Here is a 72089-nt window from a genome sequence, read left to right as displayed (position 1 = left end):
TTTTTAATAGGAATGGATGTTGCATTTTATCAAAGGCTTTTTCAGCATCTATTGAGATAATCATGATTTCTGTTAGCTTTACTATTGATATATTTAATTATATTGGGTGTTTTCCTAATGTTGAACCATCCCTGCATGACTGGTATAAATCCAACCTGATTATGGTGTATTAATCCTGGTAATAACTTGCTGTAGTCTTATTGCTAAAATTTTATTTAAGATTTTTGCATCAATATTCATTAGGGAGATTGGTCTATAATTTTCTTTGTCTGTTTTGGTTCTTCCTAGTTTAGGTATTAGCACCATGTTGGTGTCATAAAAGGAGTTTGACAGAACTCCTTCCTCTCTTCTATTTTTTAAAATAGTTTATGTAGAATAGGAATTAATTGTTACTTAAATGCTTGGTAGAATTCACTTGGAAATCCATCTGGACCTGGAAACTTTTTCTTAGGGAGTTTATTGATGGTGTCTTAAATTTCTTTTTTCTGAAATGGGGTTATTTAAGTAATTTATTTCTTCTGTTAATCTGGGCAGTTTTTTTTGTATTTTTGTAAATATTCATACATTTCACTCAAGTTGTCTAATTTATTGGCATACAGTTCAGCAAAAAGAGCTCCAAATTATCTCTTTGATTTCCTCCTCATTGGCAGTTAGTTCACCTTTTCATTTTTGATTAATGTCTGTTTTCTCAACTGTAAAAACTGGAATTATATTATCATTTATCTCAGGATTATTGTGAAGATGAAATGAAATGATATTGGTAATGTGGGGGACAGCTAGGAGGTGCAATGGATAGAGCACTGGCTCTGAAGTCAGGAGGACCTAAGTTCAAATCTGGCCTCATTTAATAATTACTTAGCTGTGTGACCTTGGGCAAGTCACTTAACCCTATTGCCTTTCAAAAAAAAGTTTATTGGTAATGTGCTTAACAGTGTGCTTTGGCACATAGTGAATGCATAATAAATTCTTGTTTCTTTTATATTCCTCTCTCCTTTCCCTTTCTTCTTTATTTTCTCCTTCCTTTCTTCCTTTTTTTTATCCTCCTTCCCACCCAAAAGATTTGAATGTCTAGGATTATGGCTTGAATAATATATAATTTACTTCAAAATGTCAAAATATCTATGATTTCATCATTGTGGATATTCGAATATAAATAAAAATTAGTAGATTGATAGATGAACTTGCAAAATGCTGTGGGGAAAAATCATTTGGTGGACCTTCCGATGATGATCCTCTATGTTTAAATTGATTCTTTTTTTTTTTTTTTTAGGTTTTTGCAAGGCAAATGGGGTTAAGTGGCTTGCCCAAGGCCACACAGCTAGGTAATTATTGTCTGAGACCAGATTTGAACCCAGGTACTCCTGACTCCAAGACGGGTGCTTTATCCACTACGCCACCTAGCTGCCCCCTAAATTGATTCTTGCATAATAAATATGCTTCATTGCTGGAAACCTTTCCAATTCAGTAGGACCTGCCAGAGCAAAGTCCTGCAGTTACATTTAAAAATGAATTATACAAGAAGAGTATGAGAGATAGGGATGTGACTAGACAATATTTCATATAAAACTGGAGATTTTATAATACTACACACTCAATATGTCAATAATATGACATAGAAGAATAAAATTCAAATATGACCAATTTTTTTACTAGACTTGTGAACTCCATAAATTGTCTTTTGCCTTTATTTATATCCCCAGCTCTTAGCATAGAGGCTGACATATAATAATGACATATTAATAAAGACTTATTGACTGCAAACCTACTGATCAGACTGTTTCATTGGTCTCAATATTTCCCAATTAGGAATTTTCTCTACCAATTCAAAGAAGTACACTTTTTTTTTTTTGCATCTGGTCTTAAAGAATGCTCTGAGTCACTGAGGAGTTAAGTAATTTATCCAGAGTCACACTTTCAGTACATATCAAGACCTCTTGAACCTAGGTCTTTTTGATTCTGAGGTCAGATTTATTTTATAATTCTAATCTTATACAGTATTAATAAGAGTAGAGTGCATGGGAAAAAAGGGATTTGATACTTTAATTGGATCATTCCCTGATGAAATTATATCTGGAATGTTGTCATATAATTATAGATGCTACATTTTAGGAGGAACACTGACAAATTGGAATAAATTAACAGGAGGTCAATATTTTTTTAAAATTTTATTTAAGGCAATGGGGTTAAGTGACTTGCCCAAGGTCACACATCTAGGCAATTATTAAGTGTCTAAGATTTGAGCTCAGGTCCTCCTGACTCCAAGGTCAGTGCTCTATCTACTGTGCCACCTAGCTGCCCCAGAAGGACAATATTGATAGTGAATAGTTTGGAAACTGTTTTGGAGGGTAAGTCAAGTGAATTAGAGAGGAGAAGATAGCATGAGATATATTAAAATGTATGAGACTTTTTACTTATTTTTTCTATTTACATGTTTGCTCACAGTAGGCAGTATTAAGAGTAATGGGCAGAAATTACAGGGAAACATTTTAGTTCAATTTAAGGAAAAACTTTCTAATTTTTGAAGAAGTCCTGAAGTCAGGGAGATCTGAATTCAAATCTTGTTTCAGACCTTAACTTTATCTGTGTTATCCTAGGCAGGTTACTCAATCTTTATTGCCTAAAAATTTAGTTAATGCATTCTTTTTTCATTGAAGGTGTTTGAGTGGAGACTGGATAGAGAGGAGAAAGATGCTTTAGTTAGTAGTTGGAATAAAAAACATTTAAGTTCCCTTATAATTTTAGGATTCTATACTAAAATTATTTAACTCTTTGTCCAGATAGAGTACTATCAATGTACCAGAATGAAGCTCATTCTTCATATCTGTGAAGGCTTTATAAGCAACATTTTTCTTTATCTTAAAAATATTGAAGACCCATGTTGATGCTATAAAATGGAAAATAATAATGATAGCAAGATAGAACAATTTTTTTTTTTAGATTTTTGTAAGGCAAATAGGGTTAAGTGGCTTGCCCAAGGCCACACAGCTAGGTAATTATCTGAGGATGGATCTGAACTAAGATACCCCTGACTGCAGATGCTCTATCCATTGGGCCACCAAGCCACCCCAAGAATAAGTTTTTCTAATGCGAAATCAACAGTAAATACATTTCTTTCAAGTAATGTTCTGACATTTACAGTCATGTCCATCTTTGTAACTCTATTTGGGCTTTCTTGACAAATATCCTATAGTGGTTTGCCAATTCCTTCTCCACCCCATTTCATAGATGAGGACTGAGACACAGAGAATCTAAATTCCAGGGAATTCAGAATGATGAGTCTTCCTTGACTAAGTCCTGCATTCTATTCACTGCACCACCTACATGCTCTTTTTCAGGTACATATCTATCTTAACTCTAACAGATATTACATGATTTAGTTTGCATTTCAATAAACCTTTCTGAGGAAAAAAATTCTAGCATGGAGAACAATTGAGCTAGTTGGTAGCCAATTTTGTGCAAGACATTTAACTCAGGTGGGTTCTATTATCCTGTCACTTTTATACTCTTGTACCTCCTTGACTATATAAATTCTTAACAATCTGGTTCCAAATAGTTATCTTTCCAGTTACTTTTGTTGCTTGTTTAATCATTCTTGTTTTGCCTGATTTTGTGATTCAACTGAAGTTATCCTGGCAAAGACACTGGAGTGGTCTGCCATTTTTTTAATTTCTCTAGTGGATAAAGCATTGGGTTTAGAGTCAGAAGACCTGAGGTCAAATCTGACCTCTGATGCTTATTACCTGTGTAACTGTGGGCAAGTCACTTAACCTTGTTTTCCTCAGTTTTCTCATCTGTAAAATGAACTAAGAAAGAAATGGCAAACCACTCCTGTATTTTGCCAATAAAACCTCAAATGGGGTCACAAAGAGTTATACATGAACAACAATAGTATGCCCCTCAATCGATCTATATTCAAACCAGATTAGTTTACTTGTTCTTTGCTGTATTTGACATTGTTTTCCATTTTTGTATTTTTCTATCAGCTACTCCCCCTCCCAGAATGCAATCTTTCCTCACTTCTGTCTCTTAGAATTGCTAGTTTTTCCCAGACTTTGCTTAAATGTTTCTTTACATAGAAATCCTTTCCTGGTCTCTTGATTGTTAACACTTGCCTGTATTATTTTTCATATATTTTTGTACTTACTGATCTTTGTCTATATTATTTATATTCTATTACATATAGAATATAGGCCATTGGAGGCCAAAATATTTTATTTTTGTCTTTAGAACCCCAGTTTGTAGAACAATACTTGAAACAAAATAGGTATTTGTTGAATTGAGTTTAATCATATGTACACCTTTGATTGATTATAAGTATAACATCTCCAAAGTACTCAATCATAAGAAAGTGATATGATTTTTAAAAACCAGTTGTATGAGAGAAAATTTGCATATTTAGCTCATGACTTTCTTTTAGATTTTTTTTTTAGTTTTTATTTTTTGCAAGACAAATGGGGTTAAGTGGATTGCCCAAGGCCACACAGCTAGGTAATTATTAAGTGTCTGAGGCTAGATTTGAACTCAGGTACTCCTGACTCCAGGGCCAGTGCTCTATCCACTGCACCACCTAGCCACCCCTCTTTTAGATTTTTAATGGAATGGTAACTCCAAATTTTATCCTCATATTCTAAATTGGGCAACATTGGAAATACTAAAGTATTACTTTCTATTATGTTTTCTCTCTGTTTTCAACACAATGAATTAAATAGCTACATGCTGAAGTAAATTCCCCTAAATATGGAACAGCCATTCAAATATGTGCATGATCAAATGACAGCAGTGTAGAGAAGGAAGAACATCAAACACGACTGGCATGTTTAAGCATGCTTTCAGTTTTTATATCTTTGAGTAGTTCCTTCATTGTGAATAAGAATAGTATACATTATTTCTCTGATGCAAAGTTCTGTGACTTGTCTTTGGAATCACATAAATTTATTTGAGTGAGATAGCAGATAGAAAGTATTTTGTAAATCTTAAAGTGAAAATTATTAACACTGTTATTCTTGGAGAAGGATAATAATAACCCTTCACTATATAGATAATATATTAGCAATGCACCGTTCTGTGTGGCAGGTAGATGGATCATATTTTGCTCTCTTCCCAATCCTCTGGCTCCTTCCTTTTTATCATTATTATAATACCTTTTGTTTATCTCTTAAAGCAGATCATAACCAATACTCATAATAGATTCATCATCTCATGGCTTTGGGTGTTACTTCTAGTGAATCAGATCTCATTTCATTTATTCATGCCCTCTTTTTTCTATCTTAGATTTTACTGATGACATCCTTTACTTTTGTTCTTTGAAGTCCCTAATTTCTTTGATGTTGTTTCTTGCTTACACTTTACTCCTCTCTGGATCTCCATTTCCCAATTGATGGACATCTTTTCAATTTCCTGTTCTTTGCCCCTACAAAAACAGTTGCTATAAATATTTTTGAATATGTGATATTTTTCGCATTTTTCATCATTTCTTGGGATATGTTCCTAGAATTGTTTTTTTTGGGCCAAAGGGTATGTATGATCAGTTTTATTGCTCTTTGGGCATAGGTCCAGATTGCTCTCCAGAATGACTGAATTAGTTCATAACTCCACTAGCATTGCATTAATGTCTCAATTTTTCCTTATCTTCTACAACACTTATCATTTTCCTTTTTTATCATTTTAGCCAATCTGATAACTGTGAAGTGATACCTCAAGGTTGTTTTAATTTGCAATTCTCTAATCAATAATGATTTGGGGCATTTTTTACATGACAATATATAGCTTTAATTTCTTCATTGGAAAACTGCCTATTCATATCCTTTGATCATTTACTAATTGGAGAATATATTTTAGAAATGAATCCTTATCAGAAATATTAATTGTAAAGATTATTTCCCAGCTTTGTTTTCCTTCTAATCTTGGCTGCATTGATTTTATTAGTCCAATTTTTTTTTAATTTAATGTAGTCAAAATCATCCATTTTGCAATTTATAATGTTCTTTCTTTCTTTCTTGTTTGGTCATAAAGTTCTCCCCTTTCTGATCTTACAGAGAATTTCTTATTCTCTTAATTAGTCTCTGGTATCACCCTTTATGTCTAAATACTATACCCATTTTGACCTTATTTTGGTATAGGGCATGAGATATGATTTTATATCTAATTTTTGCCATATTATTTTCCAGTTTTCCCAGCAGTTTTTGTGAGTTCTTATCCCAGAAGTTAATGTTTTTGGGTTTGTCAAACAGTAGATTACTATATAATATTACTATACTATATAATCATTTACTACTTTTTCTTTTGAACCCACTCTAATCCATTGGTCCATTAGTCTATTTCTTAACCAGTACCAGGAAGTTTTGATGACTGTCACTGTGTAATATAGTTTTAAATTTGGTACAGCTAGGCCATCTTTCTTTTTATTTTCATCAATTCCCTTGGTATTCTTGACCTTTTGTTACACCAGATGAATTTCGTTACTGTTTTTTCTAACTATGTAAAATAGTTTTTTGGGAGTTTGATTGGTATGGCACTAAGTAATTTTGGTAGATTTGTCACTTTTATTATATTAGCTCAGCTTACCATGAGCAATTGAGGCTTTTCCAATTGTTTAGATCTGATTCTATTTGTGAGAAAAGTTTTTTGTAATTATATTCATATAGTTTCTGGATTTGTCTTGGGTGTGGATTCCCAAGTATTTTATGTTTTCTATAATTATTTTAAATGGAATTTCTCTATCTCTTGCCCTTGGGCTTTATTGTTTATATATAGAGAGATGCTGATGGTTTTATTTTATATCCTGATACTTTGCTGAAGTTGTTGTTTCGAGTAGTTTTTAAGTTGGTTTTCTAGGGTTTTCTAAGCATACCAACATATTGTGTGCAAAGAATAAAAGTTTTGCTTCCTCATTACCAATTTTAATTCCTTCGATTTTTTTTTCTTTTATTGCTAAAGGCAGCATTCCTGGTTGGTTGACTGGGTCTTGTCCTTTGTTATCAAAGAAGACCAAAATGACATCACTATGTTAGAGATGAGTTATAGTATGTCTGAATGTGGTTGATTAGACCAGTCAGAGCTTGGAATTCTCTTTGTACATTTATTAATTGGGGAATGCCTCTAATTCTAATAAATTTCAATCAACTTTCCCTTTATTTATTACTTCTTTCCCTCCCCTGCCCCCTCTCTGTCCCCCCCCCCATTTTTGCACTTATTTCTCTTTCCTCTATCCTAAACTTTGAGAAGATAGAGCAGGGAATAGTAAACTTTCTTTCTGGGATGTTAGAAAACCTGTCTCTATGTGTAATTTCCTCCTCTCAAGGAAAGGATGTGGCTAAGTGGCATAAGTATATGGCATAAGTACATGGAAAAGTTGCATATGTTTATCTGAATATCCCAAGAGGGAGTTGATGAACCTCAAGTTGAATTTTCTTTTCTGGGGAAAGTTCATTTCCTGAAAGTAGATTTTTCCATTTCCATGCATATTTTCAACAAGGTCATGAAAAGCTTTCCTTCAGAAGACACAAGACATAATGTATCCCCACTTGACTTAAGGAAGCAGTTTATGAATAATGTTCCAGAACATCAATTCCTATGCAAAGGGGGAGGGGTTTTTTAATTTTCTAGGTTGTGTGAGCCCAATATTTAACTATAGAGCCAGAAAAGAAAGAAAAGTCCTAGATAACACCTTGTAGTTATTTCCAAATTTAAGAGTTTTCAAATTATATATCGAATATTAGATCTTGAGAAACAGGGAAATTTCCTCACAAAACATGCTCCTTGAAGAAGGAAGAGAATTGTTTGTATAGTTCCTTTGAAGAATCCTTGGAGAATAAAGACAGTAAATTACTTGGACAGTGAAAGTTCCTCAGGAAGGGGATTGCTTATTCAGTAGCAAAGTATGTTTACTTTCATGAGAATCTAAACCACAAGGTGGTACTGCAAGTCTTTAGGGGTTACTTTGTAAGACTGTTGAAACGATACAAGAATGCCAAAGCACTGCCCTGATAGAACCTGCAAATTGCCCTAGCTTTTGAGGAGCTAAATTTACCTTTTAAGACTTTCTGAGGATCTTGAATAGAAGCATCAGGAATTTATGCTGCATTTGGTAGACAATGGAGAGTTGCAGAAGGTTTTTAGTAAAGGAGTGCCACAATTCGAGAAATGCATTAGGAAGATTACTCTGGCACCTATTATTAAAAGAAAGGGGGGAAAAGACAAAGGCTTGAATAAGGGCAGTAGGAGCTGAGATGATGGGGAGGAAATGTAAAAAGTATTTCAAAGTTAAAAGAGATAGGATTAATCAAGTGATTGGCTGTGAGGGATGAGATAAATGGAAAATTTAATAGGTCTACATCTCTAGTCTCTCTACTTTTCTGATTATTCTGATTATTATTATTCTTCTGACCATTGCCAAAGAAATCTTTCTAATGCACAGATCTAATCAAATCAACTAATAATAAAACAACAGCCTTAATGATATCAAGCATTCATATAGCTCTTTAGGGTTTTTCAAAATGCTTTACAAGTATGAACTCATTTTATATTCACAACAACCCTTGAAAGTGATGTTATTATTCCCATTTCACAGATAAGAAATATGAGGCAGAAGTTAAGTGATTTGTCTAGGGTCATACTGCTAGAAAATGTCTGAGGTCAGATTTGAACTCAGATTTTCCTGTCTTTAAGTCCTGTGCTTTTTCCACTGTACCTGTTTTAAAATCTTCAGTAGGTCTTCATAATGGAAAGTAGAAAACTGAAAATTCATTATTCTGACATCAAAGTCCTTCCATGGTTTGGTTTATTTTACTCCTACCTTTCTTGTAGTTAATGCTTTAGCCAAATTGGACTATTAGGTATTCCTTGATATTATACTGTCCTTTGCTACCCTTAATTATTTGAGGAAAAGGCTTTTTTCTTGTCACTGGAGTATATTCTATGTCCCTTGACTCAGAAAATCTTTCCCTTCCTTATAAATTCTAACTTAGGTACCATTTCTTCTTCTGTCTTCCCTATTTTACCCAGTTATAGGAAATCCCTCCTCCTTCAAATCATAATGTCTATTAAATCTCTTCTGGTGATTTTTGTCATTTTAGTTTGTATGTTATTCATGTGTTTATAAGATATCCTCCTACTAAACTGAAAGTTCACCTTCACTTCATAGCAAAGAAGCACTCCCATTTTTATCTTTGTACCTCTAATGCCTAGAAGAGTGCTTTACATATAATAGACACTGATAAATTTACTTTGTTTGATTTAAATTGAGCAGTTATTATTTCCAAGGCAAAGAAGGATGAAAAACAATTCCATAAGTAAATGGATGATGATGGGATGAAGAATCCAGTAAGACTCCTGTTTATCATGGATTTTATCATATGGCATACATGGAGAAAATTAAGATTCTTTTAGCAAGTCTTCATGGAAGAATTTCAAGGAATGTATCACACAATGTGAAGTTATCAGCTCTTGAATAAGCAAGGGAGTCATTACTAAGCTAATTACCTGCCTGACAATAAGATTGCATGGGACTGAGAAGGGAGGAAGAGATGAAAAGACCAAATGGAAATTGCTCTAGAAAATTAGAGAAAAAATGTTGTTATTGGAAAAAAGGAAAATGGGGAAAGAAAGGGAAAGCAAGAAAGACAGTGCACCATGATGATGTCAAGAGGATCCAGATTCAAATTTAGATATATATATATATCAGATATATATATCTGATATATATATATCTGATATATATCAGATATATATATATATATATATATATCTGATATATATGACTATGGATGAGTCATGTAATTTACTAGTGACTGTCAATTATCAGCTAGTTGCCAATCTCTATCAGTGATGGAAGTTTCTACAGTAGGAGAACCATACTCTGATGAAATCACACATGTGGATCAAAAGATAAGAGAGAGAGAGATACAGGTATAAAAAGATAGGGATAGAAAGTAGGATCTTAATAATAAAATTTAAAATTTTATAGATAACATTAGGAATTTTTCAAGCAAGTGAAGTAATTTGAACTTTAAGGTAACATCCTCAAACCTAGGATGCAGTTTTGCATATAAGTGCTTATTAAATATTGTGGAATTGAATTTAACTCAATTAATAATAAAAGTTAGCATTTATATAGCATCTACTATGGACTGGACACTGTGCTAAATAAGCTCTTTACAAATATCTCAGCAACCCTGAGAGTAGGTGCTATTATTATTTCCATTTTGACCAAGGAAGAAACTGAGGCAATCAGAATTTAAATAACTTGTTTTTGATAGCACAACTTAGTAAGACTATCTGAGGTCAGATTTGAATTTAGGACTATCCTGGTAAGGCCCTGTGCTTTATCCACTGCGCCACCTAGTAGGTTTTACTGATTTTACAATAAGAGATAGTGGCTAAAGTAATTTGGGAGTCATATTTTGTACTGATTTTATGTTGATAGAGATCAAGAAGCCCCAAGTTGAAAACTGAAAGAAACAAAGGAAAGAGTTATTAAGGAGCAGCTAGAAGTTTTCACACAAAAAAGAAAGGGAGCACATGTATATACACATTCCAGGATATCTTCAGTGAGATTAACTTTTCTACATCTTGAAGAATCTAGTAAGTCAGGTATGTGGAATTTTGTGGAGGAAAGCTCACATAAACTAATGCATATTGTTGGTTTTTTTGTGATATATTTATCCCATATACTAAACATATAAGGATTAAATTAGGGATTTGCTATTTTGTGTTTAAAATGTGTATTGTGTTAGCACTATTGAAAAGGGAGAAAAGTAAAAGGCTTCTCTAAGAGCTTGTAAGTGGGAAATATGCCCAAACTACATGCTCAGTAAATAGAGAAGAGAATGATAATGGAATAGAAATGAACAGAGAAAAGAGCATTACATAAGAAGAAATAGTGATCTTTAATGTCATTACTGACTTCTATAACTATTAAGTTTAATCCAAAGAAGTCAGATATCAATATATTGGAAGCAAGCACAGGTGATAGGAAGAAGGAAAAAAAATAGTATGATAGTTAATAGAGGGCAGTTACTATCCCGGGAAAGAGGAGAGAGAAACCAATAAGGTTTGGAAGTAGTGTCTGTTAACAGAATTGATTTCCTCTCACCAGGTGGAACCTTGTGGGAAGATCTAAGACAGCTTTTATTTGTAAAAGGAGGAAATGGTACTATATGATTTCTAAAATCCTTTCTAGTTCTCACAATCCATAAGCCTGTTAAAAAAAGATATGGTCTCTGTCCTTTTCTGAATTCGATAACAGGACAAACATGTGAGAAAAAGACAACTTGTAAAGAAGTATGAGAATTAACATAATGACCATTTTATTAAGTGACATCTAATTTTTTTAATTTAATATTTGTGGTGGGATGGCTCCCCTAAGAGGAGATGGGAGAGCTTTGAAAAAGCAAACAGCTTCAGGAGAAAGGATGAAGGAAAATGTGGAAGGGAAGAGGAAAAGAATGCAAGGGGCTAAAAAAGAAAGGATGGAAACAATGAAAAAGATGATGGGTTTAGGAGAATGATGAAAGCCTAAGGAAGTAGGATAAGAAAATAAATTAGGGGTGGTAATAAGAGGTAAGCAATGGTAGTAGCTAAAGGTAGGGTGAATGAAGTTTGGAAAAAAGAGAACAAAGCTATGAGAGGAAGATTTTGTTACATCATTTCTTTAAATGATAGTTATGAAGTTTGAAACAAATACTAAAGTTTCTTGAGCTTTATTATAGAACCCCAAAATGGTTCCTGCTCACTGAAAGCTCACAATCTAAACTTAGACTGAAGAATGCTGCTGTTGACAGAAGGGAGATTCCCAGTCTTACTGCTCCTCTGTAAATGTGTCCAGATTCCTCCCAAAGCACAATGATACTCACATATGTTCCCCACTCCTCCCACCCTCCAAGTCATGGGAAAAAAAGTTCAACAACACTGAATGCAAGTGGTCCAGCAATGTCCCTGTTTTCTGTAATGCTGGCCGGGTGTCTAGGGTGATTACTGAAAGCTATTGGGGTGGTTTATGAGAGCTGACACTTCCTGCTCAGCTTTTATCAGCCACTGAGCAGTTATCGTTAACAGTCTGCTCTGTACCACGGTGGATGTGACTGTTGTAAATACCACTACGGTGCAGGGTAATTATGCTTCATAAAAAACTAAGCAAGAGGCACCGAGCAGCTAACCTAAGGCGCTCGCTGCCCCGGCACTGCGGAAAAAGGTGTGGGAGAGAGGAAAGAAAGATGATCCCATCTCCGTCCACCTTTTCACCGCTCCCCTCCCCCCTCTGCCCCACGCCTCGCTCCCCTTCTGGCTCCCTCCCCAGCCCAAACCCCTTACATCTCGGCCACCTGGGGGGTAGGGGAAAGGTCATTCTAGGTCACGGGCACCGCCAACGCCGAGAAATCTGCAATTTCACTCCCAGTTCTTATCTTGCAGCAAAACCCGGGTGTCACTGGAACATCCAAGACATCTTCCTATCCCTGACTTTTGGGGGCATAATAAGGTGGAATCAAATTCCCTTCTTGAAAAGAATTCTCTCACTCTGTCCCTCTCTGTCTCTCTGTGTGTCTCCCCCCCCACCTCCCTCTATGCCTCCCACGCCCCTCCCCGAATGTTTTTGTTTTGTTTTGCCCAGCAGGCGCAGTAGCTTTTCCCTTTCTCGCTCGAACGCCCTGCAACCCGGAGTTTGGCAGTCTGTGGGGATTTCGCGAAAGTCTGGAGAACTTTCAGTTTCTTTGCTGGGGACTCGGAAGAAACTCTGCCGGTGTTCAAGGGTTGTGGAACAAAGAAGAGAGAAAGGGGATGGGAGGGGAGAGTGGGAGGAAGGGGGAAATGGGAGGAAGGGAAAGAGAAGTCGAGGTGGGGGAGAGAGAGAGAGAGAGAGACAGACAGACAGACAGACAGACAGACACAGAGACAGAGACATAGAGACAGAGAGAAAGGCAGAGAGACGGAACAGAGACAGAGACAGACAGAGACACACACACAGAAAGAGAGAGAGAGAGAGAGAGAGAGAGAGAGAGAGAGAGAGAGAGAGAGAGAGAGAGAATATTTATGGGGTAGTTATTCTTGGGAGTCAAGCAAAAGCAGGCTAGATAAAGTGGCCACATTAGTGCGTGTGTCTGGTCTTGGGAGCCTCCACTCTTGCACTGAGCTGTGTGCTTTCGGATGGGCGGCTGCGGTCTGCGGATTTCTTTGTTCCGCGCTCGGGTAATGCCCCGTGTACACCGCTGGTTGCGATCAGAACTTGTATAAAGTCCCCAGTACAGCAAGGTTTCAATGTGTAGTTTCCACTGTAGAGATTAGGTGAAAGTAGCTGTGTCCAATGCTGCTGGCGATTCTGCTTCCAAGGATGGTTTTAAAAAAGTCCAGTTCTCTGTTTATGGTTAGATATTTTGGGGGTTCACTAAAGCTCATTTCTCCTCTCCTTCATGCTCCCCCTTCCTCGGGCCCCCCGACTTCAGACCCTTTAGAGGCAGCGTCTCAAGGAGTCTTTCTAAGGGTCAGAATGAACACAATTAGTCTTAATGGCGTGGTTTGGGGGAGGTTAGAGACAATGCTGATCTTTTCCCCTAAAGTGCCCTCTAGGGTGAGAGTTGAACTCTTGGACCAGCAGCAATTCACTAGTGCCTCTCCTATAGGACTGATTGCGGGGATTGTTGGAGGCACCGGAGTCGCAGAAATGGCAATTAAAAATGTATGGGGTGTGTGTGTGTGTGTGTGTGTGTGTGTGTGTGTGTGTGTGTGTGTGTGTTTGTGTGTGTGTGTGTGTGTGAGAGAGAGAGAGAGAGAGAGAGACAGAGACAGAGACAGAGAGAGAGAGACAGAGACAGAGAGAATAGAGAATATGAATAGGGTCCGATCTTAGTCACTAAGTACAAATTACCCTGCTTACCTGTTTGCAATTCTTAAGAGTAAGCAATGGGAATAAGATTCGAAGAGGAATTGGGGATCGTGTCCATGTTTTTTAAAATTCAGTCACCACTCTGCCCCCAAACTGCTACTAATAGCATTTAAATCTTACTTTAAATGATAATACAATCCTAAGAATTATAAATTTCACCAAGTCATTCACTTTTTCAGAAGAGGCATGAACCTGCGGTTTATGTTATTAGAGAAGATTCCTGCAGCCTGCGAATCCTAGCAAGAAATCTTTCGCCAGAGCACTTGTGATTCCAACAGCATTGCACTGCCTCCTGCCTCTCCCTCGCTTTTTCGCAAGCTTTCTCATCCCAGATGAAGTTCCGAGCTCTTGAAATGTTTGCTCTGCCGCAGAGCCGCGGTAAGACTACTCCACTAGAGCCCAGAGCGAGAACAGTATTGCAGCAGGTACGGGTGAGCGCTAGGACCTCGGAGAATGCTCCCAGAAGCAGTCAGGACTACCTTAAACCCAGCCCAATGCCTCTTCCTGCGCCACTCTGCGTGCTGGATGGAGATATACAGTCAAGAGCCGCAGCTCAGTGTTGGGAGTTCAACATTTCACTGGGAGCCCTGCAGAAGCAACACCTGTTTCACGCCAGCCAAGAAGGCATCCAGGCACTCGTACGTTTTCCTCATTTGCTCGTTGCTCGTCAATAATTATAAGCCAATGGACATCTTCTGACCCGCTGGAGAATTCCGGATAATAGATTTGGACGTCAAAAGTTTTTTTTTTGTCCTTTTTTGTCCTTTTTTTTTGGGAGGGGGGGCGGGAGGGAAGGATTTATCTCAGCCTACAGCGTGAGATTTTTTTTTCCCCCTTGAAGGATTCATGCTGATGTCTGCAGAGTCTGTTAGAGAGTAAAAACAGCGCATGCCTTCCTGGAGTCAGGATCCATAAATTCTGACGTAGCCTGTGCATCTTAAAAATCCCTATAATAACGCCTAGGTATTTAAGTTGCTATGGTCATTCTGATCTCAAACCAAATGGAGAAACTACGGATTTTTTTCCTTATTACGGTCGGATGGGATGAAGACCTTACTGCCTGCTAAGAGCTGGGGATCTATAGAAATACATATATATGTTTATAAATATGTCAGTGTGTGAGTATTAAGTGGTGGTTTCTTAGACTATCAGTGGTTTGACCTTGAACCTGTGCCAGTGAAAACAGCATATTACTTTTATTTATGCATTTAATGGATTGAAGAAAAGAACATTTTCTCTCTGTAACTGCAGTAAGGGAGGGGAGTTGGATATACCTCGCCTAATATCTCCCGGGTTTGACACCATCATTATTGTTTATTCTTGTTCTCTAAAAGCAGAATCTTCTGATGGCTCCCTTAGGTGAAGTTGGGAACTATTTCGGTGTGCAGGATGCAGCAGTACCTTTTGGGAATGTGCCCGTTTTGCCGGTGGATAGCCCGGTTTTGTTAAGTGACCACCTGGGTCAGTCCGAAGCAGGGGGGCTGCCCAGGGGGCCTGCAGTCACGGACTTGGATCATTTAAAGGGGATTCTCAGGCGGAGGCAGCTATACTGCAGGACTGGATTTCATTTAGAAATCTTCCCCAATGGTACTATCCAGGGAACCAGGCAAGACCACAGCAGATTTGGTAGGTATACAATTAACCCTTTAGTGGTCGTTTGATGAAATGATCTGGTTGTAACTAACAAAAAGGTGGTGGCGGTGTTGGTGGAGGCTGGGAAGGGAGTAAAATGAAGCTTTTTTAAAAAATTAATTTTCTTTGCCAGCTGAGAAGAAAATGCCTCCGGAATTGCAGGTCTACAGCTGGTACAGCTGCAATTCAAACAATTTTTTTTCTTGGAGGGGAGAGGAGGCGGGATATGAAACAAGATCCTAATTCTTTTGGGATCAGATATAAGGGAAGGTCGTGCTTAGGAAGTTTCTGTTGAACCGACTAATTCCAAGAATTACTAGGTTTTAATCATTAACCACTAAAAACTTAAAAAATACATTCAGTTTCCTGAAGGGAGTGGTCATCATCCTGTACCAAAAATAAGAGACAGGTTTCTTTATTTTTAAAATTAATACTTATTTAAGTAAACTGCTTGAATTGCAAAACTACTGTATTGATTATTACTAATCTAAAGTTCTATTTAAATGGTTTGCTATAGGGGTAAGGGACTAAAGTCAAAGAGTGGTGGAGGAAGAGGCATGTGTGGGGGATATTACTTCTGGAGGGCATAGGGTTAGAAATGTTTGTGCTTGCAAGTATCAACTTAAGATCTATACTCTTTAATTGCCATAAATGCAGAAAAAAGTGTATTTCCTCAATGTCTGTGTGTGTGTGTGTGTGTGTGTGTGTGTGTGTGTGTGTGTGCAAAGCTGTGAGCTAATTTTAAAGAGCATTCCGAAGATTTCATTTCCAGAGGACGCTATTTGTGACTCAGCATTGAGGGTTGCAGACTGGAGGTCTCGTGGCTTCATCCACTTTTAAGTGCCTGCACACACACAGGCACACACGTGTCAAATAGGCCAGGAGCTACTGCTGGTGCAACTTTAAAAACCCAACAAGATGATTTAAAATAACTGAATCACAGTGTGTATATAGGGTGAGTGGGTGGAATACTCCAATTATTTTTTCCCCTCGTCTCTTAAAATATGTAGAAACTAAGCGCCAGTTTGGGCATCCAGGTTGTTAGAAGGAGTTAACTTCTGAGTGAACCCACCTGACAGTACTTAAACTAGGTCGTAAAAAGAAAGTCCTGCGGTGATCTGAAACTTCTCCCCCCCCCCCCCCCGTCCTCCCCCCCCCCCCCAGCCAGATGTTGAACAAGATCTTAACTATACATTATAGCTTCGTGGGCTGTAGATGATGCCAGTCTTGTGAGGGATGATAGCCAAGGGGCTCATTATGGAAGGTTCAGAGCCTGCAAGATGAGTATTCACAGGTATAAAAGCTCCACCAGAACGTTCTCCTTCTGCCACGCTTTTGCCAAAAGGGATTTTCTGAGCCCCGGAACACTGTCCCCTCCTCCCTCGCCTCCCGGTCGAGGGAAGCACTATCAATAATTTTGAATTGTAGCTCCTCGCGTTGCAAAATAGCTTTTTGGACTATTCAGTTGAAAATAGTTTTTTCTTTTAGTTGGGAAAAAAAAAGGAGTTATTGGATACTGCAGAGTGGAGAATAAACTTTAGGGAAAGAGATAGTGATGTATGTTTGTTAGGGGCTGCCACCTTGCCTCCAGATTAATACCCTGGCAGTGGGAAGGATGCGGTGTGTGTGTGTGTGTGTGTGTGTGTGTGTGTGTGTGTGTGTGTGTGTGTGTGTGCAGTGTGCGTGCGCGCGCGCCCTCCTGGCTCCCTCTAGGGACCCTAGCAACTCCCTTTTCCGTGGGCTCGGAAGTGCTTGGCACAGAGATCAAAAGCTGCAGTTAGCCAGGGAGGAGGTGAGACGCAGCGGGCGAGCCCGGGAACCCCTGGCCGCGGGGCTCCAGGCGTCCTTAGCAGGTGCCTGCTCTGTGCAGGGCTGCCGCCGCGCGGGGCCACGGCGCTCGCGCTCGCTAGCTCACCGGCACCGCTACGGCGCTGGCCCCAGCACCAGCATCGGCGGCAGGGACTTCCGCGGGGTCCTAAGCGCGCTCCTCTCCCTCTCCACTTTTCTGCCTGTCTTCTGAGGACCACCAGCTGCTGCGGTCTAGTACCCGAGTGACCGCATATTTGAAGCATCTATTTTTAAAAGCAGATTTCTAGTCGTATTGGGGAAAGCTTAAAGCTTTTTTTCTTTCTTTTTACTAAACTTTTAGTGTCAGTTTTGTTTTCTCTGTATCATCCACAGCAGATAGATGACTAATGCTCTATCTGTAGCCTCAATATACAAGAGTTTGGGGGGTCCTAATAGAATGGGGGTGGTGGTGGTCGTAATCAGGACCATGATCTCTCCTTCCTCCCTGGCTCCCCCAACGCCCTCCAAGTCTCTTTTCCTCTCTTTCTGAAGGGCTTGACACTTATTTATTGGGTCCTGCTCACTGACTCCTTTTTACCGCGGTGCAGGGAGCTGGGACTCGGGGGAGGACGAAAGAGGGGAGCTGGAGCATGGGGTGGAGGGGGACAAAGGGAAGCAGATAAAGTAGGTGGAGTTGGGGAGATGCTACAGTGAAACCACTTTCTGGGATTACAACTCTCTTTAGTTTCCCAGTGTGGAAAATCTCGGCGGCCTGGAGGTTAAGCTCTTTCTCTGTCCTTCCTCGACCGCCAAAGCTCTGCCTCAGTGTCCCCGCCCCCTTTTCATAAAATGACTCTCCTGGGGCCGGAGATGGCATTTAATGTACCCGTTTTCGCTGGGCAATGCAGGTTTTATTGTGTACACGTTAACCAGTCTCTCTTGATAATAATGCAGAAGGTAGAGAAGCCTTTCGGAAAACCCCGCACCCCACTCCAGTACAATTCAGTCTCAGCTCAGTGAAAGATCTTTTGCTCCAAACCTTGCCAGTCCTTCCACTACCCTTGAAGCATTAGGACCTTACTCCGCCTCTGTGTGTGTGTGTGTGTGTAAAATATATCACTATATAAGATATCTGCCAGGCACCATGGAGTCATTCTCAGTTCAGTAACTCAGTAATGGGGTGCGGGGTAGGAGTACAGGATAGACTGGGATGGGGAAGAGGCGTGTGGCTTGCGTCAGCAGAAGAGTACTGCAGGCACAGCATTTAAAAAAAAAAAGAGCCAGGAGAAACGATTCTCCTATGAGGTGACCTCTTCTTCCTAAGACTTGGCTGTCCGTGATCCCAGGGTGATGACTCCATCGAAGGGAAGAGAGAGTACCCATCATTCTGAAATCGTGGGGTTGAGAAGCGCTGGGGATGGGGAGGGAATCTGTGAAGGGAACGGGACCACGGCCTGCTGCTTTGGGGAGGCAGAGGATGGAGAGAGAAGTAGGCAGCCTTTCTGGGTCTTCCTTCCCCAACCCCTGTCGGGATGAGGGGGTAATGGTGGTGGTGATGGTATCCGGGGCAAGGAAGGATGCTGGTCCCTCCTAGGAGAGTTGTGCATTTCTTAGGTACCTCAAACTACAGTCACCTTCCTCCCTCGTCTCTGACCCCTTCTCATCCACTCTTTTCAAATGAATTGACTTGATGTCAGTGTGCAGTGGGGGAGGGTCAGTGAGGCGAGAGGGTTATTTAAATCTCAAATCTTTCATCGGGTTAGGTTTCTGGGAGGAATTGTACTCCTGGGTGACAGGAGCCCTGCCGCTGTCTCATGCTGCTGCTGCTGCATATCCCAATAATAGCAACTCTCTGCAGAGAGCCTTGGGCAGAGTCTTCTTCCCCTACATGTGACAGGCGCTTCCCTTCCTGGAGTGAGAACGAGGACCTGACTGAAGGGGGAGGGAGCCAAGAGGGGGAAGTGAGAGGGTAGAGATTCTGCTGCAGTTTCTCACACCTTCTCACAGTTTGTCGGCCTCTTTACTCTCCTTACTCTATCCCCCACATCTGAATCCTCAGAGACCTAACCCACCTCCCCCTCTCATCCACTTCGGAGGACTCGGTCTTTATCCTTAGTTTCTCTTGGACGCCCTAGAAAAGAGTTTGTGGGGGAGAATAAGGAGAAGATTCCTTACTTGATAAAAATAGAAGGTGCATTTTTCACTTCAACTGTATCTCCAGACCAGGGAGGAGGAAACCTCGAGAAAAAAAAAAAACTGCCTCCACACAGCTGCAGGGGATTGCTGCTCCTGCTGGCAAGTCTGATGGTGACACAGCAGCAGCAGTGCAGGGGACACTAATCTTGGCAGAAGCTACTGCTGTGACAGCAGTGGAGTTTCAATTGGGTGGGGCCTGGGGGATTGGGTTTTTTTCTTTTTCTTTTCTCCTTTTTGTGTGTGGCTCTTTGGGTATGTTGGAGGAGGGTAAGAGTCTAGGAATATAGATAAGAAACTTGACAGATTAAGAATATAGAAAAGGAACTTGACATTTTACTTTTGATTGATGCCCTGGGGGGAATGGAGACTTTTAGAATATTAAAAAAATACTAGAGTCTAACACAGCAGAAGAAAAAAATGATCAAGAAGTAATTTTTAGTAATCCTCAGAGTTTTAGTGCTCACTTGCTCTTTAGTTCTGTAGAATGGCTAGAGACCCAATTGAAGCTGAAACTAGTTAGGTTCGACCCTTTCAGGAGAGACGGTTGTTTTGTTGCTACTGGTATGTCAACTAATATAATGGAGGTAAAGAAGAGTTTAAAATTAAGAGGTGGAACACCAGTTAGATAAGCATCAGTGTCATAGTTGAAGGAGAACATATTAAATGAAAGTTGTCCGAGGGAAAAGAGTACTGGCTAGGAGAAGAGCTCCGGTATTCCTCCCAGTTTCCCCAAGTTCCATGTATCTGGCCATTCAATAACTTCACACCTAGATGCACCATGCTTGGGAGCTGTTCTTAGGATTGTTTCTGATTTTCCATTCTCTTGAATAAATCCAGAATTTTCTTTAGCTGTTCTGACTTCCGATATGTCAGTCATTTATTCTATGGATCTGATATATGTAATTCACTTGGAAATGAATGAGCTTTGTGGGCAAGACCATTATAATTTACTTCCTAGAATAGTTAAAACAATATCTTTTACAATAGTTTGAATTACTCTATTTGATGTTGGATCTTTTCATGAAGTCTTATTTACTTCTATGTTAATAAGTGTTACCAAGCACTGGATTTGAATGTGACAAGATTCTCCTTTTCCTTCCTCCAAGTGATGGTCTTGGTTCAGCCAGGAAGCTTTGGCATGGGTCAGAGTAGCTCTGGAAGGTTTGGGTTACTACTCACTTGGAAAAACTGTAAACTTTCCTATCCTAAAAGGCAGAATGTCTTAGGCTAGACTGTGTTGGATCAATAGACCTGGGTTCAAGTTTCACCTTCACAATTTATTATGAACTTGAACAAATCAACCTCTCTGAGCCTGTTTCCTCTACTGAAAAATGGGCATATTAATACTTATACTGTCCTCTGAAAGAATTGTTGCAACTAAAGCATTTTGTACATTGTAAGCTACTATATGTCTATATCTATATATATGTAATATATTTTTAATTAAATAAGAGCAATTTCTAGATTGTAAGTTCCATGACAACTATCTGCTTAACTAGCCCCAAGTCCTTGCAAAAAGTATGGCTCCAGAAAATGTCTAATTGATATGATTTACCTAATGAAGAAAATCAGAGAAGCCCAGTCATCTCTGGGACTTACTGACCTTGGAAGAGTGGGAGGGGAACTGTGAGGGAATGAATCAGGAACCATTGGGAGAGATGAAAAGAGAGAGACAAGGAATGGGAATTCAGAGTGCTTCCAAGTCAATCCTGAATTACTGAAGCAGCCTGAGCTGATTTTCTTGGACTCTTTTAGATCAGAGATGACTCATTTCTATATCAAAGGTCATATTGCATGATTCAATATACAAGTGAACCTTCTGCTTTTAGACCCATCCTAAGGTATACTTCTAAACCCTTTTGGTTATGCTTGAACAGATTTAGCTACTATGTATACTGGAAGGTAGAGGGCAGGGAAAATGGCTCATCATTTTGCTACATTCTATTTTTTGTTAGGACTAGGGACATCAAAGCTTTCTCTTCACAGGAGGAAAATAATGTTTTAGTAGGGAACATATAGTGCAACATTATAGCAAGCTTTAATATTTCTACTTTGGAAACAGTTGTAACATTTTTTAACCCTTCTTTTATGAACATTTATTTTTGCCTAATAAGTATCACTTTTTCAGACAAAAGTCACCCTCTTAGCTAGAACTGCAAGAAACTGTAAGATTCCTAATAGCTAAGTTGAAACATGTAGCATTTTTTCACTTCTATATGAATGGTGAGGATGAGGGGTATAATTTTGTGTCAAAATAAGTGCAATCAGAAAAACTGATCTGGAATAAACAGCCACACACAAAGGAGTTAACTTACTTGATTAATGTTAAATAGTCCATTAATTAAAAAAATATTATTGATAATATTGAAATCCTTCCTAGTGTGAGGATTGTCAAGTCTTTCTGTCACTCAATCAACAAGTTTTTTATTATGCACTTAACATAAGTTGGGTATTATGCTTAATTCTGAGGCTATAAAAAAGGCAAAAAAAATAGTGCCAGTTCTCAAGGTGCTTATATTCTAGTGGCGGAAGCGACATATATAAGTTATGTACAAAATATATTGAAAATAAACTTAGAGTGGAAGGTTCTAGCAGCTAAAGGGATTTGGAAAGCCCTCCTATAGAAGGCAGTATTTGAGCAAAGTTTTGAAGGAAGGAGGAATTCTAAGAGGTGCAGAAAGAGGTAATTTCCATTGACCGCTAATGGCTAAATAACACTATAAGCTGTGACATGGTGAATTGAAATAATATTTTCAGGACAAGGTCCCTCTATAGACACACTTAAGTCATTCATTTCACTACTCTCTTCATTTTCAGCTTGTTTTTGCTGAATTTGAGTACTTCCCTCCCCTTTTTTTAGGAGGGGGAGACAATGGGGTGTTAAGTGATTTGCTCAAGTTTACATAGCTCAGTAAATATCGAGTCTGATTTGAACTCAGTTCCTTCTGACTCCAGGGCCAGTGCACTATTCATTGCTACTCCTAGCAGCCTCCAAGTACTTTTCTCTAAGAAATATTATTTTATTTTTTTTCAATTACTTTATTTAAGGAATTCCAAGTATAGGGAGCAGGAAAGTGGAGTAAGCATAAAATGTTAACAGTCTTCTAGTTTCAGATGAAACGTGGGTGGGATAAAGAATAATGGGTATTTAGAGCATAAAAGAGCTAATTTCTCACTATTTTAAAGTATGCTTAGATATGATTAGTACAAGAAAATTCACATGACAGGGAAAAAATATTATTGTTTAATTCACCCCCTCCCCAAATTTCAGAAAATAGTGCTTTTCTGAAAAAGGAAAAAAATCCCCTCTCAACATTTCTCCCATTTTCTAAGATTATTTTTTTCATTGGAAATTTATGCTTGCAACTGCTGGGATGTAGAGGTGGAGTCGGGAGTCACAGGTAAATTCACTCAATTTAACTGTTGTACTCTGAGACTGTTTGCATTGCTGGGAGTGATATATCTTTTCTGCTCCTCCCTTATTCCCCCCATTGGCCATGGATATACTAGAAAATAGAAATGCCTGAAATATATAGGGATTGTTTTGCTTAGGTAGAAATGTTTTGCTAAGGTAGAAATCATCATTTGTTGAATGATAAAGTGCAGGTTGTAGAAACAAGAAGGAAAAAATTAAAATGAATCTCTAACGCCTCACCCCCCCCCCCCCAATAATCCACACTTGGCTATTTAAGGTGTTTTGGAATTTTATGTAGACCAATGACTAGACTTTTAGTTTTCAAGTCAGTGTTCAACTAACCTAAACATTCTAAATTTGAGGGCTTTCCATGTTCTACAAGTTTTAGTTGTGTTATTTTCCCACAATGAAGTATTTTCTGGTTCTAGGAAAGTAGTTATTTTATTTAATGTTAGGATCAATAACTATAGAAGGAAAAATGTAGTCACACAATGATTTGACCTTTTATTGAAGGACCTGAGGGCATTTAAAACCCATTCATATCAATTGCAGATAGCTTCAAGATGCCATAAATATACCAGCTGGGGGAAAATATAGAGAATAGTTACTCTTTTCCATTCTTTTTTTTAAGTTTAACTTCAAATTACTCCAGAAATTCTTTTTGCAAATTTTGGAAAAAGAGTATACTTCTCAAGGCACTGCAGTTTTAGTGACTGCTCTACCTCTCTTTGCATATATTTAATCCAACTGTCAGTCACCTGGTATGCTTTATAGACTTTTAAATCTCCACCCTCTACTCCCTTAACTTTATCATAGTGAGTCTGATTTTCTGAAGTGGTGTCCTTTTTTCTCTCTAGGTATGAGGTAGAGTTTCATGGTAACTCTTCTTTTGCCTGTCCTGGTAACATTGCCAGTGGGGATATGGGGGAAAATCCAGTAAAAGTTTTTACTTCTGTTAGTTTCTTCATAAAGGTATTCTTATATATGAATTTAGATGTGACCTTTTATAATTACACAGTTATGAACTGTGATTACTAGTAGAAAGGATAATCCTGGTTGAGAGAGGCAAATATAATAAAACTTTCCCTACAATATTGAATAAACTGTATTACTACTTAATTTCTAAAATTTGAAAGAAATTCTAACAAGATACTGGAAACTATGTATAATGTTGGCAGTAAAATGTCCAAATCTATTGAGGCTCAGTATCAGAAAAAACCTTCTTAGTTTTGTAGGATGGAAAAGGCTACTTTGGAAGTTGTGGAAATCCTTTCATTAAAGTTCTCCAAGGAGAGGTCATATGACCACTTTTTAGATATAGGATCTTGGAGATTCCTTTTTCAGGCAAGGGTTGCATCTGATGACCATATTCTCTTAAACATCACTTAGGAAATTCTGAGATCTGGCGGTTCACTTTTCAGTTTATTTCAACAAACATTAGTCACCTATTGTGTGCAATACTGTGTTCAAGACTGGGAATACAGGAATTGTAACGCAGAAGGGGTTTACCATCTAATGGAAGGCTATGTAGGGCAGGCAGATGGCGCAGTGAATTCAGTACCAACCCTGAAGTCAGGAGAACCTGTGTTCAAATGTGCCCTCACACTTAGTAGTGTGTGATCTTGGGCAAGACGTTTAACTCTGACTGCTTCACATCCAGAGCTAATTACAGACATCCTGATTCATTTCTGGCCACTGGATCCAGATAGCTTCAGAGGAGAAAGTGAGGTTGGTGACTTAGCATAGCACCTTCTCACTCAAATCCAATTCATATGCATGTTATCATCACCTCCCTGATGTCATGGACTTCAGAAAATGAAGGACAAATATGAGACATGCACATAAATAGCTATGCTATAAAGTAGAATAAGATATACAGTGCATAACAGGGTGAAGTTCATTTGGTAGAGACATATTTTGTCTCATATCCCTATTCTAATCTTAAATATGTGGGTGTTCATTACTCAACATACATGCTATTCTCAAACTGCCCTTTTACTTTCTTCCTTGTCAAGAAGTACTTATTTCAAGATCTCCAGTGATTAGACTAGACTATGAAGACATTTTATTTTTAGTTTGATATTATTAAATAACTCAGTTATAAAAAACCTGATCCAATTACTGAATTAATCCATCACAGAAATCTAGTAAAAAGTAGGATTTTTATTTTCAGAAAAAAACTTTTCAAAAATTTATGTTAATGGAATTTGTATAAGTAACATATGCTTGGGATATTTTACAGTGAATAGCAATGCTTTCCCTTTATATGTATTACTGATACATATTTGTTTGTAAGCAAACAAAACCAAAAAAAAAAAAACCCAAGCAGAAACCTCCACAAAACCAAACTGGTGGGGTATAGAGTGAAGAGAATATAATTTTCAACTCCTCATTCTATTAGATTCCCAGGGTCCTCTGTTTTATTTTAACTCTATTAGTTGAATTAAAAGCAGCAAAAGAACAGTGTATCTGCTAAAAGCTGAGAAATATATATATATATATATATATATATATATATATATATATATGTAAAACATAACAATATGACACATCTTGAAGAATTTTGGTGACAGAATCATTAAAAACAACTATTTATATGAAATTAAGTTCCAGTTTCTTTACCTTAAAATTGAGATAAACCCTTCCTTTCCTGCATCACAATATAGTTGGGAAGTTTAAATTAGAAAGTGAAAAACACTTCATAAGCTTAAAGTGATATAATAATGGAAGTATATTCCTTTCCTCCCCATTTCTCAAATGGTCAATATAATGTTCTTCAGACATATAGTCTGGTGAGAGGCAGAACTGGTGATAGTTTTTTGTTTTTATTTTGCCCCAATTTACATCATTGTTAAATTGAATGAATTATCTCTTAGACTGAATGAAGTGTTGGCTAGTGTCCTAAAGGATAAGAGAATGTCAGACTGTAATCAAAATACTTTTAATTTCATAACTGTTCTTTCTGATTGACCTAGTGAATTGTTGGCCCTCAAAGGAAACAAAAGGATTCTTTTATGTTAATTTCCCATGAAAACTGTACATAGCCAGTCCTGCTGGATAGTTTTAGATATTAACCTATTGTTGAACATTAGTTGTGGCATATACTTTCTGTTGTGGTATTTTTTAATTATTTGAAAAAGCTTTGGCAGAATGAGACCACTAAATATATTTATCATTTGATGCATTTCCATTACTCTGAAATTCAAAAATCCAGGTTGTATACCTTATATGTATATAGATAATTCAATAAAATAAAAATAATTGCTTGGTTAAAGATGGAAGTGTATATTATATACAATGGCATCCCATATGTAGTGTTATTACTTCATTTGACCTTCCAATATCTTTGTGAAGTAGGGAGGAATCAATAAACTGGCTTTATTTGAGGTACTCCTCCCATCCATAATTTATTACATTACAAACATAATTTTAAAGATAATTTCTCATGTTTTTTTCTCACACTGTTTCTCAAATTCCATTAAAGTTTATGGTACTTATGAACTACCTATTTTGGCACACACATACCCTCTAAATACTAGTCTTTCAATATTTGTAATACTATGTTTACCGTAAAGGAATTACAAATGCTTCCTCATAAGAAACAGGTTTTATCTGTACATTGCTTTGATACAAAATTTTCCCTTGGGATTTTATCCTAGGCTTTATTAGATTTATGTGGTCCATGTCTGCTATTGATTACCACACAGTCTATTTTGTGAGAGATGCAAAATTAATTGTTTAAAAATCCATCTAAGTGCTTTTTTATTAGTCACATGGGACTGCCTTTAGTGCAGTGTTAAACTTAGTTCTTTTACTGTTAAATGTAAGTAAAATTTGAAATAATTGAAGGTTTTCTTTTTATATGTTGTTCAGTATTAAACTATGCTAAAATGCATTGATTCTGAATGGTGCATTGTAGATTTATTATATCAATGAGGAAATGACTGAGTACAATTATATTACTGCTATATTTGCCTTGTCCAATTGATATTGTAAGTTAGTCACCTTACAACCAATTAGAAAGGCCATTCAGGTTTGTTGCAGTAGAATTCCAGTTCTCTGTTTAGACTGGGTAGTGGTAGGGAAGCAAGTTTCAGTAAAGGAAGGTAATAATAAAGTTCAATGCTGATTTGTGAAGATGCTAGACCGTACCCAGTAGATAGTAAATTCCTTGAGAAACTGTTTTATGGATTTAAAAAAGTTCCCAGTGCTCAGTGCAGTGTAGGCTCCTAATAAATGCTTATTCAATATGAATAAAGAATTACTTTTTTGATGTAGAATCTGATTTGCCCACATAGCTCTTCAAATTTCAGATAAAATGTAGGAGAAAATGAATGATTTCCAAAAACAGTAATATTTGGAATAGAATAGGACTATTTTAATTTCCAGGGTTAATTTTAGAAAAGCAAATTAGGAAACTAGGTGATTTTTTCCCCTGAGATTAATAATAATCTAGATAATCTGTTATGTTTATGAGGGGATATAAGATAACATTTTGAGGGAAAATCTGCCTTTGATTAACATATTTATTGTATACTTCATTCTCTGATAGTGTTCAGTTTTCTAAATGTAGAATAATATTTTGCTCAATTAGAAAAATGCCTATTGTGGATTTATTTGGCAAACATTTCACAGGACAATTAACATTTCTAGGAGTGAGCATTCATTTACATACCTAGTATTTTATTCAGGGAATTTGTTGTTTATGACACAAATCAGGATGCTGACATATTGTTTTATATTATTAAACTAGATTTCAGTGAGAAGTTTGGGGAAATGGTCAAAATTTTTCTTTTGGTTGTCATATTACCAAACAAGTTAAAAACAATTCTTTTATATAATTATTTTAAAATGAAATATGCTTTAACTTTTGTAAGATTTTTTTTCTAAATAGTGAGCTAGATTTGATCCCTTTTCTAACTCATTTAGGATCTATAAATTTATAAGGAAATTATATGTACACTGACTTGTTCTTTCTTTCCTATTTATTTTTTTTTAATAAAGGCATTCTGGAATTTATCAGCATAGCAGTAGGTCTGGTCAGCATTCGAGGAGTGGACAGTGGACTATACCTTGGAATGAATGAGAAAGGGGAGCTGTATGGATCAGTAAGTATTTTGAGAGACATTGGCTAGCTGTGGGTCCTATTAATCACTTTGTACTACATTTTCTTAAGATTTAAAAATAGCCCCAAATGGGCAAAATATTTATTCTGAAGTAGAGTTAAAATGCTTATTTCAATGTATGAAGTGGAAAAACATTTCCATTTACTTGTAAATGGACATTATTTTTGGATCCATGTGTTATATCCCAAATAAATTCTTAAATTCAGGCAAAAGTACTTCATGCATCAAACCATTTTCATTATTCCTCTGCAGTGAAAAGCTGCAAGTTTGAAAATAATTCATCTAGTTTTAATTGGAAGCTATTTTCGAGAGGTAATGAAACTCATTCTTCTCAAGCATCTTAATGAAAATTGGATGTGGATGGAAAAAATGAGTTTAAAATCAAATTTCAAACCACAAAGAATTTTCATTAACAAGCGAGGAAGAGAAAGTGGACTTATATCTATTATGATTCTCACCCTTTGAATAAGAATTTGAGAGTATTGTAATTACTTTTGCTTCATGCTTCAACCTCCCTGTTAGATCACAAACACTTAGAGGGCAGGGACTATGTTTTCATACTTTTGTATCTTTGAAGGCTCTTAGCATAGGACTTGGCAAATCAGAAGTACTCATTAAATGTTTCCTGTATTCATGAATAAATATATAATTTTAGTGAAAATGTTTATTCATCATCATAGTTTATACCATAAATATGTAGGACATTTAGTCCAGATTTAACTAAAAGACTTCAGAATAAATGATTCCTTGGAAATACAAAAAGCCTAACAATTCTAGAAGGGAAAATCCTTGGAGTATCCACATCAGAAGAAATGAAAATGACTTTCACTTAGTATTTGAGGATGCTGCTTTATAAAGATGCCATTTTCATATCTTTATACCTAGCATCATATACAAGATAAAAAATATATATTGAGATGTACACCTTGGAAGAGGCTTCCCAAGAAGCCCAGATCATAAGAAACAATTGTCTATTTAAGTTGGACTTACCATGTTGTCTAGAATGGAAAGAATGTTTGACAGTCTTGGAAGGAAATTTGAACTGAGGGCTGATTTCTTTAGATGTTTATATGACCTTGCTAGTGGTATATGCCTTCAAATAGTTCACGTTTCTAAAACAGAATTTACATAAGTAAAGAATTAACCTCACTAGAATTATAGCAAAGGTCTGAAAAACAGAATAAGAACTATCATTTCATTGTTGTAGGCAAAACCCAGTGGTGAATCTCCCTCTATCAAAGCTGAGTAGTAACTATTCTACAACATAACTTGAGTTGCTTGGGATGTTGAGAAGTTTAGTGATTCATCTGAGGTCATACACATAGTATATGTATGAAGTGGCCTTTGCCTCTCAAGTTTCCCTGACTCCAAGTTCAGCTCTTTAGCCATTATGTCATGCTACCTCTCAATTTTACAATAATTAAAAAAAAGTAAGTGCTTTACTTTGTAAAATATTTGATCCCCCCCCCATGGTGAGCAAGAATCTTCTGATTAAATCTAAACATTTTATCATTCTTTCTACTTTTGTAATTTCTCCAGTTCTGTGAAGGTATGTTAATATGAGATATAAATGATTCTGGGAGTGGAGTGGAGTGGAGTGAAGTGGTGGTGTACTATTCTGTAGTAAATGGCAACTCAGCAGTGATTTCTGTATCTAAGTTGTATTTGTGTTTATTGTTCAATCGTTTTTCAGTCATATCTGAATCTTCATAATTTCATTTGGGGTTTTCTTGGCAAAGATACTGAACTATCTTCTCCAGCTCATTTTACAGATTATTAGACTGAGGCAAACCAAAGTTAAGCGATTTGTCCAGGGTTCAAAAGCTAGTAAATGTTTGAGGAGGTCAACTTTGAATTCAGGAAGGTGAGTCTTCCTGACTCCAGGTCTGACACTCTAACTACTGTGCTACATACTGCAGTTGTATGTCTATCTTTTGGTTCTAGGGAAGAGTCAACAGTTTTATGATTGTTCAGCTCTGTTGCATTAAGTTAATGCTGAAAGTTTAGAAAACAGTAGTTTTTAAGCTCATGGTCTAGCAGATTACATAAGTCACAGATTTCAGACTACAGATTTAATTTTGATTGAAGAGCACTCCCTTGATTTTGACAAATATTCTCTTGGTTTGTTGTTTTGTCCAATTCTTCCACAAGGCCACAGTGGAAAACTCAGACATGATCATAATGTCTCATAGAGCTTCCATACAGCCTCACATAGGGGTGTATGATTAGAGAATGTTGGTCTGGGGCATATTACAGGAATCTACACTGACCTTCCTAGGCACATTTAGTGTAAACAAGAAATGACTTAGGGATGTCCTCCTCCTGTAGACAGTAGTTCCTGGGTGGTAGCCAATAGAGAGTCATTAATGCTTAAATCTGGGAAAAAGGGAGAATCTAGAATAGATGAGAGAGATCCTTCTTCCTTCTCTGCTTTAGAAAAATGTTTGCTTTTTTTGGGATGTTGGGAACTATACCATATCAGTGACTTTTATGAGGAAAATAAGCATTTTTCTCCATTATAATTTTCCTATAGAAAAGCTTTTAAAATTTAGAATTTTTTAGCAGATTATTCATGTGCTGCATTAAGTATATAGGTATGGTACTGGGTATATCTATGTTGGCATGCCCTGAGAACATGTAGGCAGGGGTCGATGGAAAAAGCCATCTTTTCTTTCCCATGTTCACACAATGGATATACAAGAATTTTATTAGCAGTCTGAGTGTAGAGCAGGAAAGTTGGGGGAGGGGAAGAGAGATGAGTTAAGTTCCTAAGGATAGCAAACTTTTGTCTATTTCGTCATTTATCTATGCTTAAGTTCTATTTTTTAAGTTATATTTAAGGATACTTTATTTCCTTTACAAAGGGAATGTATTTTATTTTATATAATTAAAAACATTATTTTGAGAAGAGGTCCATCAGCTTTCTCCAGACTTCCAGAGAGGTCCCGGAGTCACATCAAGACATATGTAAAGGAGCGAATATAGGAGAGAAAAGATGGAATGATTCACTTTATTGGTGACTGGGAGTCATGAATTTCTTTAAGTAGTGGGGTGAAGTCTAGCTCATTAAAGAGGTAGAGAGCTAAAGAATTAGAAGAGTGATCAAAAGATCTAATTTGAACTGTGAAAAAGTTAGCAATAGAAAGGAAATGGTAAGTATCAAACTGTTAAGTACATCCAATTTAGTGAACAAATGTTTCTTACTAAACAGAAACATGATGCTAAACCCTGGGAGTGATACTAAGTCTAGATAAGATGTGGTCCCATAGTTTTGTATAATGATATGACACATAAATAACTACAATATAATACTTGAGACATAAAAGATGTACAAAGCAAAATGTCAAATAAAACCTAAAAAGGGAAGGGTTGCTGTGAATTGAAGCAATAGAGGAAACCTGGAGGAAGTGACATTTTAATTATACTTCAAAGGATGCTTAACAATTCAACAGGTAAAAGAGGGAAGGGGAAATTGTTCAAGGTACATAGCTTTGACTGGGGGTAGGGAGTAGTTGATCACAGAGCTCATAGTATTATCTATAGTTGAAAGGAGAGCTAGTATCAGAATACCTAAGCTAATTATTTTTTATTTGATTCAGTAGGCAATAAGGAGCCACTAAAGATTTTTTAAAATTTAAATCTTATTTTAAAAAATATGTTTTCTCTTTCTCCCTGCTCCTCTCTCATTTCTCCCCCCCCCCACTTCAGAAAGTAAGAATAACAAAACCCTGTTACAAACATTTGCTTTATAAGTAAAATAAATTTCTACTATAACCATTTGGCCATAGCCCACAATAGGGCTCAGGCTGCTCTCTGAATCTATCACCTCTTTATCTGGAGGGAGAGGTTTGTTTTATCATGAATTTTTTGGAATTGTGGTTGGTTATTGTGCTGATCAAAGTTCCCAATTTTTTCAAAGTTGTTTTTTATTATGATATTGTAGTTATTGTATAAAATGTTCTTCTGGTTTAGTTCACTTTATAACAGTTCATAAAGTCTTCCCACATTTTTCTGGAACCATTCCCTTTGCGATTTCTTACAGCACAATTGTATCCCATCACATTCATATACCACAGTTTGTTCAATAAAGTTATTTGAGCAGAGAAATTCTGTTTAAAATTCATGCAGAATCCAGATTCAGTATGAAAGATGGTTACTAGGTTTATGGGATAGCAGTATTAGTGAAGAGAATAGAAGGAAGCTGACTTGATAGAAAGCAATTTCAGTGCTCTGAGTGGATGATAATGAGGGCCTGACTAAGGTTATAGAAGTGACAACAGAGAAGAGAAGATGGATTCAAATGATTTACTGAAGTAGAATTCACATTGACAATAACCTTAAGGTTATAGTTTAAAGAAAACAAACTTGTCTTGACCTCTTCTGGAATAGCACAAGGCTTATGGAACTAAAATTCATGAAGAAAGTAGAATTTCTGGGTAACGTTTAATCATTAGGAAAATCTTTGTTGGCACTGAGATTGATTCTATGATGAAGCAAGGTAAATACACTATCCCTGAGAATGCTGTAGTTATTTCTGCAAAAGCCAGCTAAAGTCTTTGAGGACCCCCCAAAAATGCAATTTTAAACAAATAACCTGGTTTTATGCATTAATTTTATGTTTCCAAAAACTTGAATTGTTATCTTATGATTTACTCTTTGATCAATGGACTAGTGGCCTAATAACTCCCCAAAGAGTTAATAAAGATGCCAGTTCTGCTAGTATTTAAAATATCAAAGACAATATGATAGAACTTGAAGGTGAGAAATATGATTATTTTGTTCATGAATATCATTCTTTTTCTTTTAAGATATACCTTTAGGTAGATTTATTCTCTGCTATTTGAATATGAAATCATGGAAAAGTAGATAGGTCAGGCTTGAGGCTTATTAATTATGTAACCAAGGGCAATGCACTTAAACTCTTGATGGCTCAAGTGAATCAAGTCAGCAGGCATTTATTAAATATCTACTATGTGCTATAACTTTGTGGTAAGGCTAGGGATATAAAGAAATGAGAAGAATGAATACTCAGGGAGCTCATGATCTAATGGGGGAGAAAACATGCAAATAGCAATGGAATTGTATCATTATGAGTAGAAGTCAATTGTTCATCTGTAGTGCTGAGTGGAATTTTTCAAACTGATGAAATCTTAGATACAGGCAACCCCGCCCCCCCCCCCAAAAAAAAACTAGGTACAGACAACTCTAGTCTTGAATATGTTGAATAATACACTTTGATTAGTGCATATAACATTTTTAGAATGGAAATAGAATATCTTACTGTGTTAGAAGTAGTGGAAGGGATTAGGTAAGGTATGTTTGAAAGCTACTATCTTTACATGTGTTGGAAGTGAGCCAGGGTATTAGCATAAATTTAATATCTTTATTCTTAGAAACAGTGTCAGGCCAGGTGTTATGGTGAGACCATTCTTAGTATCAGTAATCAATATTTGAGTATTGCCAAAGCACAAAGGGAGTCAATAGTAATTACTTATGAAAATTTGGTGTTAGAATGATATCCGATATAACTATTTCCTATAATTTAAAAAGCCTTGTTTACTTTTATTGGGGGCTTTTTAAATGCAAATATTAAAACTCAGATGCCTACTAATCACATTTTAGCAAAAATGTAAACCTCCCTGAGGGGCAAGGAATACTTAATTTTTTTGTTTTTATAGACCCAGTGCTTATTCGATGTCAGTACAATAAAATGTGCTTAGTTAATGTTTAATTGAATTTTTCCTTTTAAAAATAATTTGCTCCAAAGCAGCTACTTTGTCTAATTTATAATGAAGATTTTACTTAATTGACTTTTTTTTTGACCTATCACTAAACAGGTTGTTCCAGGCTACATTGTCATGATTTTTCTCACAGATTGTGGAGTGTGTTTGAAACACTGGTGGTAAAGGATGGAACTAACTTCAAATAGAACAAATAGAACATCTGACTTTTGCTAGATATAGCTATTTTAAGATGAGATTTGACTCATGACAATGTAAATATACCAAATAATAATAACCAGCATTTATATGACTTCAAAATTTGCAAAGTGCTTTATGTTGATCCTCACAACAATCCTGGAAAGTGGGTGCCATTATTATTGCCATTTTATAGCTGAGGAAACTGAGGGCACAGATAAGTGACTTGCTCCAGTCACATATCTTATAGAAATTCCACTTTCACAGTGTTACATAAAGAAGGAGTCTTTTGGTACACAATCCTAGAAATGGCCTCTACCAAGGGCATGTTAGGTCAGAAACTGATGATTTTGTTCCTCTGGAGTTTTTTGGATTATGCCCACTTTTTCCTCTGAATTTATGCAATAAGAGTTCTGTGCTAGGTACTATTATCTTAAAAACCTATCAATATTTTTTTTTGCTGAAAAAAATTTTTGATAGTAGAAGTTAAAACTTGTTATGTAAAAATCACAATCTCAGAGTTCATGGAGTTCTTTAAGGAAATCACCTAACATTAAAAAGAATGCACCAGGTTAATAGGTAAACTATCCAATAGCCAGCATGATCAGGAAATGGGATGTTCTAGTTAATTAAATATTTTGGTTAATAGAGGATTAACACATCTAGCTTCATAAATTACCAATTTCCAAGGGATATGAACACAGCGAAATATATTCAACACTCAAACCAACCTTTAGAAAGCAATCTTTCTTTGATGATTCAGATCATTTTTTTTAGGTTTTTGCAAGGCAAATGGGGTTAAGTGGCTTTCCCAAGGCCACACAGCTAGGTAATTATTAAGTGTCTGAGGTCTGATTTGAACTCAGGTACTCCTGACTTCAGGGCGGTGCTCTATCTACTGTGCCACCTAGCTGCCCCGCTCCTCTACTTCTAAAAGGAAATAGTTGACTAGATAACCTCTAATATTCCTACTCTAAACTTTCTGTCATGCACAAAATGTTACTATAGTAGATTAATGAAAGCACAGATAGTGTATGATGATGGTAGAGAGTGAAGTGGGAAAGATAGTGTATTTCTTTCCCCAATTTACGAGCACATTAAATATGGCTCTCTATAAATAAGAAAGTATGTTACCAGAATCAAATAGGCAACCAAATAAATATTTTGGCATTAATTTCACAACATTTTGGAATTTGGAGATAATGTGGGGAAATTAGTAGTGAAGGTGGTCTCTTTGATCCCTCTATTAGGTTGAGATTTTTCATTCACATCTTTTCTCCCAGGCTGGGTTTATTTATTTTAAAAATGTTTTCTACTTTCCCCCCTTCCTCTTATCCCAGGTTTCTCCTTTCTCCATAACCTTAGTTTCCTCAGTATTTATACTTTTGGACTTTAGTTTCCTGAAAATTCTTTTAATTTGGCTTTCAAATTTTTTAGGAAAATGAGTGGGTTGGACAAGATGATTTATATGATCTTGTCCAGCTCTGAGTCCTCTGATCATAGAGTAGGGTAGCCAAACTTACTGTGTGAGTCATATATGACAGTATTTGGAGTGGTGGGACCAGAGTCATGAGTTTTAAAGATTCTAGGACTTTAGATGATATGAAAGATGTGTGCATGTGTATATATACATACACATTCACAAACACAATATATGTATATCATATCTATCTTTCTATCTCTATATATCATCATCTATTTTTTGAAGACTTCAATAGATTTAAGTAAAAAATGCTTTCTGGAGGTGACTAGGTGGCGCAGTAGATAGAGCACAAGTCAGGAGTACCTGAGTTCAAATCCTGCCTCAGACACCTAATAATTACCTAGCTGTGTGGCCTTGGGCAAGCTACTTAACCCCATTTGCCTTGTGAAAAACCAAAAAAGAAATGCTTTCTGCCCTTGATAGAAGGATCAAAGATTATGCACCAAAGAGAAGTTAAAGAATATAGTCCTCCTGTAGACTCAGAAACATTTCAGCACAACCTTAACAATTAGTTAGATATAGCCCTGATACATGGTTCCGTCTTTTACTCCATCTAAACATTAACTTAGCACCCTTTATTGTGCTGACATCTAATAAGCACTGGTTCTATAATTTTATTTGTACTCATTTCCCCAGTCATACTTTAGAAATTTCTGAAACAAGTTCTTCCTAGGTCATAGACAAGAGAAACTGAGAAGAGAGTTCCAAGTGTGGCATTGTTATAATTCTTATTTTATCTTCTATTTGCATGTAAAATAGATCATATAGAGGTAATTCCTTATGGATGCCCTTCACATACAGTTGTTAGGGGAGTTTGCATTAGGGAAATATTTTACCATTTCCTTTTCTAATTCATTTTACAGATGAGGAACTGAGGCAAACAGTTAAGTAATTTGTCCCTTGTGTCTTATTAGTAAGTGTCTGAGGTCATATTTGAACTCAGATCTTCTTGACTCTAGGCCCAGTGCTCTATCCATTGTGCTACCTAACTGCACCCTTAACATCCCGACTTTCCTTCAAAGATCAGCTCAAGTGATACTTCTACAAGAGGAATTTGTCCTGTACCACCTCTACCCCCTTCAATGTGCAAGTGCTTTCTCAAAACTATTATATTTTGTATGTATTTTAAAATTATTTTATCTTTAAGTTATATGTGTATGTTGTAGATATAAACTCATTCAAGTAGGGACTGTTTAGTTTTTATTTTTGTTTCTGGCTTTGAGTTCATAAGTGGCACATAGAAGGCACTTAAAATACTAATTGAATTGAATTGATTCAAATCCTGGTCCATTTTTTCCTTCAATTTTTTCAATTAGTTAAGATGATTGATTACAATGAGTATTCTACTTTTAGATATATTATAGGTTAAATAGTCTTTCGTGGGTTGGTCTGGGAACCTAATCACCATTTACAACACTGTTTCTATGGAAAAACACATTCTGAGTTTCAACCAGTTAGGGACTGCCTAGTTACAAATAATGGAAAATACACAGTAGAAGAAGCATCAGAAGGGGAAAATTCAGTCTGTCCCTTTGTTTTTTCCATTCTGTTTTGACCCCTTCCTCACCCCTTTCTAAGACTATATGTTAGGAAAAGCATTACTAAAATTGAAGTGGGAAGAGCCTGGGTTCAAATCTTACACCTGTTATTTAATTACATGAGTGACTTTGAGAGAGTCAACTTACTTCTGTTTCCCCAGAAGTGCAGATCTAAATTCCCAAATATCTTTGTACAAATGGATGGTTCAATTCCTTCCAGAGACTTGAGAGAACCTATAGAAGAATTTCTTAGGCACAGGCTTTACTGAGTCCCTAGAAACTTTTGAATTTCTTTTTCAGGCACTCCTATAAGCAGAAGGGACTAGAATCTCTTAAGGTTCTTGATATATATCACAAGGTATGTTTGGTAGCCAGCTTAAATCTTAGGTTTCTATGTGGACTGTTTTTACCCTGTCCTTGATTATTGGACTTGGAATCATAGGTATGAGATTTTTTTTTGGGGGAGGTTAGGGTGGACATGGTGGGGGGGGAAGAAGCAACTATTTTCTCTCTCAATAGTTTCCTGAGTTCTTGTCTCTGCTTTTATTTTCCTTAATTCCCAGCCTATCCTTTTTGTCTTGCTCTTTCAACTCAACCAAAATTCTTGCTACTTGATTCCCTCCCTGCTGGTCTAGTCTGTGCCTTGGTCCTGAAATTTGGTGTCACCTGGGACTGCTCAAAACTTGCTCTAATCAGTATCCACCCAGAACTGGAACAGGAGCCACTGGACTATTGACAAGTCCTAAAGGAGCAGGAGCCACAGGAGCTTGTTTGTTTCTAGCTCTGAACCCCTTACATGCAAAAGTGGCAATTGTACACCCACGAATTTCTTTTTTTTTAACCTCTACAGTCAGCTGAGAAAAGTGGCAGGATATGTGAAGGAATCATAAAATGACCAGTCTTTTCCTTTCTGAGTAGTATTAAGAAATGGATTGCTTTAGTATATAGAACTATTTCTTTTTATTCTTTCCAGAAAGGTATTCTTTTTTTTTTTGGTCCTTAATCAATTCCTCCCTTTATTAATCTATTTTGTTAGTCTTCCATGAGCTCTACATTGCATAGTTGCTCTTTCTAGTAATGAAGGGCCTGTAGCTTAATGCAGCATTCCAAAAACAGACTTGTCAAGGTCATGCAGAAACATTGCTCTCTCTGGTGCATAATTTGAGTCCTTTCTTGTACCCTAGAACTGTTTTTTTTGTTGCCTTTTTTCCCTTTTAGCTACCATTTTGCATTGTAAATTCTTATATAATTCTCTGTCCACTTTCAGCCCTGGGCTTCTTTATGCATAATTGCTCACTGAGTACTCTTTCTGAACATCTGTATTTCACACAATCTTTTCTTATAGTAAATCTGCATTTTAAAATATCAATCTGATTTCTAGTTTGTTTGTTTTCTTCTCCTGTTCCTGCTATTCTATAATCTCTCTTGGAGTCACCTCTTGGTCCTTTATTTTATCCTGAGCACTTTCCAATTTAGCATCATTTACAAGTCTCAGGGAACATGGGGGGGAGCATTCTCAGTATAGAAATGCTAATCCTAATGTGGTATGTGCAGATTCTGGGGCCAAAGGAAATAACAGATTTTTGCTTTTGCCATTCAGAACATTTTGAATTGGAATTAAAATTCTATATCACTTCTTCCTCAGATTAAATAAAGCAAATGAAGTTATTCCTTCAAATCATGAAATGGCATTTTATAGTTTAGGGTATTCTTCAAATTTTAACAGCATAAAGAAGCTATTCTGTTGGAATTTGTTTTCTCTGTTTTGTTCTTAAATGAATCTAATTATTTTACAAACTTAGTATTTTTAAAATACTTTTTAATTGGTTAGGGTTTAATTTTCTCTGTGCATAATATGGGAGATTGAAATAGATAGCTGACTATATATTGCAATTTATTTGTTGCTCTATTGCACCCAAATGACAAATATCTAGCTCCTTCCCCATCTGTTATAGGGTCTAGAGCTCCCATTCTTTTGAGTTAAGATATTATGTCTTCAGAAGACACAATTTAGGATGGAAATATGTCTCCTAAGAGGTTAACACATTAAGCCATTATCACCAATTATCACATTAATTAGACAGCTGTGACCTAACATAGACAGAAGACTGAGAGAATCTGGCACTTAATAGGTAACTTGTTTTAGAAAAGAGAAGGGAGTCAAAAGAGGACTGCAAGACTTTGCCTGGGTAGGCTTAGGTAGAAGGCTTCAGCCACTGATGGTGCAAGAAGATGTTGGAAACTAGGAATAGGACATAGGGAATACCAACTCCTTTTGATTCTATTTTGACAGTATCTTTTCTTTATATTCCACTCTAATTCAGCTCTCATCATCTCTTCTTGCCTTGATTACAACAGTTTCCTGACTAATTTTTCCTGTCTCCAGGCTATTCCCTTCCTTTTCCATCTTTGTCTGAGTATTATTCCTTATGAATCACTTTGATTATGTCACTGGTCAACACAAAAATCTTTAGACTCCCTATAGCAACTATTCTAATGCAGTATAAGTGATTGGTAATCCCAGAGGTAAGACTCTGGCAGAGGACAAGGGCTAGGGCAAGGGAAGAAGGAAAAGGAATGACTAGTAAGTCTCTTGCAGAAGGTAATATTTCATCCAGGACTTAAAGGAATCCAGGAAAGCCAAGAGATGGGAGATGAGAAGGGAGAATATTCCAGGCAAAAAAAGAGGAGACAGCAAGGTGAGGAACAGAAGTCCAGAGGTTGAATGTCTCACCTACAGTAATGCAGTGAGTGACAGAACTAGAATTTAAATCTAGGTCTTCTCACTCCAAATTCAGTTTTCTTTCTAACACACCCCAATGGTCACAAGCTTTGATTTTACAGGTTAGGTCCAGATCCTCTAATGCCAGGAGAAGGGAAGTGACTTGCTCATGATCATATAGCAGATAGTTAGAACTCTCTTCTCTATCTCTTACTCACTCTCTCTTTTACTCACCCTGAAGTTCACTGAGTTATCATTTTGGGTACTCTTAGAAAGATAAAGCTATCATTCTCTTTTCTTTCTCTATTTTTATCATTTATCGATGTCTTTTCATTCTTTTCCCTAATCCTTAGAACATAAATTAAGCTGGTATTTCTGCTGCATTTATTGTTTCTTTGTAGATATGAACTGATACAGCATATTCTTACCTTGCTTTTATGACTATTCCCCATGTTTGTTGCAGGCTCTTTATTACTCTCTTTTATTCAGTCTGCCTTTTAAAGAGCATTTTGGTTGTGATATCTTCTCCTCCCCACCCCCCCAACATTTGTAAATTTATAGGATCCATGATCTCAAAGCAATGAGAGATCTTAGAGGTTATTTAATCCACTTCTTAGCCTTGTTACTTTATTAATGAGAAAACTGAGGCTTAGAGAACTTCAATGACTTATAAAGGTCACACTTGATGTAAATGGCAGAGCCTTACAGGATTCAACCCCAGATCCTTTGATTATAAATTCAGTACTCTTTTCACGGTATACAGAATATGAATTCAACCAACATTAATTACAACTGTATGTATAAGTACCTTCTAAGATTTAGAAACAGAAAATTATCTTTAGGGATATTTTTAGCTAGTCTTTTTTTTGTTTGATTTTAGATTGACTTCATTGACCTTTCAGATAACCAAATGACTTTTAAATGAAATCGGTGGTGGCAGCGGTGGTGGTGGTGGTGGTGCATCCTTTGAATTCATTCTTTATAGAGTAGAATGAAAGTAGTTCAATCTTGTATGGTTTGGTATTTAAATGTTTGCTGTATATTTCCAACCATTTGTTCAAATTCTGTGCTTGCCAGGATCATAGAGTCAAACAAAAACGGGGGACAGAATGTGTACATAGTTTCTATTATTGGCCGATGTGTGGAGATCTCATTAAATGACCACCTGAAGAGCCCATGAGAAACTTTTAAAAGCTGAATGCCACTCATATTAAATGTCACTTCGTTTGAAAAGTAGAGCTTCAATAGAAATGAATTTTAGTCTTTATGAAAAACATGGCATTGTGACCTTTGAAGGTGAAATTTCTCGAAGCAGTTCGTACTTCACAGAAAGATGTGGTATCAGTCATTTTCTCACTCAAATCTAATTCTTTTTTTATTTATTTTATTTTATTTTATTTATTTTTCAAGGCAATGGGGTTAAGTGGCTTGCCCAAGGCCACACAGCTAGGTAATTATTAAGTGTCTGAGGCCGGATTTGAACTCAGGTACTCCTGACTTCAAGGCCAGTGCTCTATCCACTGATCCACCTAGCCGCCCCTCAAATGTAATTCTTTGCAATCATATTAGAAATTTAGTGATTGGAAGTTGAACCCCAAATTTCCTTTGAAGTATTGTTCTTTATCCCTTGATTTTTTGAATTTCACCTCTCAACCTTGCCCGTTTTCATCATTCCATCTATTCCCTCATTCAGTCAGCCCCTCCATTTCTTTTCCTTATCAGCCTTTGTTTTCTTCCTCAACAATATTTTTTTTTTGGTACCAGTTGACTGATGAGTAAAATTGGAGGCTCTCTTTAAACTTGTGCTAAAGGCATAGAATCTAAAAGGAATTTCATGTTAAGATTTCAGTGCAGGAAGACTTTACTTTATGGAAGTCTATTTGGGGACAGTTTCTAGCTAGTGTCAAACAAATGATGAGAATTAGCTAGCTCACATTTGAAAACTCCTTACATGTTGAGGGCTGCCATTGTAACCCCATGTTGAAACAAATTTCAAATGCACCTGGAGCACCAAACATCTGACCCTTGGGCTAAAACTAAAATGAAATTCAAGGGACCATTGGCACTATGCTACTGAGAACTCTGAGGTACTAAGCCTGATGGAAGGTAGTTTATCAAACTTAAGACTCTCTTGGTGCCAGTAGAAAATGGCTCTTTTAACAGATGGGAATACCTTTGTACTTTACACAGACCATTTGTAAAAACAAATGAACTTGTGTAGATCTTTAGTAACTTTTCTAATGGTTATTTCTGTGACCTGGAGAATTAGTAACCCATGTGATGATAGCTTTTATCTCATGTGGAGGCATTCAAGTCATATTATGTCAGTGATAATTTCCAAAGAAATAGAAATTTACTGTTTAGTGTAATATATAGCACATGTGCTTTTTTGTCAATATGCAAGGTTATATGGGTGAATTTGAAAAGCTTTTCTTTCAAAGATTGTATGGAAAAATTAAATGCCCATAGATGGCACAAATACTAAATGATCCTTAGAGTGAATGTTAAGACTCATAAGTGTGAATTTTATTGTGTGCTGGGGGCAAAATATTTTTTTGTGGGGCTATATTTCAGAAATTATTGTGAAAACTAATAGGAAAATGTGATTTGATATACAAATGTTCATTTCACATTCTTTAAAGGAACACATACTACATGAAACCAGTTGGTACTATCACACATATAACAGTTTGCTCTTGATGTTAACTGGGCTCATTGTCTGTGTGTGTGTGTGTGTGTGTGTGTGTGTGTGTGTGTGTGTATGTTTGTGTATGTGTGTGTGTGTTGTATTTTGGAGACCTCATTGTCTTTTTTTTTCTTTTCTGTCTCCCCTAAAGTGAATCATTATATAACCCTATGCTTTAGGTTGGTCATGTTGACCTGATCTAAACATTTTGGTTGTTGTTATCTTAGTTCAAGTTGATAAGTTGACCATTCTGGGATTGTCTATTGAGGAAAATCCAGCCTTTTGGGAGGGGTGTTTGATCTCAAGTAGATCTTGAAGTAGACTGAGAAACAGTTTTTTTCTGCTGATTTTCATGTGTTTTGTTTCCTTCTCTTCTCATCTGCCTCCCTCATTGGGGATGTCTCCCTGGAGAGGGAAGTTAAAAGACTGGGCTTCTTATTAAAGGTCCTTTAGTCATTATATTTAATCACCCCCATCCTTACAACAACTCCCATTAAGACTTTACTGCCATATTACTAATGAGAGAGAGAGAGAGAGAGAGAGAGAGAGAGAGAGAGAGAGAGAGAGAGAGAGAGAATGAGAATATATAAGAAGGAATAAGGACCTATGTGTAAAAGGTTCTGTGGTGAAGGGAGTTTTAAATACCATGACTCTAATGAATAGTAGAAATGAAAATGAGTGATTACATCAAAGTCATTAACTAATAAAATGTGCAGGGACTCCACAATTAAGTCTTTTCCTGAGTCCTCACTCTTAGTATTTAAACAAATGATTTCTGTAAGCTGGTATCACTGGAATATACTAAAGGATCTGTGCTCTTATTTATGTGGGTATTTCCTCCAGGGGTGCAGATTGCTGTTCATCCTTCCCCACCTTTCCTTTCTGTCTCTTGTTCACATTTGCCATAGGGAATGTACCTGGGCACATATAAAACACTGATTGGTTATTTATTACTTATTTTCTAACTAGGCTTCTTTTTTATCACATGTTTCTTTTTTGACGCAGGAAAATAAATGTAGTTACTTGTACAGTTGGTCAGTTAAACATGTTGTCAAATCCACAGCATACACATGTTAATTTAGAAATCCTATTTGAAAATATCAGTGCAGAATTACAGTTTATGCCTTTTTAGAGAATTATTGTTCTCTGAGAGAAAAAATTCTAATCAATTCTCTTTTCCATTTTTAATAGTTATAGATACAAATTGGGTGTAGAAATATCCACATAGATTCCACACTTTCTAATTTCCTTACCTTTCAAATTAACCTCCCCAGAGGTATGTGCCATAAGATAACATTCCTCAACATTCATTGGGAGTACTTAGATTTTTCCCATCATTAACTCATACTTGAATTTTAATGGGCCTGGTACAAGTTTTGCTGATTTAATTTCAGTTTCCTCCACTGCTCAGGACTGGATGATATGGAATAAAAAGGGGTTTCCATAGTAGCTAACATTCACCAGATTGCGTTCCAGAGCATGGACTTCAGTAGACTTTTGAATCAAGTCCACATTCTCCACCCAGGCCTAGTGATATAATCCAACAGTTCAAAGATAGGTATGCTATAAACAGCTACAGTTAAATAATCTAAAAAAGCAGTTAAAATGTGGAAATACAGTAAAACAAGAATTGATCACTTTATAGTGGAATACTCTATAAACTGTCTGCATTGGAAACATGTGGTGAGTTAGAAAACATCTGAGTTGCATAATTCTAAAGAGTATAGTTATGGGCAAGCAGACACTTTTTGTACCCTTACCCTCCCCCTCCCCACCACTGTTCATGGGTAAGAGCATAGATCAAGATTTCTTTTCACCTGGTGTAGTTTTTTTAAAATTATGATTTATAAGAATAACAATGGAGTGTAAATAAAAAAGGAAAAAAGAACAATGAATTTAAAAATACAGAAGTGTTGGGATTAGGGACTGAATAAAGTTGATTTCCCGAAGTTTTCCCTAGTCAGCTGCAACACTAGTGCCTATGCATAAAGTGAAATTTAGTGACATTGGTACTTCTAAATAAGAGGAAGACTGACTAAAAGCAAATATCTATTCTATTATAGAAGAACTGAAATGGATAAATACTTTTTTTTCCTCCCACATTTTGAGGACTGTGTAGGTTTAGCAGGGAATTGGATTGTAGGGGAAAGGGAAGGGAAAAGGAGGAAGAATAAGGGTTGTAAATACCAGAGAACTGCAATGGGTTGGTAATTTTGGTTATGTATTGACCTCTGGAACTTCATTTACTAAGTGAAATATTTGAACTCAGAAGACCTAGGTGTGAATCTTGGTTCTCTTGCACTTATTCTCTCTGTGACCTTAATAAAGCCACTTTTTTTCTTTCTTAGTTTTCTCTTCCATTAACACTAAGTAGTTGGACTAGATGACTAAATGACCAAGTAAATAGAAGGCTGGCCTGGAGTCAGCAAGAACTGAGTTCAATTTTGGCCTAAAACACTTATGAGATTGCAGGCAAGTCACTTTATCTTTCTGCCTTAGTTTCTTCAACTGTAAAATGGTGATCATGAAAGTACTTACCTCCCAGTGTTGTTATAAGATCAAATGAGATAATATTTATAAATCATTTAGCACATTGAATGGTATATAGGAGGCACTTAATCTGTCCTTCCTTCCTTCTTTCCATTCCCTCTTTTCTTCCTTCCTCCCTCCTTCCCTCTTTTCCTTCCTTCCTTCCTCTCTTCCTCCATTCCTTTCTCCCTCCCTTCCCTCCTTTCTCCTTCCTCTCTCTCTCTCTCTCTCTCTCTCTCTCTCTCTCTCTCAGATAGGTCTCTTTGAGCCTTTGGAGCTAGCATCCTATGGTATCTGGGATCTCAGTGCAACTGACATAGTCTTTAAGTTCCTTTTTTTCCCCCTTAGACTTTTCAAGGCAATGAGGCTAAGTGGCTTGCCCAAGGCCACACGGCTAGGTAGTTATTAAGTGTCTGAGGTTGGATTTGAACCCAGGTAGTCCTGACTCCAAGGCCAGTGCTCTATTCACTGTGCCACCTAGCCGCCCCAGTCTTTAAGTTCCTATGAGAGAGCTGAACTTATGATTATGACAAATGTTCACATTGGATAATCCATTTTATTTTTTGGGTTCCCTAGAAAGCTATTTTATGTGTGTGTAAACTGTGTTGTAATAGCCTACTAGGGGAAATAGAACAGTGTTTACTGAGCAGTGAAAATGCCACTTCAGTTTTTTCACTTATTCAATCTTCCCCCGTCATGTTTAGGAAGTCTTCACATTCTGTCACAAAAACAAGAAAAATGAGAATTTTTATCAAAATAAGAACTACTAGAACTGAAGATGTGACATTTCTCTAGCACCATTTCTACTTCTTGTTTTTTGTTATTGACTCCTTTTTTTGTTCAAAAAGATTTGAATTTTTCATATTTTGAGGGCAAGGGAGAATGGTAAGGGGAAAACAGGTTTTTGGAACCTACTTCTGAGATTCCTCTAGTATATTCTATTATATCATGGAGTTCTATATAAGATATTTTCTTTTGTCTCATTTTTTTAAACCTAATACTAAATGCTATATACAAATTGTAACATAGTAATTTAGTATATTTATATTTGAATTAAATGAGTTTATCCTCAATTTAGGAAAATCACCTTAGAATATATATTTTATATATATGTACATATATGTTATATTTGTAAATATAGTTGTACATACCCATTTTTGTGTGAGTATATACACATATACACCACAATAAATCTAGTATCCTTCATCTGGTCCGTATCTATGAATAGATTTCAGAAGGTCAACAAAATTGGTTAGGGAAAAAAATATATCTTTATTTTCACTAATCTCTAACTCAAATTTATCATTTTCTTCAATTATAAATTAACTCCCCCCACCAACAAACTCCAGAGAAAGAGCCATTAGTTTCACTAGACTGCCATAGGAGTCCATGACACAAAGTAGGCTAAGAACCTGAGGCTTAGATGATTTTCTTTTCTCTCTCTCTCTCCATATAACCCTATTAGCCCTATCTCTCTACCTCTTAACACACACACACACACATACACACACAAACACACACATACATATATATATATATACACCCCATACATGTAGATCTACATATGTATAGCTATATGTATAAACATGTATAGATATATAGTTATGTATATACATACATATGTATAAATATATATATATATATATATTTATATGTGTGTGTGTGAAAATATATACATTCCCCCCTTTATAATCAAAAGACTATTGTTTGGGAAATAGATGATTTATAGAGAAAATATTGAATAGTAAGTAGATCCAAGAAATAAGAAATTATGCCATTTTAGGAATAGTTCTATTTTTAATAGGATGAATTCTGCAGTGCTTGTCAGGTGATTTGATTTCCCACAGAGAAAAGGAAAACTTCTTTTGGATTAGTTTCATGTCCCCTGTGGAACTGCAGACTCAGTATATAATACCACTCAGTGTCTGTTTTTGTAATTAAAGAATACAACATAGCTTTTAGTTTAAGTTTTAAAAATTTAATTATGGTAAACCAAAACTAGTGATTTTTAGCCAGGAATAATCTTTAATGTGAGGAAAATATTCATTACACAGATGGAGGTATAACCTAAAGATAGTTACTAATATGTTTAACACACTATTTTTGTTCCGTCAGTTTTAATACAAATGAAAGAGAAAACACATTCAGCCTACTTTTTTGCCACCCCAGGAGGAGAGTGGGCTGTTGTATATCCACAGAGGGATGCCCTCTCTGGGTTCAGCTGGGTGTGTTGGTGAGGAAATTATCTGCCCCTTGTGCAGAGGCAGATGACGTGGAAACTTTTCCCAAGTGTACATCCAGCTGTATAGTTTCCATAGTGGGATTAACTAGAATGGGACCCTCAGTGTTTGACCTATATTCTCTGCTTGTACTCTGTTGAGGGTTGGAGGGAAGATTAAACTAAATTTTCCAAATACATCAATGAAAAATTAAATTTTAATCAATATTTATGAAGAAGACATTTGTATAATTGGATTGGTATTTGTATAACGTGTGTGTGTGTGTGTGTGTGTGTGTGTGTGTGTGTGTGTGTTTTTCCTTTTTGACTGCCGATATATTTTAGGCCTAGTCTCCATGAGAAGAGGAAAGGGGAAAAATTTAGATAATAATTTTTCAAATAGTTCATACCTTAAACCTGAAATTGAGTAAAGTTAATTTGTCTTTGACTTTTATCTAGTCGACTAAGTTTATTGATCTATTTTGGTTAATTCCTCGGTTACATATTTTGGTTTCATTTTGCTTGTGTAGTCACCATCTGACCTCAGGATTACCTAGCATTTTCTTCTTTTGGATGCTTTTCCCATACCCTTGGCAAAATTCCTTTCATTCAGCAAGATAAAATAATTCTAACCAAGTTCTTTTTTTTGATTATTTGGAAGGGTAGCTTTTGAGAATATTAACTCCTCATGGTGCATTGGGTTTCTTTTGCTTACTGAAAGAACTGAAGCAGATAAAGTATGCTTGCATAGACATATACAGGTCTGAACTCTACCATGAGAATTCTCACAGTACAACTAAAGATAGAGATTTAATTGAAACAAGACACATTGGAAATGAATAAGTACTGACTAAGCCAACGTTTGATGATTCTAGTTCTGCTTTGTTCTTTGAAATTAATGTACAGACTAGAAGCTGCCTAGCTAAAATGGCTAAAACTTTTCTCCTTTGCAACACTCTGAAAAACTCATGAAGAAATCAACATGAGTAATGGCAACTAGATCTTTGGGTAGAGGCACTGGTAAAAAGAGAAGTAGCTTAATCATCAACATAGAGGTAAGTTAAGAAGCCCTTATAGGCCTTGGTAATTAATGAAAGAAGTAATTCTCCAAAGTTGCACTATGAGGGTATTTCTTTGGGTACAACCAGAAACAAGGAAAGGTAATTCCTTTGCAAATTTTTTTCTTGGGTTCCTGAAATTTAAACCATGTCTTTGAGCATGACATAATCCAAAACATCACTGAATTTGGTATTGAGGAAAGTAGTGTGCTAAACATGAGGTTTTAAATAGAAAAGCAGATAGTCCCTGCTCTCAATAGGTGAAGACAACACATAGGAAATTTCAGCTACAAGTAAAATGGAAAGACACAATGACCCTTAGGATACAGTAGCAAAATAGATGGTTGTGCACTTTTTTTGTGTCATTTCTACTGATAAGATCCTATCTATTTCAGTGGTTGAACTATTTGTTGTGCCAGGGACTTGGTAATGAGAACTTTCTTTTCCTGGTCTTCAGTTGCTGTATCTACTGAGAAGGTGGAGGCTGTAGCATCAGCAGAGGAAGTTGCTAGGTCAAATCTTCACAAATTATTCCCCTTGATGATAACTTTGGGAATGGAGTTGGAAGCAGGGTCAATGTTGGTATCTCTGGGAAGCTATTCTCCTAGGGCTTTTGGAATTATCTGCGTCAGTGATAGTTGTAATTGGTATTAGTGGTAATGGGGATATTGTGGGCTCTTTTTCTACTAGAGATGCATCTCTAAATGATAGCTTAAGGGGGGTGACTTAGAAATAGAGCTATTGGTTGGGGATGCTGTTATTCTAGAGCTCTTGGATATAGGACTCTGGGGTCTAAGGAGAAATATTAGTTGAGGTCATATTGGTGGTTTTATTCTCAGTACAAGCAATTCTCCCTTCCTTTTCCCTTCCCTCAGGAAGCTCAGCTGCTTCAGCTAAACTGGGTAGCCTGTTCCATTGCTTGACATTCTTCCAATGACTCTCTGTAATGGTTGACCCGAATTTAGTTTGTCCACTAAGTCCTAGGACAAAATTGTGGCAATGGAAGAAATCCAATAATTTATTGTTGCCTGTTTGTTTATAACTACATTTTATAATGTAGTTCATAACTACTATTTTAGTATTTTTTTTTGTGAAACTAGAAATAGGTAGTACAGGTCACTTTTAGTACATTTTGGTCCATTTTCATCAAAATATCCAATATAGTTCTACTTATTTTATATATTTACATATTAATAATAGAAAAGGAAACAACCCCTTAATTCTAAGGCTCTGTTTTTCTGGTGGTTGGCAAAAACAGGTATGCAGTGATGCTTTTGATATCTTCGTATAGAGTCAGATAGATGACCTAGTAGACAGAGTTCTTAGATGAACTCATAAAACCTGAGTTGATAGCCTGTCATGTATTGTTTGAATGACCTTAGGCAAGTTACTTAACCTCTCTGTGTTTCAGTTTCCTCATTTGTAAAATGAGGGAGATGGACTTAGTAGTTTTAAAGACCCTTCCATCAACAAAATCTGTGATTCTATAATGCCCTACTTAGACCTGCTATAATTGCAGTTCATCCAGTTTCATTGGCCACATGAACTCTGGAAAGGGGTGGACCATTTATCTGTTGGTGATTCTTGTGTAAATGTGTGGTTCTATGGAATGCTGAATCTATATATTTTTTAGGGAGTCTGAAGCTACACTCTCTTCCTCTATTGGCCACTCCTCTCATACATATTGGAAAGGTATACTTTTTGTCAGATGAAGTTTTCATGTTTGTAAGCCTTTGCCTTATGGAAGGAGGAAGTGAAATTTTTTTCCCCTTCCTGAATACCTCAAGAGAATGAATGGAATTACCTTTGTAGGAGGATTGAAAATGCTTGGCACCAAGGTTGGGGTTGCTTCTCCACATGAAGATTGTTGCCCATCAGGGTTATTCCTATACATGTAAAACTTTACAGAAAACATTTAAAAATAAAGTATTTACCTGAACTTTTGACATTAGCTGAGTAATTGTCACTTTACAAACCTTCTAATTGTCTATAGTAAAAAAAAGGAGAAAGCTTTGTTAATCACTCTCCATTGTCTCTCATTATCCTCTGCACTTCATGACTCACTCAAGTGATTGGCATGTGGCTTAAATTGATTTGGAAGCTGAAAAATTACTGTTCTTGGAAGACTGTCCACAGTTTAAATAGAAAACAAAACAAAATTCTAAGCCTCTTTTAATTTTTTTTTTGGTTAGTAAGCCATTAAAATGGGAAATGAGAATGTGGCTGAATTTTTATGGTTGAGAAATTTGCAAAAATTGTTTTTTTTTTTAAAAGCATCTGTTTATCAAGATCATACCATACTGTAGGATTGTTTTAAATGTCACTGAAAGTTCATTATTTTTAGTAAGATATTTTATTTCTGTTTTGTCTTTGCAGGAAAAATTAACCCAAGAGTGTGTATTCAGAGAGCAGTTTGAAGAAAATTGGTATAATACGTACTCATCGAATCTATATAAACATGTGGACACTGGAAGACGATATTACGTTGCATTAAATAAAGATGGGACTCCAAGAGAAGGGACTAGGACTAAACGGCATCAAAAATTTACACATTTTTTACCTAGACCGGTGGACCCTGAGAAAGTACCTGAACTATATAAGGATATTTTAAGCCAAAGTTGACAAAGACAATTCTTTCACTTGAGCCCTTAAAAAGTAACCACTATAAAGGTTTCATGCGGTGGGTTCTTATTGATTAGCTGTGTCATCATATCAGCTCCACTGTTGCCAAACTTTGTCGCATGCATAATGTATGATGGAGGCTTGGATGGAACATGCTGATTTTGTTCTGCACTTAAAGGTTTGTCCTCCTGGAGGAGAGCCTATGCCCACTCGCTTGATTTATTATGAGAGAGAGAGAGAGAGAGAGAGAGAGAGAGAGAGAGAGAGAGAGAGAGAGAGAGAGATTGTGTGTGTGTGTGTGTGTGTGTATGTGTGTGTGAGTGAGAGAAAGAATGAGTATATGAATGCAGGAATAAATGAATGATTGGGTGTGAGAGGGGTGATGGAAGATAGAAGTGAAAGCAAAGAGGAAAAAGGCCTGATGCATGCTGGGAAATAGACACGCTTTTAAATTTTTGATCAGTTGTATTTCATCATATATCAGCATAGCTGCCATACTTCGACTCATCAGGATTTCTGGCTGGTGGCCTGCTCAAGGGTACGCTGCATTGACAAAGACATGGAGGGTGCAGTCTTACTTAAAAAAAAAAGACTTTTCAGTTTAATTGCTTGCTGGTATCATCCCAGTGAGTTTAAAGCAAAGCAAAGACCTCTTAGTAAAGAAAAATAAAAAGTTAAATTTATTTATAGAAATTCCAAAGGCAACATTTTATTTATTTTATATATTTATTTATTATATAGAGTTTATTTTTAATGAAATATGTACAGGCCAGATAGGCATTTTGGAAGCTTTAGGCTATGTAAGCATTAAATGGCAAAGTCCGCTACGAACCTGTGGTCAATTCATGCAGTTACTATAAAGGTGCATGGATATAAGGAATTTTAGTGACCCTAGTGTACTGAAAGGAGACAATCTCTTTTGTGCCCGTATTATTGTACAAGTATGCACACCACTCATGACCCTGAGTATTCACTCTTCAGACTGCTTGTTTCATAGCTTACCCCCCCAGAGGATTAAAGATCAAACTGGGTCTCAAACTCTTATTCTGTGTCTGTAATATTTCCTCTCTGATTAAGTGGCTTATTCCATCATTGTAACTTCACAGTTGTGGAAAAAAATATAAGGGTTGGTATATATTCTACTTGTTTAAACCTATTGCAAATTATACCAAAGCTAAACAATAAATATGCTTTTTATTTTTAGCAGATTTCCAGAACAGCAGGACTAACATCACCATTGTACTAATTTATGGTTCTCAAAAAAAAGGAAAAAATGAAAGAAAAAAAGCTTACATAGCACAGAATTATTTTCAAGAGGCAAAAATCAGGATAATAGGATCATTCTTGTAAACACTTTTATTTGCTCACTTGGCTATCTACTATGAAACGATATAAGTTCCTTAGGGGTCATTGTAACATCTTCTATGGAAAACTGCTTACAGTGTGAACTGTCATCATACATGATACTAGCACCCTTCTTAAAGTAAAACTTGCAAAATGAAACTAATAAATCTTTATCGATAATGACAATGAGGGGGAAAGCATTATACTTGTTGGCTGTGTTTTGTTTTTCAAAATGGTCTTCACAAGCGCTCAAGTTTTTTTTTAAGGGGGAGGTTACAAAATATAATATCTTTTACAAGACTTTTTATAATGTTTTATGCTGTCAAGCATAGGAATACATATTTCTTTAGTAGCAATAGTTTTGGAACTTGCCCTTGGGCAAGGGAGAATATTTCTTACTATATACTAAGGAAAATAGAGCCAAATTCTTAAAGCAATATTTAAGAAAAAAGGAATTTATAACAAATTCCCACACCACAGCTAGCCCTTTCTAGCCAGTTATGATGGGAAATTGAGAGTGACAGTTAAAAATGTTTGGAGATTCATATTCCTGAACTACTTTTAATTTAATATTCCCACTTTGTTTTGCTCTGATGCACATTTTATAGGACAAAAGGTATGGCACTGGCAAATTTAAAGCAGGTATGAAATATCAGTACATGTCTCAGTGTCCTGAGCTTGTATTCTGAGGTCCTTAAGTTGGAGTAGGTAGCAATGCCCTCCTCATGAGTTGCATTACTAAAAATTAAATCTAGCAATATGGTATTAAATAGGAATTTTTTTGGAGGGAGTGGGCAGAAGTGACAATAATGAGTTGATTTAAGGTGGAGGTTAGAACTGCCTATTCCCTTGTCTTAGTTTTAGTAATATGTCTAAATAGTAACTTGCATTTAAGTCCAACAAGTAAGATTCTTATTTATTTTTAAACCCTTCACTGCTATTGAAATATGCACATATTCAGGCTTTAGTTTTCCATAAAATATTTGATTCTTTTGAAGAAAAAGTATTAAATATCTGCTCAAGAGAGAACCAAATTTCCAAGATATAGAAGATATGACGTTCAGTTCTGAAGAGGTCATTTCAGTCAATTGTTAAAAGCCTCATTAAAGTAGCATTAGAAGTCAGGTAGCCTGCCTCAAAGAAAACAAAACCGAACCACAAAGAGATTCATGGAAAAGGCTAAGATGTCCACGAGTTAGTTCTTGCAAGAATGCTACTTTGATGTTACTTTGGGAGTTCATTTTGTTCTGGTCTCTTTTTAAAGAGGAAGAAAAACAAGTAAAATGTTATGTGCTTTTGGCAAGTGATACAATAAATTGTAATGGATTATTCAAATCTCCATAATGGTGTGTAAATAAATAAGTGCTGACTTATGTGATTTATGTAAATAGGCATTATTGGGAGGAGGGTTGCTGGCTCAGGGTTTTGGCATGGGCATTGTATTGCTGGGCTATGGAGTGTTTCATCTCTAGCTTGTTGATTTATACCCATCTCATGTCACTAGTGACCAAAGGTCTAACTGATGCCAGCTCTTAGCCTTTGTGGAATGAGCTATTCCCTGTTACATAGTCAGATGTTCATGCCACCAAACCACTATTGTGTTGGTGCCAACTTGCACCTTAGTCAAAGACTGAATGGGCATGGACCCACCCACCTATCCTTTCATCTCTCATGTGATCCTTCCCAAGTAGTGTTGAAGGACATGAGCAGGTCAGAATTCTGTGGGTACTCACCCTGCCTGGGCCTATAGAGAAATGGACAGCTCTATCACTTTATGACACCCCTTTTCATGAACACCAAACATTGACTTCATGTTATTTACCTGATAATCTGTAATTTTATGTAAATACATACACAATTATGTAATTTATGTAAATACATAATTACAGACTTTTGAAAAATGGTATTTTCTACTTGATGTCCATTTTAGAGCTGCTTCAGATGATTGTGCCTACATGAACCACTGGAATTTGAAAAAAAATTATTCTCCTTGCTCTTACAGCTGTTGTGCGTGTGTTCAGGGTATGGAGGAGGGGGTGGGAAGCAAACTCATTAAGATATCTTTTCTTTGCTGCAAGTTTGAGGAGATAACTTTCCAAGCTGGTGCTTGGAACCAAAAGAATTCTATATGTGTGTGTGTGTGTGTGTGTGTGTGTGTGTGTGTGTGTGTGTGTGTAGGTGAATGGAAAAAGAAATTACAGTTTCCTGTATCTTTTGAACTTGGTTATATGCTTGATTTGGATCAGCTATACCTAGTAATTTGCAAAATAGTCTAATAAGCAAATCTTAGTGAGGGAGGTATTGCAGGTGACAAGAAAAGACAAACTACCAAATTCCTCAACACTTGCATTTTTTGTTTTTTTGAACATGATTTTATATATATTATATCAGATATAATATATATACACACACACACACATACACACACACACACACACACACACTCACATACAAACACACATCCCATATCTATCCAAAGTAATTTTCTTCTTTTTAAGCTCATATTTTACTGTTAATTTGAGAGTGGTGAGGAATTATGGGGAACAAATGTCTCCTAACTGTTGTCTGAACAGATATTAATCAAGGTACCCAGCAGCTGCAGTAGGAGTATTATTTACTGCCCCCCCCCCCAACTCCTCCAATCTCTGAAGGCTTGGTAAGAGCAGTTGAAAAAAATGTAAACATTGCTTAAGCAGGTTTCCTTTTCTTTTAGTAAGTTGAGTCATTTCTGTCTCTTCAACTATTCTTACTAAGTTTTCAGTATGCTATCTGGGGCAGGGTGGTGGTGATTATATATCAAGAAAATAAAAATCTGTATTTTCTCAATTTTTACCTATCCTAATATGTTAAAATATGTTTTGTTCCTGTCTCTAAAGGGGCACAAAGAGAGCCTGCAGTTTCAGGTAGTGAGAGCCTGATCCCTGGCCAGGTTTGGATATCGGGTTGAAAGCCACAGGGGAAGAATAAAATACTGGGAGCAAAGGTTTCATTGCATTTCAGTAGACAGTGGAAGCTCTCCAGCTTGAGAATCATACTTAGACATTTTCTACTTCCCCAGAGAAACTTTGTTCACCATGATTCCATGACTTGTCCAAATGAATTAAAATTAATTAAAAAAAAGTTTGTAAGAGGGAGTCTAAGTTCAAATTTCACATTTTTTAATACTGTAATTAGCCATTCCATTTTGCTTTGAATTTTGTCACTTGACAGTAACTTCTCATTTGTTTATTGGTTTTTATTTATTTTTAATCCCATCCCATTTGATCTTTTTTTTAAGTTTCAGGAGCAGCAGCTCTTGGGAGTTGAGAATATTTCGATCCCTTTTTCTTTTCTTTTGTAGGAATGTACAATTCCTTAACAATTCTTGGCAGTTGTATTTGTCTGGGCTCTGTCTCTTACTGCTCCCAACCAGAAGTTCCCTTAATACTACACAGTCCGACCTCTGGCACTGGTAGTTCTTGCCATCATTTCCATTGCCATCAATGAATTTGGTGCCAGGAAAATCTGATGCCTGGTACCAAGGAGTTAAAAGTTGTGCAATGGGATTATCCAAAGTGTGGACAACGGGTTCTGCCCTCACTAATCGGGAAGAATGTAGAAAACATTGTTGACAGTATGAAAGGCCAGACTCAGGAATCGGGAAATGGATTTTTCTAAAATCCTCATAGATGCTTTTTCCTGTTTCCTGACCATATTGTGGGATATTGCAAAACACTCTAAGTTCAACCTGGCTCCTGTTTAGTGCTTTTACTGTGTACATGTGCTTGGGTTTGTAAATTATAGCTTTGTGAGCACTTTCCCCAACTATCTCTTAATGAGTAGGAGGGCCTTTTCAGCCATTGATCTATGCAAAAATTTTTATCTACCAGTTTGGGGAGAGTCACTATTCAAAGCTCTTTATCATCCTTTGGTGGAAAAATGAATATGTAATCTCTATGCCTCTAAACATGTTAACAGAGTGTTTCATACTCAATAACTAAATGACTCTGGGAACCCATCACTGCAGCTGGGTGATATAGAGCACCAGGTCTGGAGGCAGGAAAAACTGAGTTCAAATTTGATCTCCTATGCTTGGAAGCTACATGACTCTGAGCAAGTCTCTTCACTTCTGTTTGCATCTGTAAATGGGGAGAATTAACCATTTCCTCATCTGTAAAATGAAATGGTAACATTTACTTCCCAAGAATATTGTAATAATCAAGTGAGATAACAGATACAAAATGATTAGCCCATTGCCTGGCACATAGTAAGCACTATATAAATATTAGTTCTTATTATCATTATCCACAAATCTTGTATGACTATGATCTAGATATATAAAATCAACACAGAGGGCACATTCAGTGTACTGGTGGATTTTCTTGCCTTTTTTTTTGACATCACAAGAATATCAAGGAAGCATAAATGCTGCCTATGTTAGCACTTATTTTAGGCATGACTCTAGTCTGACCTTTTCAGTCATGTATTTTTCTTTTTGATGACATCCCTAACCCAACAGAGTGATTTATACTTTGATAATTTGATACCTGTCAAGTGAGGGACTTTGGATTGAGTTAGAAGTGTTTTTTATCAAAGTTCTGTAAATCTCTACTAAGGTTATTCTGTAATCTTGTGTAAATTATTCAATCTGTCTGAATCTCAGTTTTCTCATTTGTAAAATGAAGCAGTTAGATTAGACTATGAGATCATTCAACTTCAAAATTCTATTCTCTTTAACTGTGGTTCCATTGTATATTTCAGGAACTTTGTTGACATGTGGGCAGGATACTACTCCATTGAAAAGATTCCAATTAGCAAGAATCAGTACTTGAGTTCTCCTTACTATTAGTACTGCTATGTGGATTTGTGGTTGAAACCTGGACTTTTTCAGTCAGATGAATTTGTTGCTATGTGCAACCTCCACCCCCTGCTCACTTTGGTCTTTTGTTGTTTGGCTCCTTTTTCATACTTTCTCCTTATATATCATCCATATAATATGTCAAGCATGATACATACAAAATCATAGATTTAGAATGAAAAGAACTTGGATATCATCTAGTTCAATAGTCTTATTTATAGATGAAGAAATTGAATCTCATGGAGGCTAAGTGATTTTCCTAAGATCCTGCTGGGAGGTAGGGGCAGAGAGCTGGAAAGAATTCTGGGCCTAGAGCTAGAAAGACCTGAGTACAAATCCAACCTCAGTCATTGGATAAGTTATGCTGAACAAGTTGCTTAGCCTTATTTGAATTCTTCAGATGTAAACTGGGGATAATAATAGTACTTACCTCCCAGGATTGTTATGAGAATCAAATGAGAAAATACTTTAAAAATGTATAAGTTATTGATAGACATTAAGCATTTAAATGCTTGTATCCTTCCTTCCTCTTTCCTTTCTTTCCTTTCTTTCCTTCTTTTCTTCCTTCCTTTTCTTCCCTCCCTCCCTTCCTTTCTCCCTCTCTCCCCCTCTCCCCCTCCTCCCTCCTCCCCCCTTCCCTCCACACTTCCTTCCTCCTTCCATCCATGCTTCCTTCTTCCTTCCATCCTTCCTTCTCCCCTCCCTCCCTTCCTTTCTCCCTCCCCTCCCCTGTTCCCTCCTTCCCCTCCACCCTTCCCTCCTTTCCTTCTTTCCTTTTTCCCTCCCTTCCTCTTTTCTTCCTCCCTCTCAGGATTTTGAACCCAGGTTCTTTAGTACCAACTCCAATATTCTTTTCACTGTCAGTTGCAATAAGGGACACTTAGGATGTCCCCCAAAGTCTTAGCACTTGTTGCTCACTACTTATATAATGTTTTAAAGTTTATAAAGTGCTTTACAGAAAGAATTTTATTTGACACTCAATGAAACTTCCTGGGTGGATGCTCTGGTGAATACTTTCATTTATTTGATGGAGAATTGGAGACTCAGAATAGTTAGATGACTTACTCATAAGTTAAGGTTGGGGGCCAGATTTGAACTCAGACCTTTTAAATTCCAAGTCCATCTCTCTTCTTTATGATACCCTACTTTCTATAAATTATAGAGATAGTGACTTTTTATCTCAAAGGAAAAAAAAGATGAAACTCTACTTGTAAATGTTAATCTGCAAAGTGTCCAGTTGTACATTACTGAGTTAGGCACTAAGTAAATTATTAAATAAATAAACATTGAAGAGCTCCTATTTAGCTATTGTAGGACTAGGATGTACAGATTATATGGTACTGAGGACAGGGTTGGTAACTGTCCCCAAACCTCAAAATTTTCTTTCATTTTTGCATTTTGTTTATATCAATGTAAAAGAGCCTGGTTAGCAGCAAGCTCCATTTAAAGCCAAAGCATGCAGTAGGATAGTCTTTTCAAAGGTCATGTTAGATTTGTGAACCAGGCTCCTTTAGTATTTTGACTCTTCTTGGGAGTCAATAGCTCCTTTTGTAATAAAAATAACAAGGCCTTTCTATGCTTAATTCTAAGGAAAAGACAGGAAATTTTAAACTGGACCAACTATGAACTTCCCTGACTTTTAGGAAAAACCTTGCTTAACAAGAGTTTTCTGAGTTGAATTGAATGGAAGTGATTTAAGTAGTAATTTAGTAAATGGTACCCTAAGACCTGAAAGAGTTAATGCAACTTTCAATAGTGCTTTTTTGTTCCCAGCAAACATTTTCCATGCAATGAGAACTGGGCTCAATGAAAAATGGGCATATCACCATAACTATTTATTACTAGAGGGGTAACATGATGTATTTTTGGTTAGAAGGATAAAAACGTCTCATTTTGTTTGTCTCTCAGAAATACAAATCTGTAGTTAATCAGCTTTTGGCTTCAGTCTTACTTCCTTTTGGTTTCCTCTTTCAGTTCTAGGGAAGGGCATGACTCCCCCTTGCTCCGCCCCTATTTAGGAAGAGACATGTTACTGAACAAGTAGGACTGACAAAGAGTGATGGATGGCTCATGAAGGAATAGCTGATGGAACTTTAGACTGTGCCTGAAAGAGTTTGATGTTGCTCAATTTAGCTTAAGAAATCTTGCCTAATCCAATTAGAGGAGCATTCAAAACAGTGCATGTTGGCATGAAAACATATTCTTCATCCTTTGGGACATACATCATGTTAGTTTCTCCATTAGTGGGACAAAACTGAGGGGGAGAACATTTCTATCTATTTTATTGTCACTGTGGAGTCTCTAGAGCACATTATCCAGAAGAGAATCACTAACTGTTTTTTGGTGAGTAGGCACCATGTTGGAAATGATGATCTGTCATAGAGAAGTAACTTTGAATTTTGCAGTGATTCTGACGTGTTATAGATAGGTTTTATATGTGTGTGTGTGTATATGTACACATTCCCTATACCTATATACATATCTAGATATACATTTGTACAATATAACATACATATAGAACACTATATGAACACATAAATCCATACAATGCATAATTATACATGCTTATATCGGTCTATAGAAACAAGATATGGGAATATAGCACACATAGGTGCATATATACCTCACATATAAATATATAAATATAATTACTATATTCCATGTATATGTATACACACATACATATAGGTACAAGGGACTCATATATGAGAGGGGAAATAAGCTTTTATATAGTCCCTACCATGTGTCAGACACTAACTTTTTATAAATATTGCCTCATTTAATTCTCCCACCAATCCTGGGAAGTAGATAGTTATTATCTCCATTTTGCAGTTAAGAAAACTGAGGCAGAGGTTAAGTAACTTAACCAGAGTTGCCCACATATACCTATCTGGGTGATGTATGCATATGCACATTATAAATATATAAATATAAATATATATATATATGTGTGTGTGTGTGTGTGTGTGTGTGTATTTCCTCTTGCACATTCCCCATGTAAGCGGGCTATACCATTATTATTTCTGAGCTTTAATTTGATTTTTGAACTGTTCTTTTTTTAGTGGGTTGGTGGGGGCAGGAGTATTTAGATTTAATAACTGGCAAACATGTATTCAGGAAACACTTTTAGTGTACATTAAAAACATTTTTCTCCTTCACTTTATTCAGTGTAAACAATCAAGAAGACATTAAATCAAACCCTGCTTTTGTATTATTTGTCAGATATCTGAGGTATGAATGCTTACAATTATAGTTTAGCAGTTGGCTCTCTTGAGCTGACTTAGGCTAGCTCATGTGCTGAGGATGGGGGTGGGTGGGGAACCTTATTCTAATAGAATTAATTTTGAAACTCCTCATTAATATGTGAGGGTAGAAAATTTCCTACTGGTTTTTCTCGATCTATACTTGTACAAGTATTTTTCCTTTTTTGTTCAACACAGCACAGTGGGGGCACATAGTAAGCATTTAATATAATTTTTTTATTCATCAATTAATGCTTCTTGAAGCATATGTGCTCCCTTGTCTTTTTATGTGTCCTTCCTCATCTTTTCCATTCTCTTAAGACATAATCTATATATGTTATTATTCAGGATTTCTTTTTAAGTGATCAATCTGTATTCTTGGTAAGAGAAAGAATGTTAGTCAAAACCAAGAGAAGATCAAGGAGAGGGAGAAGCAATGATGGCATGGAGCTCCTTTTTCACTTGAACAAACCTTGACTTACAAAACATTTTGGGAGCATTTGTAAGTGTCATGGCCACTCCTTGCCAAATTTGCACATCAAAACATACCTGTCCAAATCCCATCTGGGAAGCACAGATATTTACATACATGCACACAAGGGAAGGTGGTTATTGATTTCTATAAACCACAACTGACTTATCAAAACTATTTCATGCTAACAGTTTGACATTCCTGTCTGGAGTTAATCTGAAGATCTTAACCATATTGGAAGAGAGGCAATGTGGTGGAGTAGAGAGCTGTACTTGTGATCAGAAAGACTTACATTCAATCCTTCTTCTAACACACTAGTTTTGTGACCACAGACAAGTCTCTTCATTTCTCAATGCCCCAGAAAATTCTCTGTGACCCTAAGTTTGAGGTCATTTGCTTCAGTATTTCCACATTGGTAGTTCCTAAAACAGGTGAAATTACAGGTCTAGACTCAAACTAGAAAAAATCCCATGTTGGATCTGGATATAATTGAATACCTCTGAGACCTGGACTCATGAACCAGAAGTAGCTTTTGGTTGTTTCATGATTTTCTTATGATTCATAGAGATCCCGATTATCTCATCCTCAGGACTGTGTTAACTCTTTGAAATATCATAGGGGAACACTATGCACACTTTTGGGTTGGGTGTCTAAGTAATTAATTGATTAAATAAAAAATTTCTCAATCTAAAAGAAGGCAAAGAGGAGCAGCTAGGTTATGCAGAATGCAAGGCCTGGAGTCAAGAAGACCTGAATTCAAATCCAGTCTTTGATGCTTATTAATTGTGTGATCCTGGTCAAATTTACTTACACTTTTTTTGACTTGGCTTTCTCATCTATAAAAAGTGAAGGGACTGTACTGGATCAGGGGTGGGGAATGTCTGACTTGTGGACTGTATAAGGGTTGTGAAATCATTTGGTCTGGTGCTGCCATGGCAGCCACAGATTAGGAAATTTTTAGGGGTGAATTAATTAAATGTTTGACCAAATAAAGCAGGGTAATTTTAAGTTGATAATTTTGTATGACCCACAAAATAATATTATAAATATCCAAATTGCCCTTGGGAGAACAAAGGTTCCCCATCCCTGGACTAGATGGTTTGAGTTTCCTTCCATCTCTTCCATATTGTGAAGAATGACTGGAGGTGGAGTGGGAATTCAAGAATCCTTTTAAAATGGTTGAACCATCTTATTCCATGTCAAAATTTACTTGTTTATCTTATTCTTTACCTACAGCATGGGATATAAAATCTGACCAAAAGTAAGAAGTGGGAAATTCATAGGATCATGAACCTAGAAATGAAATTGACCTTACCAGAGGTCATTGAGTTAAACTCCCCATATTTTAAACTCCATATTATAGATGAGGAAACTGAGGGTCAAGATAGTGAAATAATTTGTTTAAGGTCACAGGGGTAGTGTCAGAGGATAATTTTGAATCCATATCCTTTGACTGTGGAGCCAGTCCTTGCTCCTTTGTCAAAGAGAATGATGAGGATATTCTTCCTGATAAAATATGATTGGTGAAAGGTGCAGGTGAACAGAAGGAATATAAAATAAGTCACATAAAATATTTACTTCAGGTTGCCTTCTCTTTTCTTTTGTTCCACCTGCCTTCCCTCTGCTTGTGTCACAGATGTACTGGATTGTGTATTGGGTAGAGGTGTCTTGTAGGGATATGGCATCCCTTGAGGAAGGAGTACTACCCTGGGATTCAGTATATATTGTCCTCTGGTTCCAGTGAATGCATCTTATTCAGCTCATTTGGGGAGCTTCTTATAGTTTAAAGTGAGCAGAGATCCCTGTTTTTGTCCCAGAAGGAGCTTCTTTTCTTTTGAATTTAAAGTAGCCATTGGAAAATAAAGTGTGAAGAAGTCAATAGGATCTAACCTAACATACCAATCTGGGCATGTTGTGCAACTGGAAGTTATGTGTATTTTTAGGACAGAACAGTAGTTAATTTTCACGATTCCTGCTCAACTGTTTTTGACTTAGCAATGTGACAATTTGTCACATGGCTGTTTACCTAGTTGGAAACTTCTCCCGTTAGCTCTGAATACTCTGAAGGAAATTCTATTACAGGCTAGGTGATAAATGTGTAGACAATTTATTGACCCAATTTATTGATGATCTCTAGAAATAAAGAGGTCTGTAGAGCTGGAAGGAAATGTCACAACAGCGAGAAAAATGATGGAATTTGAGAGAGATGGCAGGAGAGATGAAGAGAACTTGAAATACTGGTCACACAGCTGATCATTAGTACTTAATTATTTTTATATCTGAGATGTGACACAAAGGTCATGCCTGATGCACTATAGATTAATGACCTGGAAACCAACTACACTGGAAGGACGGAATTTCACACCAAAATGCCCTTTATAAATCCTCCCTTGTTTTACAAGGGAGCTTTATTCTGGGGGTAATAAAGTAGAAGCTGAATGATCCCTTGTTGGGGATATTGTAGACAGGATTCAATGGGTTAGGATTAGACTTGATGACCTCAAGTCCCCTCTAGTGCCTCGATTTTATGGTTATGATCTATTATATATGGCCTAGAAGATAGAGTTCTGAACTTGGAGTTAGGAAGACCTAGGTTCAAATCTTCTTTCTGGCATTGATTTGTTGTATGAACCTGAGGTAGTCCTTTATCATTTTATGTGATCCTTTGACTATTCTGAGATTTATCTTTCAAGTCATAGACTGTTTTATTATAGATGAGTTCCCACATTTTCCACATATGATCTGAAAGCAACATTGAGTTGCATTTTTCATCTTTAAGATTAGTAAGATAGAGGCAGTTAAGTAGTGCAGTGGCTAGAGCACTGACCCTGGGGTCATGAGGATCTGAGTTCAGACACTTACTAGTCAGGCAAGTCACTTAACCTCAAATGACTCAAAAAAAATTAGTTAGGAATAAAGCAAATCTTTAATTGGTACTGAAGTAGTTATAGCCTATTCTTTTGAACTTTGCACCACATTTCTGACATAATACTCTCCATCATTAAATGACTAAATGGGACACTAGTAATCCCAAAGAATGATATGTGCTGTGTCCAAATGACTTCTGCTCTGTGGAATATAGCATTCAAAGACAAAGGAATTCAGGCAGTCAGTCAATAAGCCTTTACACACACTAGATTCTAGACACTGTGTTAAGTACTGGAGACACAAAGTAAAAAAGATTTTCTTCTCTCAAGGACTTCAATTGATAAGATATTAATGTGTACTTGTGCCATTGTTACCAAATGTATATCATATAAAAGGCATCATTGCTGCCATGTGATTCTTCAATATTTGTTTACCATAGTGATCTGGATAATGTTTAAAACCTAAGAAAGAGTTTGTTTTGTTGTGTTCAGCAGTTAAGCCTTGAGCTTTTAGGAAAACACCTACTAGATATTACAATTTAAGAAAACTTACTGGTTTTCTTAAATTATTATATGAGGCTTTGTCCCTCAAATATGTATATTTGCTTTGGTAGCCTTAATTGAGTGGCTATGGCACCCATTGCCAAAAAATGCACACCACTTAGACATTATCTCAATTACCTTTCCCACATTCTAGAGAGGTAACTATGGGTTGGGTTCTCATTTTCCACAAAGGGAAGCCCAGCAATGACTTGAGAATTGACTTAGTCCAGAGCCTGTTGCTGTCTGAAGGTACAACCTTCATTAGCAGGCAACCTGTTTGATCAGCTCAGTTCTCCTTATACCATCCCACTTTTTGGACCAGTGTTCTAAATCATGTGTGTCACTTTAGAACCAAAGGACTCCTGGCAAGTGGGACAGTCTGAGAGGGTCTAGATCTTTCCTTCCAGTGGCAGACTTGTTCTGGGAAGCCATTCTATACAATTTTGTTTAGTAGGGGGTTAGAGAGACAGGAAAAAAAAATAATACTCAAGTTGTGTGGTCCATTGAAATTTGCTGAGCTTGAATAGCTAATTTCATGGAAAATGACTTTGCTATTTTAAAAAATAATCTTAGGTAAACACTATTTTTAGCTTTAGAGACATTTGTTTGAATAGAGCAATCTTGTTTAAAACTCATCATCCAGTTTATGATTATGCACAATTGTGCATTCTGTATTTCATCTCAGAGGGTGGTGGTCTGATGCTAGGGGCCGTAACTACACTGTGTAAATGACTCTTGATGCCACGTCAGGAAGCATCCAAAATCACAATTAGAAAGCTCTATTGACTATCTCATGAAATAGAAGAATACTGGTAGTGAGAGATTAGGTCATATTTTCAACTAGCTATCCTAAGAGCAAGTAAGTTTGAATGTTCAAGTAATTATTGATCTAATTATATATAAATATATACACTCATTCTTCTAACTCAATATTTTAATAAAAAATAAAAGTCTGTTTTTGTTTTATTGTTATATAATGGCATTTGGATTGTTGCAATATTTGCCTAATAGCAAGTCCCCTGGAATATACCAAAGTGTTAGGTTGGCAGTAATATGAATACTATCTAGGGGTACTTTTTTTGGCCCTAACATCTTCAAATGAAAGCCGATAGCTCATCCAGCACTTCTGCTGTTTTGGACCAAGATAGCATTAGCAAAGAGAAGGAATGCTAATAATAACACACATTGATATGGCAACTTTTCACTTAGAGGGAGCATGGTGTAGAAGACAGAAAATGGGCCTTGAGGCCAAGAAGAACTGACCTTAAAAAACATCTGACTTTGTGACCCTGGGAAAGTCACCTTTCAGTATTATAGGTCACAGGTATCAGACTCTCAGGTGCCAGCAAATGGTTAACAAAATAAATAAAAATACAACTTTTGTTTGGTTGTTTCACTCTTTGTGACTCCATTTTGGGAATTTCTTGGCAAAGATACTGGAATGGTTACAGATGAGGAAACAGAAGCTTAAGTAACTTTTCCAGAATCGCACATCTAGCAAGGGTTTGAAGTTGTATGTTGAAATGAGATATTTCTGACTCCAGGGCTGATCCTCTATCCACTCACTGTACCACCTAAATATCCTCCAAAATACAATATAACAGATAATGTTAATTTGGGTTTTCTAAGTCAATCTACTGCAACAGGTATTTGTTTTTATTTGAATTCAAGATTGTTCTAGGTAACTCTTTTAAGACCATAAACTATGGAGGTGCTGACTGCATTAGTAGATGGAATTTTCTCACTTGAACTTCCTTAGTCAAGAGAAAACATAGTCCTATTTGATTCCTTTTCAAGTTACAATGTGCTTTATCTCATTGTATATTTACAGCACCCTCTTGGATTGATTGTGCAAGTATTATTATCCATGTTTTCCTAGTGTGTGTGTGTGTGTGTGTGTGTGTGAAATTGAGACACAGGTTAAATAACATTCACAATCACTTAGCTAGCAAATGTCAGACCTGACACTAGAACCTGAGTCCCTCTGACTCTTATTTGGGTGTTTGTTGTGTAATTTGCTATTTTCTTCTTCAGTTTATTTTAGGTTTTTTTTTTTTTTTTTTTGCAAGGCAAATGGGGTTAAGTGGCTTGCCCAAGGCCACACAGCTAGGTAATTATTAAGTGTCTGAGACCAGATTTGAACCCAGGTACTCCTGACTCCAGGGCCAGTGCTTTATCCACTACGCCACCTAGCTGCCCCTCTAATCCATTTTCAACACAAAACTGACAAATCAGTATTTCTAAACTTTAATCTGATCATGTAACTTCCCTTCTCAGAAATTGTCAGTGGCTCCCTATGGCATCTAGAATAAAAATTAAAAAAAATTTATAGCCTGTCATTTAAAGCCCTTTACAGTCTGACTCCTATCTACCTTTTCAATTTTATTTTGTGTTAATACTTTTAATATAGACACTATTTCAGTCAAACAAAACCCATTGTTCCCTCTGTGACATTCTAACTTCATCTTTTTTGCCTTTAAATGAGGGATTTTAGGTGTCTGTGATGTAGTTTCCAACTTATGAATCTCTAGCTTCCTTCAAAAGCACATCTCAGATGTCATCTCCTACATAATGTCTTTCCTAGACTCCCTTGATATCAGTATATTTCCTTTTGAAATTCTCTTATGTATACATTCTATTTGCTTATTTGTGTACTTATTATATCCCCCAATAGAAGTAAGGTTCTTTGAAGGAAAGGTCTGTTTCATTTTTATCATTGTATTCTCAAAATCTAGCATAGTACTATCTATTGATTTGGTTGAATTCTTCATGACAGCTTTTCAAACACAGTCAACTATCATCTCCCCATTTTGTCTTTTCTTTTTCATATGAGTTTCAATCTAGCCTTTTCACCTTCATTCTATATTTGTTCAGTTGTTTTTTTTAAACCTAAGTGTAGGACTTTACATTTAGCCCTATATTAAATATCATCTATTTTGATTCAGCCCACTCTACCAAGCGGTTGAGAATTTTTTTTTGGAGCTTGATTCTGACATCAATGTTATTAGTTATCCTTCACCTGTGAATTTGATATGCCTGCTATCTATTCCATTATTCAAGTCATTAATAACAATTTTGAACAGAACAGTTTCAAGGGCAGAGCCCAGGGCCACTTTACCAGAGAATGTGGTATTATAATAGAGAAAGCACTAGATTTGAAATAAGAAGTCACATAATCATAGGATCTCAGAGTTGGAATGAATTTCTAAAGCTTCAAATCCAAGTCATATTCAGATAAGAACTCCCCCTCCCCCCAAAGCCCTAACAAATAGTTATCTAGCTCCTTCTTGAAAACAAAGTATACTAAGGTAGCAGAATTCATCATTATGGCTTTGCATTGAATCCACAGCTAGTGCCACTTCCATTAATTATTATTTGTATGTAACTTGAAATTGGATTTTTCCATGAGCTATATGGACAAATAACTTTTACCTTCTAAGACAATTATTGCTACTTTTGGACATCTCTAAATATTAGGAAATGGATATACTACCACATTTTACTTTCTTAGGTCTGCCTTTGGGGGAATAATCAGACCAGGTGTAATCCCTCTTCTCTATGTTTAGATAATTATCATGCCCACCTAGTCTTGTCTTCTCTTCTCCAGGTTAAATATTCACAGTTTCTTGAATAGATTCTTTTGTGTTATTAGTCTTCAAGTTGATTCATCTTTTGGTATGCCCTTATCTCTAACTTCTGTCGTTAATAAAATGGTACCCCAAACTAAGCGCAATGCTACTTCAATAATGCAGCCTAGAATTATTCTAGGAATCTGTCAGACAATATTATTTCTTTATTTCATTTTTAATGAACACAAGCATATTTTCTTTCCCTCTCATCTTTCATTTTCCTTCCCTCATTAGAAAAAAAATAGAAAAACTAAAGGCTTTTAAAAATATGTTTAGTGATGTAGGGGGAACTAGGTGGCACAGTGAATAGAACACTGGACCTAGAGTCAAAAGATCTTAGCTTATTTATTTATTTTTTAATAAAGATTTTATTTATTTTGAGTTTTACAATTTTTCCCCTATTCTTACTTGCCTCCCCCCACCCCTCACAGAAGGCAATTGCCAGTCTTTACATTGTTTCCATGGTATACATAGATACAAATTGAATGTGATGAGAGAGACATCATATCCTCAAGGAAGAAACATAAAGTATAAGAGATAGCAAGATCAGACAAAAAGATCTTAGTTTAAATCCAGCCTCAAATACCAACTGAGTGTTCTGTTTGCCTTAGTTTTCTCAGCTGTAAAATGAGGAAAGTAACAATACCTGCCTTATTGAGTTGTTGGATCAAATGAATTAATATTTGTAAAATGCTTTACATAGTGTCTGGCACAGTAAGTCTTCTCTCTCTCTCTCTCTCTCTCTCTCTCTCTCTCTCTCTCTCTTCCCTTTCACCCACCTACCTTTTTATGCAAAACAAATTTCTAAACTACTGGCTATGTCTAAAAAATATGGTTCAATTCTGCACCTTGAATTCATCACCTTTCTGTAGGAACTTTATCATAGATCATCTGGAAGGGTTATTATTCATTGAGTTGTCCAGAGTTCTATAGTTTTTAAAAGTTGTTTGTCTTTATCTACAATGTTGTTGTTATTGTATAAATTATTTTTTATTAATTCTGCTCACTTCTCACTGCATCAGTTTACACGTCTTCCTAGATTACTCTGAAATTGTCCTCTTTATCATTTCTTATAGCATAATTATATTCAGTTATAGTCTTATAATTTGTTTAGCAATCTTTACTGAGGAACACTCCTAAATTTCAATTCTTTGCTACCACAAAAAAGAACTATAAATATTTTTATCCATAGGGTCTTTTTCCCTTATTCTGTGATTGCATTAGGGAGTAAGTAGTTGGTATTTCTGGGTTCAAAGGGTCTGCATAGTTTAGTAACTTTTGGGGCATAGTTCCAAATTATTTTCCAGAATATTTGTACCAATGCTCATTTACATCATCATGGCATTTATATTCCTGTTTTCTCATAGTCCCTTTAATATTTGTCATTTTCCATTTATTGGCCTATAATTAACAATCTGTTGTCTCTTTTATTTTGAAAATTGAGATTATATTTTCTATTATCCTGGATTGAGGAGTCTTTCATAGATTACCAAGAATGACAACTTTCAAATATACCTGTTTTTTCAGTACTCTATGATATGGTCTAACCAGGAGTAGGATATTGCAAGATTATCTCCTTTCTTGTTCTGAATACCATGCTTATATCAATGAAGCCCAAGAGACCATTAGTTTTTTGGCTACCATTTTTATACTGCTGACCTATTTTGAGATTGGAGTCTCTAGAATCTTTCATATTAACTATTGTCTAGTCATTCTTTCCTTATGCAATATTTTTGAAGTTGAGTTTTTGAACTGTGTCACATTTTTTATATATTTATCACTATGACATTTTATTTACTAAGATATGGATTGTTCTAGACAAAAGCTTATCCTCCTTCTCAGCTTCCTATCATAATTTCCTCTATAGACATGCTCTGATGCTTCATTGTTTCATAGAGGTAAACTTGAGTTCACAAAGGTTAAACTAGTTGAACATCAGCATAAAAGGAAGTTCTGCCATGCTGAAAAGACTTTGAATATGATGACAGCTACAGACTAAGTTTGCTTTCTATAAACCAGACTAAATAAGCCTCATTGCCAACAGGCAGTACAGCCACTTGACAATGAGTTGTCTATATAGCTCATGGAATAATCCAGTTTCATGTTATATACAAATAATAATTAATGGAAGTGACACTAGCTGTGGATTCAAAGCAAAGCCATAATGAGGAATTCTGCTACCTTAGTGTGATTCAGTTGAGTAAGAAGTGTGAGAGGGTATATATGAGGCATGAAGAGGAAGGGGAAAAGCAGAAATATTTATTAAATGCTTACTAATTCATTTAACACCCTTCCTGGACCCTCTTCTTTTTTTATCTGTATTCACTTACTTTGTAATCTCATCAGCTCCTATGTGTTCAATGATTATATCTATTCAAATGAATATCAGATCTCTACATTCTATACAATTCTAGTTTGTTTATTTATCCTTGGATCACAAACAACCCTTTGGACATTTTGATGTGAGTGTTTCATAGTCATCACAAACTCATTTTATGAAAAACATTTCTTAGTTCTCTCCTCTCTCCTCCCCACAAGTGATCCTTCTTATGAACTTCCCTATTAACTTTCTTTTTTTTTAATTAGGTTTTTTTTTTTTGCAAGGCAAACGGGGTTAAGTGGCTTGCCCAAGGCCACACAGCTAGGTAATTATCAAATGTCTGAAATCGGATTTGAACCCAGGTACTCCTGACTCCAGGGCTAGTGATTTATCCACTACGCCACCTAGCTGCCCCCCTTTTTTATTTTTTTATTAGGTTTTTTTTTTCAAGGCAAACGGGGTTAAGTGATCCCTATTACTTTCAAGGACAGCACCCTCCTCCTAATCATCAATATCCATAACCTTGGTGTTTCCCTTGATTTCTCATTCTTGCCAGTCCATTGGCATATCTTGTTATTTCTATCTCCATATTATCTCATTTATATTCCTTTCTCTCTATTTACTCAGTCATCAACTTAGTGCTGACTCTCAACAACTTTCATTGCACTCTTGTAATAGTCTCTTCACTGGTCTCCCTGTCTCAAGCCTCTCCCTATACATTCTTCTCAGCTTCCTATTACCTCTTGAATAAAATATCAACTCTTCTCTTTGCTTTTTCACATTGTCTTCACTATTTTCCCTGTTTTCTTATACATTGTTCCCTTCTACATTCTTTATATTTAGTACAACACCAATAACCTATTTGATGTACTTCATATCTCCCTCTCCTAGATCCTTGAACTTTTGTACTGGATGCCTCTATGATTGGAATGTTTTCTACATCATTCTGTCCCTTGGGATTACTGGCTTTCATCAAGTCTTGGCTTAAGCACCACCTTTTGCAGAAGGCCTTTCCTCATTTTCCTTAGCTGCTAGTGCTATCCCCTCTAATGTTACCTTTATTTAATTTGTATGTCTTTTGTCTATATCCATATTTGTACATATTATCTCCCCAAATATGATCCTTGAGGGCAGAGATCATTTTAGTTTTTTCTTTGTGTATCTAGCACCTAGCATATTATTTGGCACATGATAAATCCTTGGTAATACTTGTTGACTTAGAGGAAGCTGGCTAGTGAGTTAGGAGACTCAGAGATCAAATCCTGCCCCTAGCAATACCTTATCTTTACTAAGAGTCTCTCAGTTCCCTAGGTGACTACTAAGATTAAAAGTTTCATACCTGTTGCTGATTTGGATTAAAAAAGAGGTTTTCCCCCCACTTATGAAATCACATGTCTGGATGAACCTAAATTAATAATTATCAAACAACTTTCAGAGATGGAAAAGTCCTATCAGGTAAAAATAAAGCATTTCAAGTTTTTTTTTCACTCAGTCATTCAGAACTGTAGAACAACAGAACTTAATAAATGAAGCATTTACTAAATGTTTACTATGTGTAAAATTTAGGGAATGCAAAGAGAAAGGTAAGAGAAATCTTGCTCTTGAGTTCCCATTCTGATGGGAGAGACAATATATCTAGAAGGTAGTTCTCTCACTTAAATTTGGAGAAAACTCCTATATAGCATCAAAGGCACCATGAAGGAGGTTTGTTGCTATTCTGACTAAATTTCCTTTTCTTCATCTTATCCTAATTACGCTTCCTTGTGCCTCCTTGTACCATGCTAACTAGCATTTCTCTCTTGGGTGTTTACACTTTTCAATTATTTATAGACTGTTACGGTTTCCCCTTTGCTCTTCACCAGTCACCACCAGACCATGCTACACCTATTTAGTTACTTTAATCTTTCCTAATAAATCAATTCTTCCAACCTCCTCATCATTTTTATTACTTTTCTCTCTCTCAACTCCCCCCCCCCCCCCCATTTCTTCCTCTTTATGGTATTGAGGTGCCTGGAATTTAATGTAACT

The 72089-nt window shown here is 36.4% G+C and overlaps 1 protein-coding gene across 1 annotated transcript; it reads left to right on the top strand.

Annotated features, from left to right (window-relative positions):
• The first annotated feature begins 12998 nt into the window (after positions 1–12998).
• Positions 12999–54726, top strand: FGF9 (fibroblast growth factor 9). Its single transcript, XM_074216218.1, is given in 6 exon segments — positions 12999–14411; positions 14413–14437; positions 14439–14514; positions 15236–15502; positions 27912–28015; positions 50562–54726. Coding segments are annotated over 6 exon segments (921 nt in total). The 5' UTR covers positions 12999–14208; the 3' UTR covers positions 50808–54726.
• The last annotated feature ends 17363 nt before the right edge of the window (positions 54727–72089 follow it).

Source organism: Macrotis lagotis, chromosome 1, assembly GCF_037893015.1.
Source record: "Macrotis lagotis isolate mMagLag1 chromosome 1, bilby.v1.9.chrom.fasta, whole genome shotgun sequence".
NCBI lineage: Eukaryota > Metazoa > Chordata > Mammalia > Peramelemorphia > Peramelidae > Macrotis > Macrotis lagotis.
Note: the sequence above shows the minus strand (reverse complement) of the source record. Positions and strands in the feature narration are given on the sequence as shown.